The sequence below is a fragment of the Mus caroli genome, unplaced genomic scaffold (assembly GCF_978045245.1).
Source record: "Mus caroli unplaced genomic scaffold, Mus_caroli_1 scaffold_13, whole genome shotgun sequence".
NCBI lineage: Eukaryota > Metazoa > Chordata > Mammalia > Rodentia > Muridae > Mus > Mus caroli.
Genome location: NW_028227268.1, coordinates 116,153,896 through 116,224,622, shown reverse-complemented (window position 1 = coordinate 116,224,622; position 70,727 = coordinate 116,153,896). Strand labels below are relative to the sequence as shown.

At 46.8% G+C, this 70,727-nt stretch overlaps 4 protein-coding genes across 4 annotated transcripts in view; 2 read left to right on the top strand and 2 right to left on the bottom strand.

Annotated features, from left to right (window-relative positions):
* The window catches only part of Adcy1 (adenylate cyclase 1), a 128,821-nt gene extending 120,370 nt beyond the window's left edge, over positions 1 to 8,451 (top strand). The window contains exon 20 of the mRNA XM_021178187.3: positions 1 to 8,451. This exon is cut by the window's left edge and continues 550 nt beyond it. The gene's annotated coding sequence lies outside the window, so the exon portion shown is untranslated.
* Positions 8,452 to 13,710: 5,259 nt separating this feature from the next.
* Positions 13,711 to 17,532, bottom strand: Ccdc201 (coiled-coil domain containing 201). Its single transcript, XM_021175433.3, has 3 exons — positions 17,515 to 17,532; positions 15,115 to 15,540; positions 13,711 to 13,887 (listed from the first exon to the last, which is right to left on the bottom strand). The coding sequence occupies exons 1-3, from the start codon at positions 17,530 to 17,532 to the stop codon at positions 13,711 to 13,713; spliced, it is 621 nt and encodes a 206-aa protein (XP_021031092.1).
* A 9,186-nt stretch (positions 17,533 to 26,718) lies between these two features.
* On the top strand, positions 26,719 to 31,277 carry Igfbp1 (insulin like growth factor binding protein 1). The gene is made up of 4 exons (XM_021176614.3): positions 26,719 to 27,294; positions 28,637 to 28,821; positions 29,604 to 29,732; positions 30,628 to 31,277. Exons 1-4 carry the CDS (start codon positions 26,922 to 26,924, stop codon positions 30,757 to 30,759), a joined length of 819 nt encoding a protein of 272 aa, XP_021032273.1. The 5' UTR covers positions 26,719 to 26,921; the 3' UTR covers positions 30,760 to 31,277.
* Positions 31,278 to 34,413: 3,136 nt separating this feature from the next.
* On the bottom strand, positions 34,414 to 42,174 carry Igfbp3 (insulin like growth factor binding protein 3). Its single transcript, XM_021177050.3, has 5 exons — positions 41,639 to 42,174; positions 38,285 to 38,511; positions 37,762 to 37,881; positions 36,674 to 36,813; positions 34,414 to 35,821 (listed from the first exon to the last, which is right to left on the bottom strand). The coding sequence occupies exons 1-4, from the start codon at positions 42,042 to 42,044 to the stop codon at positions 36,688 to 36,690; spliced, it is 879 nt and encodes a 292-aa protein (XP_021032709.1). The 5' UTR covers positions 42,045 to 42,174; the 3' UTR covers positions 34,414 to 35,821; positions 36,674 to 36,687.
* Positions 42,175 to 70,727: the final 28,553 nt, after the last annotated feature.

Sequence of the window (70,727 nt, the reverse complement as noted above, 5' to 3'; positions counted from 1 at the left end):
GGAGTATCTTCCATGGTCACAGCAAAAGCTATGGAGGTCAAGCTGGCAGAGGAGCCCACCATGACTGAGCCCCAAGTCAACTGGCTTATGGGTGGCTCCAGCCCTGGTAAGCCCTGGCTTATGGGTGGCTCTAGCCCTGGTAGGTCCTGGCTTATGGGTGACTCCAAGCCTGGGTAGCAGCTTCAAGTATGAGTGCCAGACTGGGAAGTTGGCCCCGCTGGGCAGGGCCATGACAGTTGAGCTGTTCATACCATGGGCACAGCAAAGAGCTGGTCAGGTCTTGGTCAGGGCAGTATGGGAAGAATTGAAAAGACACCTCTTACTGCATGAAGAGCGGGGTTGCTGGCTTTCCCCAAGAGTAGGCTTTTGCTAACAGCCAGAGGCAGGTCTTCTGGAATTTTCGGGAGGCCCTACAGCCCCACTTCTGTCCTCCTGGCCCGTACATTCTCTTCCAACCCCACCTGGCTGCTGGCTTCTGACTGCTGTGACAGTGGACCCTCCTCTTCCTGTGCCATCACTGCACATTCAGAGAGGAGGGGTGTGTGCTGCCTTGTCTTCTCTGTGGTGTCTTGGACGCTGTAAGTCTAACAAGAATCAAGCCTTCGTTTATGTTAAGAGCGATTGACCCACTATACCCACGAGTGCTCTCCTTGCTGGAAGACTTGCTCTCCTTGGCCTAACCAGCTCTCCTCTTGGTGGTTTCAGAGTCGGCACAGTGTGCGTTCCTGAGTCTAGGTGTGGTTTCCCTGCTCCAGGGTGACAGGAAAGAGTGGCCCTGTTGACTGACACCTGGGACCTCCCACCTGTGAGTCCTAGTAACTGCAACAGTGAGGAAATCCCGTTGGGGTACAGGATTCTGGAGGAGTTGGTAGGAAGCAACTGGCTGGAAATAGCGGGATGAAGCCTTGCTTTTGAAGATACTCAGTTTCAATACAGGAAGGGAGGCAGCTTGAAGCAGGGCAGGTGAGCATAAGCCCTGCCTGATCTTGTCTATGGAGGCCCGTTTCCTCATGGCTCCCCAAGAGCTTGCCCCCTTCTAAGGGTCCTGAATCTTCTTAGAATAGGGCAGAGCAAAGCCTAGTTTTCCCCGGCAGGGTGCATATGTGGTGTTCTGGATTCAGCTCTGGCTCAAGTGTGTAGCTTTGTTGTTGCCTGGTCAGCCAGCATCCATTCCTGGGACACTCAGCTGAGGCTAGACTCAGGTCACCTGTGGATAGGAAGAAAACTTTCAGCAAGGGAGAGCTGGAGGCTGCATGCAAAGTCTCCAAGTCTCTGAGACTACACCTTAGGTGCCCTAGGGCGGTGGTGGGGCAGCTGTGAAGATCGCACATTCTCTCTGGACAGGGCTGGAGCTTGTGGGTGGTGGTAGGGGTATCATCTAGCACCTTCTACAGAGGAACTCTGACCCTTTCTGTCAGCCCACTGTGGCTAGAACCCAGACCCAGAGCCAGGGCCAGACTGACTTCAGCACTCCACTGCAGCCTTCAGGGTTGGAGAGCAGGTAGCTTCATCGTCCTCCGCTGGACATGTCTGGTTCCTGAGGCTTGGTATTTTGTTGTAACAGTGGTGGGGGAGAATGCTGGCTCCCAGAGAGCTGAGGGCAGCAGGAGAGGCTTTTGATTTCTCCCGTGGCCCTGAAGACCATCCTAAGATTGCATTTATAAGAAAGATTCAGGCTGTTGGGGGGGGGGGTCTGAGAAGGGGCAGATTCCTCGGAGCCAGAACCTGGGTAGACATGTGAGTACTCTTTCTTTGTGGCTCCTGCCTCCTGCCCGTCCCCATGTGTTCCTATCCTTGGGACAAATGGCTTTTCTCATGGGGCTCTTTTGCACTAGGACTTTCTCACCTTGTCTGTCTGTCTTGCAGTCAGCCCAGCCAGGAGCACCCAGAGCAAGTGAGTATATGGTGACTTTGGCTAAGGGCTGTGGCACTGTCCCTGACCTTCCAGGCCACTGAGGAGGGTAGAGAACCTCTCACACAGCCTGGAGTTCCTCAGAGTGGCTTCTAGGCACCCAGAACTAGCGCCTCTCTGGCTGATCAGATTAGGGACAGAAGAGTGGCTCTCAAAGATGCCCACATGACAGCCCCAGGTCCTGTGTGTCCTTTGCCACAGTGGAGGACCTTGACAAGGGGACTTAGGGTAGGTAGGCCTGAAGGATTGAGAAAGGATTGAGAAGGATTGAGAAAGTCTACACCAACGGGTTTAGTGCGGGCACAGGGCCCCTCAGAAGTGGAAAGATGGCCAGGCTGGGAAAGGTGATGTATGCCCAGGACTGAGTCTCTGTTGCTGACCTGAAGATGAGGACATGAAACACACTGAAGAGACTTGGGAGGACAGCACAGCTTCAGCCAGCAAAGAAGCCAGGATGTCACACATGCCCACAACCACAAGGAGCTGAAACTGGCCAAAGCCTGAGTATACAGCAGGTAGACCATCAGAGCCATGAGGGAGGAGGCCAGCCAGTGACCCCTGGATCTGACCTATATGACGCTGAGCAGAGCCAGCCTAGGTCGATAACACTGCAATCACGCATGCGTGTGTCAAACCGAGGCCACATGGGTGCATGGGCAGAGCCACCCAAGGTGTGGTCAGAGTGAGAGAAAGCAACCTTTAGGATGACACTGCCTTCTCTGGGCACAGGACTGTTCTGAAGCAGACCACACAGGAGCCTTGGCTGGGTCTCTTCTTCAGGGGCGACATCTCCATCATCAGCAATTCCAAACCCGCCTACTTCCTGTGAGGTCAGGAACCACACGTGCAGCCATAATGTTCCTTGGGGTTTGGTGATAAACAACCTTCTTTTTACTTGTGATAAAAATGTATTATATTGCCTTATTTATTTTTAATCTTGTACAATATTCATGTACAAATGTTAGAGCCATTTAGGTAGGATTCTCTCCAAATTATTTATTTTAAGATGCTCTGTAAATAGTGCGCCAGTCACAGGTGCTTGATCACTTGTACCAAAAATGAGGAAAAGCCTGGTACCCACTTCAGCCCCTGCTTGTAATGCTGTGGCCCTTGGGAAATGACCCTGTTGTGTTCCCTTCCCGCCCCTAGCATGCCTCCCGTGCCTGACACCATAGAATAGAACATAGCCCCAGAATGCTTCCAAATGCTTCCATGGGCTGTGCCATCCTGGGACAGTCCACTCCTGGGGTGTCCATACCTACAGGTGTATGTCCCCACACACGCAGCAATCCAGTTGTTTCTCAGACTCCAAAGCCACCAGGGCTTCCGGACCCCTTCTGTCATAGAAGCAATAACCATAACCTAATACTGTAGAGACAAGTCTGGCCCAAGCAGATTGCTATTCCAGAAACTACCTGTGCATGTGAGATTGCTATAAAGGACTGACATCCAAGTCCCCCATCCCTCCCAGAAGGCCTAGCTCTAGCTTCTTGGTTCCTACAGCCAGGATTGGTACACACACATACCCACCCTCCAAGATATAGCTGAGCAGACTGAGCCAGCCACCAGTCCTGGGCCCCACTATTGTCACTAAGGAATAAAGGTGAGGGCAGCCTTCCGATCTTTATATCTACACCTATCCTTGAATCGTGATGTTTTATGTGACTGAGGGTCGTGATGGTTTGTTTCAGTGTTGCAACATTGAAAGGTACTTGTGGCATATCCAGGTGGCACACCACCTTCCTCAGTGCCATTCTGGTGGGAGAAGGGCACCCCCGAGGGTATAACAGGAAAGAGCTAGAAAGGGCTGACAGAGGATTCAGGCTGTGGGCTTGACTGGCAGATATGAGCGGCTTTCCAAGAGCTCACATTGTATTTACACGTGAGCTGAAGGACTCTTGTACCACTGTCCTAACAGCAGCCCGCTGAGACTGTGCAAATGACTTGCTTTAACGGGATGAATAAGAGGGAAACAGTGTGGACTGTGGATCTGGGGAAGGTTTCACTCAAGTCTCCCAGCCACCCTCAGCAGGTACGTTCTAGGACTCTCCAAGTCCCAGGGACCTTTCACAGCCCGTGCAGAACTTCTGTCAGTGGACGTTTGGAGGCGTGGTTGTTATAGAGCAAGTGTGTACCCTTCACGTAATAGTGGCAGGGAAAGAACACTGCTACATACACTGCACACCCGTCAGCACCATGCTGCAGAAGGGATGCTGATATTTTACATTCTTACATGGCTGTACATATGTAGCCACCAGGAACTGACTTGCTCATGCTTTTTAATGGCTTCAACTTGCAAAGGGTGTGCTTGGCTTGATAAAATTAATAAAGAGCAAGGAGGGCAGATTGGATATTATGTGGGCCTTTGAAGCATCTTGCTTCTCTAGCTGTGACTGGCTTTGAATGTTTCTATAGCAGGCTTGAACCAATAGCTCATTTCTATTTACAACTATAGGCTTGGCAGTAGGTTGATGGTTAAAAGTGTGTATGCATATGCACTTGCACACAAACACATGTGTACGCACACACACAATTTTCATGGGGAATATGAGAGTTGATTTGTATTCCTGACCCCTTAGGCTGGGGGTTAGAGGAGCTGCTTGGAGATGTCCTTGAACTCAGAGTTTAGAAGGCAAAATTGAGCCGCCCTCAGCTGGCCTAGGGAAAGAACCTCTCAGGCGAAAGAGGTCTCAATCCAGGAACTGAGGCACCTAGATAACTATCTTATACATAAATCATTCCAAGCTCTTTGACACCAGAGAGAAAATGTGTTGATATGTTCACAGCAGACACGATGAATGTGGTAGAAATGAATACTGTTTGATTCAAAGCAACTCCTGTACCTATATAGTCAACCAGTGCCACATGGACCAAGACCAGTGTGGATCCAGAGGAACAGACCTAGAGCCAGGAGCCTTCCTAGGGGAAGGCAGGAGGTGTGTGGCCTGGCCAGAGGATTCACTCCTAAAGAGAAGGGTGGGCACAGCACAGAAGGGCATATTCAGGAAGGCTCCTGCTGGTCACTGGTAGGAGAATTCTGGAGAGTGTCATCTCACATATAGAGTTGGATGACCTGGGGTGGCCTGGTCCTGATGCTGGCTGATGACTGCTGCACGAGGGGTTCTTCCTGGCTAGAGGCCATCTGTGATGCTCTGTGGGCTGGAGGCAAGGAGGATGTGATAGGTTCTAGTGGCTGTTACACAAGGTCTGGTACACCATGAACACAACTTCACACAGACACACTGAGTCATGCAAGGCAGGTGTCGACACCCTGCAGAGTCTGCCTCACCTCCAAGAATTCAGAGGACACTTTTGAATGGATATGGGATCCCTGGCCTGGCCTTGTGTATGCCTTGTGAGCACGGGTCCAATAATAGATGAGATCTGTCACTCTGTGGTTCATTCCATAAATGCTTCAGATCCAACTTCAAGTGCCACATTCTGTCACTAAACAATTATCCAATCAACACATCATTATCTAATGACTAAGACATTTGGATTTTTAAGGTTTCTAACCATTTTAATCCATTCTGTTCCACACATACCAGATCTGTTCAGTAGCTTATAAAACAAAAATTATTCCACTAGAGGCTGTGCTTAATTCAAATCAATGTGTGTTCCTGTGCATGTGTGTGTGCATGTGGGTAGACATGTGCATGCATGTCTAATAAGACATAAAATTATTCTTCCTGGGGTTAAGATTACTCACTGAAGAAAAATAAATTTGAATATAGTGAGCTGTCACTTGGGACACTTGATATCCTATAAGCTGAGGCAGCATACACCATCCCCCTCCCTCAGTCCAGGGAGGGAGGGGGATGGGCACATCCCCGAGCCACTCAGCCTACTGCTAAGTCTCTTTTGCAAAAAGACCGCTATAATCGCATCATTCTGGTCCGGGTGCATAAAGAGACCCTGTTGCTCCTGTTTCTCTTGTCTTGTTGGACTGAGAGTTTGGGTGGATGTTGACTATTGTGCAGAGTAGGTGGTAACTCCACATGCCGGGTGGGTGTCCATCCAAACTCTGAGGAGGGAACAAAACGACATCAACCTCAGGTACATGAGCCCTTCCCTGCCCTCCATGTTTTAGGAGCTGACATGGAGGCCACACCTTTCACCTGGTGTGTCAGCTGTTGCCTGTCTGGGTTATCCAATGCGAAGAACAAAGCTCGGAAGGCTATCTTGGGTTGTGTTTCCTAAGTAACTGGAAAAAGAAAGTCTTAAAATTCAGAAAATTAACCACCATCATGCCACATCCCTCGGTCCTGCCAAGTGCTGGTCATTTAAAAATCTAATGAATGTACTGAGTTTTCTTCAGCATGTTGCTAGGCCTGCTCAGTCCACATTCAAACAAGGGAGGTCAATCATTACTGCCCCATTAGCAAACACCTTTAGGGGCCTTTGGTATGGGGGTAAATTGATCAAACATTCATTACTAGTACTTCCATTTAGTTTTGCAATTCCAGGGCCCCTTCTGTGGGCTCCTTGTTCATGGGAAGGAAGTGGTCTGCTAATACTCAACACACATTGTCCTGAGAATGTGAGGCAGAGAGGGAGGGACCAGGCCTCAACTGTTCATCTGATCAGGCCAAGCTGCGTGTTTTCTGTTGCAGTTAAGGTCTCGGCTAAGCCAAGTGAAATCTGTAAGAACTAGGCTGCTGTTGCTGCTATCTTCTATACAACAGTGCTTACCCAGTGTGGTGCAGGGCACTTCATGGACGTGGGTCTCTTGTGGGCAAGAGTTGCTCAAACTCCACATTTGGAGCATGTGGCTAAGTGCTGTTTGGTTCTGTATTTCTTGGCTTCTTGTTGCTAAATTAGAGCCTTTTGATTCCTTTCTGATCAGCTGCATTCCTCCAAAGTTAGAGACACCACACCGAGCAAGAAATTAGAACCCCGGCTTCAGCCTTATAGTGCCCTTGATAGTCTCAAACGTTTTGAAACACAAACTGACATTGTGTCTAGTGGCATCTTCTTAAATCAATTTTTTCTGAAAGGCCTGACATCAAATAGGGACAGAGCTATGGCATTCCTGTAGAGCCCAAGCCACACTGCCCAGCCAGCCTGGCTCCAGTTAAAGATCTTACATTCAATGCTCTCATGCTTCCAGCAGGCAGGCACAGCAGTGAGGGTGCCTTCCCAAGGACTTCCCTGGGGGGTTAGAGTTCTCCAGGAGTGCATAGAAAGCAAGGAAGGGGCAATGGTGCATGGCAGAAAGCATGGCTGCCTCTCCCATGTTACAGGAGCCCCAAACGCTTTCCAGGCACTGGTTCCTGCCAATGCCAGACTACATTCACTTCAGATGCATTGGTTTCCAAACATTTCCAGCCATTTGCTGAGAATTAGCATTTCAACGGACATGCTATCTGAGACTGACTCCAGAAATCTCTTAGACTTCATAAACTTGTAGGATTGCCTGCAAGAACATTTGCAGGCCACTAGATCTGCCTGGGGTGGTCCCCCCTGCTCCATAGCACAGCATTGGGAAGTGGGCCTGACAGCAGCCAGAAACTTGTTTCTCACCTCCCACCAGCAACCTCCACTCAGCCCCAGACCCCAGGCACATGAAGCACAAGTCTCAGGGGACTGTTCCCATGCTGTGGGGAGCCCAAGGAAGCCCCCAGCATCTCTTGCATACACCACTGGCAGTGTGGGCACAACTGGCCACCAGGAGCACACATGCCTGGGGAAGAGGGGCCTGCTCTGTTGCCTTCATCCCTGTTAAAATTGAGTATATGCAAGCCATTTGCACTACGGAATTGCATGCCTTGAAATTCCTAACTGTGTGCACCTTAGTTTGAATTTGACGTTATGTAGCATGCACAAAAGAATGGATGGGCTTGGGCTTGTTCCCAAGTCACCTCTACCGCTCATTGGGAGCACAGTGCTGCCCTCAGCCAATCCCAGGTTCCGTGGAGCCCGTGTGGCTCCAGCACTTACTGTGCAGTGGCTCCCTTTCCCACCGTGCTCTCTTTCCCACCGTGCCCACTTAAGCTGATTGCTCACCAATTTGCACAAACGGAATTGTTATGATCGCGTCTTAGCAGTATCTTGATTTAAAGTAAGCCCAAAGCCCACTTCTGGAGTTCCTTACTTAAAAGAAAAAAAAAAAAAAGGCATGTGTAAGCACCTGTGTCCTGTGTTTATCAAGAAAGCTTTGAGTCCCTTAGTGGGATAGAGGGTGCATGGACAAAGGGGGCATTTTATCCCACACGATACACTTACCAGATGCGTCCGTAGCTATGAGAACTCGATGATTATATTCACAATAACTCAATATCACTGGGTAACCTCTCACAATAGATTTGTATAATCAATACGGGTCTATTTTTATGTCAACTCTGTAGAGCACCTTCCAGTCTTTTTCAAGATTGTTAAATCGAGATGAGTAATTGAATAATTTGTCCTATTTTTATTTAAAAAGTGAATGAACTGAAATGTTAATGTGAATGTACATTTCTTAACTGCAACTTTTCTACTGAGTGTTTGCACTATACTCTCTGGGGTCTTATTTAACAAAAATAAAGGAGAAAAATTGCTTGACTAAACTCTGGCCATTTTCATTGAAAGACAAATGGTCGTATGCACGTTCTGAAGTCATCCATGACTCTTTTCCTGGGGTGAGGAGTTATTATTCAAAATGTCACATGCCACATGACCCCCGAGTGACATAAGCCATCTTCATTTTTACACCGCCACTCCTTCATATTTTTTAAACCTGGATTTTAGTCCTGGGCTTCTGTGAATCCCCCAGTTCAGATATTTCTCTTATTCAGACAACATTTGACTGTTAATATGGACTCTCCGTGCTTCTTGTAGTCTGAGGTATCATTAGTAGGATCATTTCTTGGATCTTTCAGAAGCTCCCGTAGCTGAGGACTCAGTGGTAAGCTTTTCACTTTACTCTCTGTGAAGTCTCCAGTTGCCCCTGTACGTGCTGGGCAAGCACTCCAGCCCTATGCTATAGCCCCAGCTCTCATTGCCCCCTCTTAAAGATAAAACAGTCACCTGAGCACAGAAACTGGTCACAGGTTCCTTTGAAAAGCTGAAAAATATTAACCCATCCCAGGTTAGCAGAATGGTGAGGGGTCACGTCCACAGTCACGCTGCCAGGAGGTATTTCTTTCAAGTTGTTTTTCCTTTGTACACTGTTTTGAGAGAGAGAGAGAGAGAGAGAGAGAGAGAGAGAGAGAGAGAGAGAAGAGAAGAGAAGAGAAGAGAGAGACAGAGAGAGAGACAGAGAGAGAGAGACAGAGAAAGAGACAGAGAGGAACAAGAGGGAGGGAGGAAGGGAGATGTGGTGTGTGTGTGTGTATGTGTGTGGTGTGTGTATGTGTATGCATGTATGGTGGTGGTGGTGTGTGTGTATGTATGTATGTATGTATGTATGTGTATGTACACTCTGGTATCAGGGAGAAGTGGGAAAACAAAACATAGCTTGAGGAACTGACTCACATGGCTGGGGCTGACACACCTGAGATGGGGCAGACTGGGTGACCGAGGAGGAAGTTAATTTTCAGCTTGCATCTGACTGCATGAGGCCACCCTCACTGTGGTTGGTCACCTCTTTACTCTTAAGTCTTTTACAAATAGTAGTCCCATTAAATCCCTTCACAGCAACATTTGTGTGGAATCTGGGCAGACAATCGAAGTGTAGATCTAATCAAACTAACAGAGCATTAACTACCAACATATATGATGTAGAGTTTTCCTCTTTTAAATAAAGACTACCTCTTTACTGTCAAATAAACTCATGTCCTAGTAAAAGGATTAAAAAAAAGATACAGGATGAATATTCAAATAAATTTTAATAAGGTCATATACAAAATTATGGAAAGTCTGGGATTAAGAAATATGACCTAGCAGAAACGTGGTCATCAGTAGAACTATTAATAAAGGAAACACAAATTGAAAGCAATCCCTAATGTCTAGTGATGTTTTTAGAAGGAAAACGAAATGTACTGCTAACAAATCTTCAGTGAGGTCACACTTCCACACTGGGAGTCTGTCTTCACTTGGTAAACTGTCACGGGGACCACAGGGCATTAATTCCTTTAGTACGGTAAATCCACCCCAGGATTCTAGTGATGGCTAGCTATCCTACCAATCCTAGTTGTCTTGAGCTTCAAGCTTTTACTGTGCTGTTGGTAATGATGAACAACGTGGAAGACACTGTAGTAGACAAAGTTCTAAGACTTCCCTCCACCAAGATTCTATCCTCACCACGTGTAATGGTAAGATGCATCACTCCTCATAGTGTGGTAAGGTACCTCACTCCTCATTGTGCCAGGAACTTTATGGTATGAAACACGACCCCCTATGTCTCTGGCTGGTGGCAGACAGATAGGCCAGAGAGATTTGAAGGCTGGTGGGTTTTGTCCAGTCATTGATGTCCACTCTAGGATTAGCTTGCTGTGTGACTAGGCAGGAGAAGAGGGTGGGCATCTCAGAACAAAGGGGCTCCCTTCTGACAACGAGCAACAGAAGAAAACCTCAGACTTAGAATCGCAAGGAAACAGATTAGGAAAACTCACGTTCCCTGGGGCTCTGAAGCAGGGGCTAAGGTTAAATCACCCTCAATGTTCATGTTGGTGGTTTTTAAGCCCCAACGAGCAAGTCTGCCTTCATGCTACCCACAGAGCTCAGAGTTACAGTACTTGTTGCTGTCTGCCTGAGGGTCTCAGCCTCCAAGTGCTGTTTGAAGGCTGTGACACCATCAGGCTTTCCTGACGCTGCCATAGCTAGCTAGTGTTGCAGACAACAGCCCTAGCAACAAGCCAGTAACCCAGTGCGTGGACATGGTCTCTGACTTCTAGAGTCTGGAGCAACAGGCTTGGAGCTGGCTGGCGACCTGTCCATATCAGAGGCATTTCCCCTTGTCTACCCACAATAGAAAGAGCCCAGCCAGTTATTGGTAACACAAGGAATGGAATCAGCCAACATGAACAAACCTGGAGGTAAATTTCTATCCAGCAATTCCAGGTAAGAAGTCACCTCCATCTCATCTTACCAGATCACCTAGCTGAGCTACCAGAGCGGGGACATGATAAAGGAGTGTGCCTGGGAGCCATTGTGCTGCAGTTCACTCATCATTCAGCCAGAGGAGGTTTTTAAGGGTGCAGGAAGCACTCATCTAATCGTGATTGGTTAGAACAAAGCGGATGTCTGTCCAGGTGAGGACTCAAACCCAAGACAGGCATGTCATAGGATTAGCAATTAGTTCTCTAACCACACTCCATGTGAGATGGGTGCTAGTATGGAGGCACTGTGTGGAGAGAAGTGTGATTATAAAAGATTTAGATGGGGGTGGCCTTTGGGAGATGGAGGGCACTTAAAGTTGGAACTGGGGGGAAAGCAGAACACCTGTTTTTCTTGTAGGTATCAGGACTGCTGTTCCATAAAACATGATCTTGCAGACTCTAATGATAACCCATGCTTATCTCTAAGCAACCATGGTTGACATCATCCCGGAGGACCATTACCCATGGATTATCACAGAAGTGTTAACTTAGGGATCCTGCTGTTGAAAAAACAGCCTGAGCTACCACAAGCAGCAGCAGCAACAGCAGCTTTGCATGGCTCAGTCTGGGGATGAACAGTCCTTCTGCTCTCTGTTTCTCTCAAGCTGATTGCAAGCTGGAATGTGTCAGAGTGCAAAAAGGACTTCGCATTAACTGGATTGTCCACCAGGGTCTTGTTGCAACAGACTGTGGACTGTCTACATGGCCTTATTGTTGAGGTGTCCTCCTAAATAACATGTTTTAAATAACTCACTTTTTCCGTCATTTTGTTTATAGTGGGAGCATGAGCAGGTGTATTAGGTCAGAGGACAGCTTGTAGGAGGGGTCAGTTCTCTCCTCCCACCGTATAGACTCCAGGGATTAAACTCAGGCTTTCAGACTAGGCGGTAAGCACCCCTACCCCACACTAAGCCATCTTGCTAGCCCAAAGAATGATATTTTAATCACATCAGCTGGAGTGCCTAGGAGTCAAGCATACTCTAACTGGGCAAATACACAAAAACCCAGAAAGCACAACGTATGTGTCCAGGAACTTATCTGTCACCTAAGCCTTCCCTCTGGGGCCTGCAATTCTTTCAAGAATATATTGCCTCAAACTGCTTCCCTGTACTCGTTCTGTATTTGAATTTCAGTCTTTGAAAAGCGAGGTGGAATTAGAATTCTTTTGGCTCTACATCTGAACTGATTTGCATTCAGGCATAAACTTTGGAAATAGTTCTCATGAAAAGAGTTTATTTTTAATAATGAAGATTGGAAGAACTTTTCTCTGATGCATTCATCTCCATGTTACACAGTTCTAACCAGGTTTTAAAAATAGTATTCTGTCTTTGAAAAATTAGTAAAGTTCTGACATGTTCACAAGGCTGATTTTATAACCAGATAATTACACAAATGAAAATAGAGAATTATTTTAATAGAAAGTAGCTTGTAAAACATGCAGATGTTTAAATATAAAGTGGACCACTTAGAACACTGTGTGGAATATGAAGTTCCTGTGCACAGTCCCAGCTGCTGGCCCGCTCCTGAAAGCAGACAATGAGACCCATTACCTGTGTTTCCAAGCAGACAGCCCTGGGCCTCACAGACACCTAGACTCTCTATGCCCTATTCTTTTATCTGGGCTTTCCTCTTCTGATTTCACGGTAGCACCAGACTTTTATCTGCAGCCACCTGCTGACCCACTGTGGACAGGACAGGTGGGGGCTGCAGCCACTTGCTGTCCCACTGTGGACAGGACAGGTAGGAGGTGGGATGAACTAAACTGGCAACATAATCATATGTCTGGGTTTTAGTAATGAAACAACAAACTAGTCTCTGTATTTAGGTGGCCATAACATGCCTGCAGAAAGGGGTCAGCCTGAGTATACTGGAGGCAGTCTGTGTTACTGGAAGCTCCATCCTTACACTATGTGGGGTGCATCCACCACGTGGGGCTGGGATGCTTAGAGACAGGGAGAGGAAACACAGGGAGAACACGGCAAGGGTAAGTAGCTACCCAGGCTGCTGCAGGAGCTCCATCCCTTCATACACCCATACAACAGCCTTGAGCAGCAGCTGCAGCAGCTGCGGCAGCTTCCCACCCAAACTTTCTATCTCTGCTGCCCTGAAGATGAGTGGGAAATCAACCCAATCCATCCCCAAGGGGACTGAAACCCAACACTAACCTGTACTCTTTCCCAGTTTCTCCTGTCCTCAGGAGCTCACACCCGTCCTCCCTCTCCATCCCACCTAGAAGGTGACCTTCCTCTCCATCCATCTGTCCTCGCCACTGTGGAGATAGATGCTCAGCAGTTCCCGTCAAACCACACTTGCACTTGGCCTAGTGTGTCAGAACTCCAAAGCCCATTTCCTCCTGCTTCTGCTTCACCGATGGCCTGAGTGAGCTCTGCCCAGGGATCAGTGGCTCCCAGGGCACATGGCTTTCCAAGGGCAGAGGGAGCCAGGCCAACAGTAGCTGAGCCCACATGCTTTGTATTGCACCCGATATGTTTTTGTCATTTTTCAGATAAGGAAAGCAAGGGTCAGAGGAGCAGAGAGGTCATTCCTGAGTCAGAGCTAGGCAGGAGAGGGCACAGGGCTCAATCGGGCCCACTGATTTTTTAAAGTTACAGAACACAAGAATCTCATTCTCTTCCAAACTGCCAACTCAGTTCCTTGATTACCCCACCCCCACCCAGGCCCTAGGCAATCCTTCCCTTATCCTACTGTTTGGATAACAAGATCTGCTCCCACCTTACTCACCTGGGCCAGCTGGAGTGTGTGGTGTAGACAATGAAGTCATGCCAAGGCAGCAGGGCCCTGGGGATCTCTCCTGACTGTACTGATGCTAAGTGGCCCCTGGGCTTGGCCAGGGAGCTCAGTGCTAAGAACCCCCTCTTGGATGGTAAGTTCATGATGAACTGCCTCCTCAATTTCCTGAAGCATCTGGGCCTCCCATTGCCGCAAGCGTTGCATCTGTGTAGAAGACAGAATTGCAGTCACTATGGGTAACGAACATGCACAATGCACTTGGGAAAAAAATACCCAGCAGGTCTGGGACCCTTGTCCATGTCTGAGATACCAGCTGAACCCATAGGGTAGAAGGGGTGGAGCCCAGACTCGGGCTTTCTCAGTCTCAGTCCCTGAGGCTGTTCAGAGCGAGAGAATACAATTTGCCAAGAAAGGGACTGGCTGTCCTGACCTCTGCTACCCTAGAGGCAGCATCCTCAGGAGGGATAGAGGGGAGAAATGACCATGAAAAAATTCCCCCTGAGGCCCTCAACAGGCTTCCAGTGGTTGCTTAATAGGTATGAGGGTTTGGAATTGGGGTCTGTTGACAGCAACTGGAAACTGGGCAGTTGTTTTAGATGGTCTCAGGCTTACCTCCTGCCTCTGTCTCCCAGAGCTGGGGTTACAGATGTTTACCACATCTGGCCTAAAGGTTCTGAAATGTTCTTAATGCTCTGTCTACTTTGGCCACTGCTCCTGCCAGGATGCTTTCTGGTACTCATCTAACCTTCAGGGCTCTGGTAAAGAGTGTCCCTGGCATCAAGAGAGGCAGAAGCACCTCAGACACAGGTCGAGGATTGTTGTAGATTATTATGCTCTTCCTGTGTGAAGGTGAGCCATCACTGTCCCATACTGTGGCTAGGGAAGGGCTTGGGGCAACTCAGCCTGGCTCTGACTCAGGACATTCCCAGATTGTAGCAACATCCTGCTGTGCTTAGGCACAGGTAAAAGTGCAGGAAGGAGCAGAGATGGCCCTTTGGGAGAACCTATGTAGTGAGGTGACAAATGGGACAATTCTTGTCAACAACTTCTCTATTGACCCTTCAATGCTAAGGACAGTTGGTACCTGGATGCCTGTGAGCTAGAGACCTAGGACAAGGAACAGCCAGAGCCTGCACTGAGGACTAGGCTTACAGAGCCCTGGGCTGGGGAGTCATGGTGTCTATAGGCAAGAGCAAACATACATTCCTTCTGAGTGAAAAACTGTCTTGAGACAGCCGAGCATTGGATGTCAGAAAAGCTGGAAGGCCTTGTGACCTCCTATGCAGATGTGGGTATCCTATGCACACCTCCACCCTTGGTGTCAGAGAAACTGCGTAATGGAAGGTAAATGTCCCCTGCAGGATAGCTGGAAGCATACAGGGACATGGAGCTCCCTGGGGACAGGGCTGGGCTGGGAGACAGGAGACCTACCGCAGCTGCCCGCTTCTTTGGGTCTCGTCTCTTTCTACAGGCGATGTCTGAGATTCCAGGCATCCCTGAGTTCTTTGGCCAGCTCGTTGCCTGCAGGGCCTCTGTCTTCTTCTGATGCTGCTCCTGGTTCAAGGAGGCTGACATGCAGGGTTCTTCCTCTGCAGCTAAATGGTCTGAATGGGGCCCCTCCTGCTCGCTGGAACTCTCTAAATCCTCAACAGTTGAAAGCCTTTTTCTGAAGGTGGTTGTGGAACTGAACCCTGACAGCTGGGGAGAGCCTTTAGATATCAAGGACCAGTGGCTTTGGAAGTTTCTTCCGGGGGGCCTTGGGCTCCAGCCCATAGCCATCTCCTGTGGAGTGCTGTGAATGGCAGGTTTCTTCCAGTCTGGTGTCTTTGTCACTAGAGAGGAGCTGAATTCGGGAATCTGGAGATAAACACACATATCTGTGTTCTAGACAGTTGCAGCACCCTTCATGGGAACATAGTACATTCTCATCCAAGCACAACCACTCAGAGACGCGCACCCAGTGACCCTAGAGATGGGGACACTAAGCACTGAGGGTCTGCACCCATGGCTGGAGACTCAAACCACAGGCATGATGAGACACGTCTACCCCCAACCCCCACCATTGCATTGATGGACATTAATGGACATCTCAGTGAGCAACAGTCAAAGATGAGTCTCAAGGATAGGGTTGAAGCACAGAGAACGTTCTAGCAAACTGCCTTCCTGGAGGGGAGGAAGGCAGTAAATGTTATCAGTAATAATCTTAATACAGAAATCCCAGCATAAAAAGACAACCCTTTGTGGCAAATTGATGATCAGGGGAAGGCAGTTGGGTTGGTGGCACTAGCTCAGTGGTTCTCAACCTGTAGGCCACAACCCCTTTGGGGGAGGTAGCAGAAAGACTCTTTCACAGGGGTTACCTAAGACCATTGGAAAGCACAGATACTTACATTGCGATTCATAACAGTAACAAAATTACAGTTTTGAGGTAGCAACGAAAATCACTTTATGGTGGTGGTGGGAGTCACTACAACACGAAGAGTTGTATTAAAGGGTCACAGCATTAGCTGATTGCTGGAGGTACATGGGCCATGCTGTACTTGGTTATAATACGTAAACTCCGAATTTCTCCTCCAACATAAAACCCAGATTTAACCAAAGATACTCCTGCATGCACACCCCTTTCTTAGACACTAATGATGGATGCCCCAGCCTTCGTATCTGTACACCCTACACTAGTGGATTTAACTTAGTACAGGTAGAAAATACTAAAGAAAAAAAAACTTGTCCAATTTAGGTAATTTTCAAAGTAGCAGCATGCACACAGGCATGCAGGGGTTTCCTCTTATTCTCAGCCCAGCACTGTAATCTCCATGCCGTTTGAATGCCAGGATGTGAGGAAGCGAGGTGTGCCTGGGATCTGCACAAACACCACAGCATTTTACATAAGGAATTTGTGTCAGACAGGTGATGGCATCTGAAGCAGGGCCTGGAATTGATCGCCTGAAATTAAACACACTTGTGCTCAGCACAGGGCCCGCCTCCCTCCAGTGCCCTTTGACACACTTGATGGGAAATGACCTGATGAGCGCAGCCAGCACCCTGTTGTCTTGTGTTTAATGGTTTTGGGGATTTAGACAAGCTCATGCAGGCAGTGAGACTGTGCTCCAACCCAGGTCCCTTTGACAGTAGTGTCAGGCTGCCTATTTTGCCTTATTCTGCATTTAGGAAGCGATTTCTTGCACTTAATATTTTTGTAATGAGAGTGACAGTGTCCACTGCAGGTACTGACATCCCTGGACTGTTCAGTAAGCCATTGTCACTCAGGGGGTGAGAGGAACTGGAACATAAGGAAGTAGATGCCATATGTATATGTAATTTATTTATATACTATATAATTTATAATTAATTTATATACTATATGTAACTTTTTTAAAAGAAAATGACTTTGACACTTCTTGAGGCTGGACATAGTTGTCTGTTGCTATCCATAAATAATACCAACCATCAGTAGGAACCCAGAGGGGCATCAGAAGGAACCCAGAGGGGCTTCTATTACATAGAGGCAGGGAGTGCGGTCCTGAGTTCTCAGCGCCAGAGTGGGAAGACTCTGGTCTGCCTCTATCTAGGAAAAACTAGCAAGGAGTAGTCCAGAGATGACGAAGGTGTGCAGCATGGGGGTTCCAGGTCAGGACGTGGGGCTATGACCCGTCTAACATAGAGCACACCCAGGGCCCACAGCAGCTTCTCACAGATAGGAGTTCTTTGGGGCCTAATTGGCAGGCAGCCTGAGAACAATCCCCAGGACTAACTGCGGCATTCTGCCGGACATCCCCGGACACACGTACACTTTCCCCCGTCTTACTCCCAGCAGCGCCCCTCTAGGCCTACCTCTGTGTCTGACTCCATCTTGTCTTTCCTCTGAAAGGACCTTCTTGGGCAGTTACCTCACCTAGCTCTTGGAATCAGAGCTCTTAAAAATAGCCCTGGCGATAGTTCGCTCTCAGGCCTGGACAGGTGCATGTGAGCACACCCGACGAGCACACCCGACGAGCACACCCGACGAGCACACCTGATGAGCACACCCGACGAGCACACCTGATGAGCACACCTGATGAGCACACCTGATGAGCACACCCGACGAGCACGTGGGCACACGACCACAGGAGTGCTCACCCCCCCGACCCCCCAGATCTTTCACCTGTCTGGTTTCTTCTCTGCATACCTTAGTATTACCTTAGAATACCTCTGAATTCTTACAATATAAAAGGCTGTCTGGTCACCTAATCCAGTAAAGACCAAAGAGCACATTCAGACAAGCTGAGAGGCACCGGAAGTGCTAGACTCTCAAATATGTCGGTGGCAAAGGATTACTACACTTCCCTTCGGTGCTTCTTAGATTTGAGTCACTAGAGCCCAGAGGGCGATTAAGCGGATCTGGGAATGTCTCTTAATTGAATTTCTAAGGATTCCCAGAAAATGAAGCCTGGTGGAGCCACCTTGTGGCCTCTGCCTGGGTCATGAGTAACGCGGAGAATGGAAACTGAGTCAATCTCAGCCTGCACCAGCTCTGAGCTTCCAAAGCAACGGGGAGGGGGACTGTGCACGGAAGAAGTGAGTCTTCAAAATAGGGACGCACACTGGAAGGCCCAGCAGAGCAGAGCCGTGGTGCCTGGGGCGAGCGGAAGGCTGATTATGGCTTTACTGTTTCCCAGGACTTTGTACTCTTCTTTAAGATCTTGCCCTCCAGTCTCTCGAGGAGCTGAGACTACAGGTATGTGCCAGTGGGCCCAACTAACAGTTTTTAAATGTACCATTCTCTGGCCTCCCAGGTACCCTCGATATTATTATTTTGATGGAGCTATCTTTTTAAGGGCTATTATGATGATGTGATGATGATGATGATGTGATGATGATGATGATGATGGGGGTTCTCATTATGTAACCTTGGCTGACCTGGAACTCCCTAGTGCTAGGATTAAAGACCTGCAATACCACTCTGTGTATGGATCTCTTTGAATATTTTTTTCCTTAGCTCTGCCCTAATTTGCTTCGTCTGTGTCTTTTCTGGCTGTGCGTATGGCATCTAGTTGGGCATTTAAAAATAACACTCCAAGGAACGAAGAGACAGTTCAATCTGATTGTCGCCTAGCACGGTCAAGCAAGTAGGGTTGCTGGTTCAAAGTCAGGCATACTTGGAAGCTCATAGCATATTAATGATAACATGGACCCCCACAGGGCTATCCCCTCCAGAGCCCCACCAGCAAGAGAGTGCTCACCAGCCACAGGCAGCACTGACACCTGTGGCAAATTACCCAGCAGTGCAGTGCTATGTACCGGGCAGCTGCACCCTGACTAATCTGCTACCATCCCCCTTGCTCTCGGAAGCCTAGCAAGACCTGTCATGAGGGGTCTTGGTCCTTCTTGTCATAGATGCACTTCCTGGTTTGGAAGTTTGCATCTATGTTGGAGTTTACTCCACAGCCTCAGCCCTGTCCAGGTGCAGAGTCCGGGCAATGTGCCTCAGCTTCCCCTCACGTGGCGCCCTGCATTCCTAGAGATGTGAAAGCTGCAAAAGTCCTCCCATACCCCTTGTCTTCCTGAGAGAAGGGATCAACACAATCACTCTGCACGTTAGTGAAGAAGCTCAGATAAGCACAGCTCACCCAACAAGCAGACACTGAGTACCGAGGGTGAAAATAACACATGCATGCTCACCTCAGAAGGCATAACGTGGTGCTAAGCACCCCTAATCAGCCTCCCGCAGTGTACCCCACTCTCTGACCACATAGTCAGTGAACCCCTTTTTTCTCATTAAGAGCCAAATGAACAGTTCTGGAGAGCATTGGGAGACAGGACATAACTAAGGGCAACCTGTGGAGGGAAAGCCTCTGCTCGCTAGCGCTGTGGAGGGAAAGCCTCTGCTCGCTAGCGCTGTTTCTTTTCACAATCACGTTTGAGGTTTATGTAAATACTGTGTTGCAATCGGCTAAATGTGTTCTTCTGGGTGGTTTCCATCAAGGGATTTGTAACTTTGTGGCTGCTTTCTTTAGGAGCAGTGAGAGAAACATAGGAAAAACCATTCTTCTGAGAGGGAGGGAGGGAGGGAGGGAGGGAGGGAGGGAGGGAGGGAGGGAGGGAGGGAATCTACACTACTTAGTTCTATTTCTTATTTCCCTGAAAAGATCACACAATGAGCACATACTAATTTTAAACAGTAACACTTCCTGTCTGAGTTAATCAGGTCTGGGCTTCCCTGTTACCCAGGTTCTGCTACCCAATGTGACCCATATCACACCTAAGGTGAGTGATACCTTTCTGGACACATTCTTGAGCTCTTGATAGCACAGGAGTTTCAGAAAAGCCACACCGTCCCAACCACAGGCCTTAACAGGCCAGGGCAAGGCTGAGGCAGACCATATGACACTTGTTGTGTCTAGTGTGACATGTGGCTCCAGAGCTGGCCTTCAGAGATCACTGTGTCTTGGTCTCTCCAGCTAAAATCTGCAGTCAGAGGGACTTTGCATGGCTGTAAGAGGCAGGTCAAAATTGTCAAGCACACTAGCGTGGTAGAGTCAGAGGTACCTAGGGAGAGCAGAAGACAGAAGTCGGAGGGAAAAGAAGTCCACCTGTGCGGGTCACCCAGGGTGGGGCCTGCAGTCTCCCAGGGAATAAGATGTGTTGACTTTCTGTGAGACCCACTCAAACCAGAAGCCAGTCTGGGAAAGAAAATATGGTCCCAGCCTCTCTACTGCAGCCACTCTGTCACACTGTTTTCTGGAAGGTAAGCATGACCTTTTAAGGTTTAATAATTTTCCACCACAAGGGTTAATTATATATATATGTCATATGTTCATGTCTTATGTAACAGGTGTTAGTAAATTTGCCAAGGGAAAAATAGAAGAAAAGACATGTCAAGTAATTTGCTCAAGGTCATACAGATGTTAAGGACCTGGCCTAGACCCCACCTCAGAGTCCTCAGTCAAGCACAAGGCCATGAAAGGGCCCTCATATCCCAGTGTTTACAGCCTCTCAACCTCTGGTCCCATAGTTTCTTTCTTAAAAATGCAATTAACACACTAAATAACACTATAATAGAATGACTTTATATGGTTCAAACACAATTGAAATATCACCTTTAAAAGTTTGTCAGTATGACAAACGTACTCAGAGACTAGCCATACACAATTGCACCCATGTCTGATGGGGTTAAAAAAAGATCCTGACCTTTGCACCCACTCCCTGGAAGGGGCAACATGTACTGGGTTCTCTTGGGATACACAAATGATTCTAGCTATTTCGATATTAACAAAGTTGAAGCCACATATCACCTCAAAAAGAGAAAAACTGTGATGTGTTGGAAACTAGAAAGAAATAGCTTTGCACCCTTCTCCATTCCTTTCTCGGGAGCCCCATGTCCTTCTGCCTGTACCCTGTCCTTCCTGACCACTCTCTGCATCTCTGTTGTGCATTTTTAGAATGTGTTTACACTCACACCGTTTGATATAGATGTGAATACGGCATAGGCTCCTCATCCTGGGAGGGCACGCTGTCCCTGCTCCACACCCAGCAGGAGCCATTGCTGTGTGTTCTTTCTTACCAAATGCATCCATTACCCCTCCACAATCCACTTCTCCCTCCTCGAAAGGGGTTGTTCTGAGCAAGGATGGGACAGAGGGCTTTGTGAGCTGTTGGCTCTGAACATGTGCATGTGGTCAGGTCCCTTGTTAAACTCTTCTTAAAGCAGAGTGACAGGCACACCCCTGGAAATCAGGCTTTGAGGTTTGGCCTGTCTAGACCTCCATACATTACAGATGTGAGTGAACGGGGGTGCCTGCCCCAGGAAGAGGATGATGAATAATTCTGTTTGTATACTTTCCTTGTGCCTGACACTTAATATCTGCCCTCTCAAACTAATCTCAAATACCCTCCAATAAACTGGGGAGGGGTGACTTGGCTGTCACTGCTTTCCTCTTGCTCTGTTAGAGCCCGGGCTGTTCGAATGCTTAGGGAGTGTGGGTGATAACTACCCATCCTCTTCTGTTTCTTAAGGTCTGTACAGCGGTGCCTTTCATCTGCCCAGGAGATAGGGCAGCAGGCCAGGCCTTTGCATGGATTTACATCATTCCCATGTTGATCATGGACTGTGGGCAGAACATCCTTTTGTGTTTTTCCTCAGGTTCAAAACAACCTCCCTTCTGAGGTTTCCCCTGTATTGCAGCACTTTCCACCGTTGAAAGCTCCCCTTTGCCCTTGACTCTTGTATCATTTTCCAGAGTCTGGATTGCCTAACTCTGGAGCTGCCTATGGGTAAGCAGCGCCCTGCATGAGGGCAGGACTGGGAACAGTGTGTGATGGAAGATCTCCCTGGCTTTCATCATCCGCAGGCCCCACAGCTTCTGCCCGTGGTGGCTGAGGGAACCTGCAGGCAGCCCAGGGTGCTATGGGCTCGAATTTACTGAGCAGTCACTCTGCCAAGCAACCCTTCATCTCCTTACAGCTTTGGTTATGCGAGACACTGGGGTGAGGAAATCCGAGGTGAAAATGCAGACTGGTGCTCCCAAATGACCCCCTTCTTCTGGTGCTAATAAAACTGTCAGAGATGAGTTCTTCATATGTGATATTCAACAGCATTGTAGAGGTTGTCAAAACAAAAAGGCAGAGGTGTGAAGAGTGTTATTTCACGAGATGCTGAGTGTGGCCTTTCACACAGCTCCCTCTGCAGTACATACTGGGATTGACTTTCCCTAATACCTTCCACAGCACACTGACTTTACTGTGGGGCAGAAGGGAGGACCTGGGTGTACAGGAAATGCACAGGCTTTGATGTATAAAGTAGGAGCCTCGCTCACCTTCAGTGCTCATACTGAGATTGCTAGCAGCTAGGCATCCCCTCCTGGCACCGGAAGTGTGCAACAAGCATCTATCTATAAGACACTGGGTAGGCAGGGTGCCACATGCCTGTAATCTTGGTACTCCGGAGGCAGGAGGATGGAGAGCTTGAGGTCAGTGTTGGCTGTATGGTAAGTTTCTAGGGCAGCCTGGACAATTGGAGACCCTGACCAAACCAAACCAAACCAAAAACATTTTTTCCCTGCTCCCCTGCTACTCCAGGTTGCTTCCAGCATGACATTAAAAAATCTTAGCTCTTGGGATGCACAATTGCTTACAGGACACACATCATACCCCTTCCTGGTGATGACTCCAATGCCAAGGGTTTTATCCCTTCAAGGCTTTCCCGTGGTCAGCACTCTTAGACCCCCCGAGTATTCTATGCTTCCAGGCAGAGAGCATTGCTGGCTAAGCTCAGGGCACATTGAGCAGCTTTGTGGGTTCTCTCACCTTCTGTCAGCCATGCTCTGTCCTGTCACCCTAACCATCTCTGCTTGGGGATCCTACTCTCCCACCAAGACTGTTTGGGCTATCACCTTTACCTAGAGGTGGATGTTCTCGTCTTTCCTGCCAAGGGCAGCATGGGATGAACTTATGAGCCCTCCATAGACTTCCTGCTTGATGGGGCAGGGGCATATGATTGGACTCTGTTTGGGGCATCCCACTACCTCTCTTTCCTATGCCCAACTGTGTCTCCCTCGCTCAGAAGACAGCTCCTCTCTGCCCCACTGCAGAGTGAGGGAAAGCATACAGATAGGAGCTTATGAAATAAACTGCCAAGAAGCTGGGAGGAAGGGTCATGTGCCACATGGGGGAAGCCATGGGAGTCTTGGAAGACAGCTTTTAGGGGAGACTAGTCACTGTGCGCAAAGACATAAAGTTACAGGGGCAGTGGGAATTCTGGTTTGGAAGTGGAACTGAGTTGTCTGCAGTGAACAGGCAAGGAGGGCATCTCATTGGCAAGAGAGGGAGCTGAGTCAAGCTGTGACTCAGGAGAAGGGCCGGTCACCCCATCCCACACAGCATGGACCAATGAACTGGCCGTCTACATGGGCCTGGGGGTGAGGTGGGGAGCTGGCTTCATTTGTGTTGACAGAGTGTGGGGAATCAAAGAGGAGTTTGGTGGCTGTTTGGTTTGTGTGACTGTGAGGTAAGCAATGGAAACATTGGGACATCAATCTTTGGAAAGGAGGAAGGACCGCTATGTGCAGGAGAGGGAGGAATCAGGGAAGGGACGACCGGATGAGTGCTGGGCAATGGTGCAGCAGAACAAACTATTTGTGGCGATAGCCTGGCAGAGAGTTGCAAATATTTGTCACTGTTGTGCCTTTCCTGTGTTTCATAAAGGAAACATTTCAAGTGCGGACAGCAATTACAAGTCAAAGAAGTCAAGCGAAACTTCAGAGCTTCCAGAAATGAGATTATTTAGGGACAAGCTATTCATTTCAAATAGCTTCCAGTTAAGCGTTAGGGGCTGCAGACATGACACACTGTTCTTATAGAGGACCTGGATTCAGTTCCTAGCACTCTTGTCTGGTGGCTCACAACAACCTGGAACTCCAGCTGCAGGGAGACCTGATGCCCTCTACTGGTCACCAAGGGCACCTGCACGCACATGCACACAAATTTCTCTCCCATACAGATTATCAAAAATAAACTCTTTTAAAAATTGAGTGTTTATTTAAAATAAAAATGTTTAAAAATGGAAATCAGTTGATGAATTCCTTAACAAACTGAATTTGGGGTACTTCTGTGAGGAAAAAAAAACTGGCATAGCTGAGGCAGGAGGATTGCCATGTGTTTGAGTCTAATCTAGACTGTTCAGTGACACCCTGTTTCAAACAAACAAACAAACGTAATCAGAGACACACTCCCAGATACCATGAGTATCTGGGAGCAGCTTTGTCACCTGACCTTTCTCCAGCTGCTATGGCAGATATTGGTCCAGCTGCCCTTTTAGGGAAACTTTCCAAGTTGAGTAAAATCTGGCTTTGCCAAGTCCAGTCACTTTCATGATGGCAGGGAGCTCGGGAATGTGTATAAGGGTAATTCTATAGTCTTTATTTTTTCAGGCCTGGAGAATTGAACGCAGGGCCTTGTGCATGTCAGGCAAGCACTCTGTCCCGCACCTGTATCTGTAGCCCAGTGTGAGTTTCCTTTTTACAAGCACACAGTGCAGATCCCGAAGGCTACAAAAAGGGCACAGGAAAAACCAATCTGTCCCCAGGCTCCAGAATCGCCCCTCCCCTGGTGGCCATCCTGTCTGCTGTTGGTTTGTACTCTTCTCCAGGTATTCAGTATATTTAGAATCAGCTGCTTTTGCTCAGCAATCTCGGACCCTCCCAATGTTCCTTAGTGCGGAGGTTTTACTTAGCTGAAGAACATCTTATTGTAAAGATTCTCATTTAGGAAAGACAGAACTGCTCTGGGTGGCTCACGATGAGCTGAGCTTTTCAGGGACTGCTCCAGGACCTCCTTATCCAGTGTAGGGGACAGCTTTAGAGTGAGCTCTGTCTATGTCATCATCTGTAGCCACAGGCTTTCACAGACTTCTGGCCTCTGAGCTTCAGAGTCCCTTTCTCTTAACACCCAGCTCCTTCAGCAGTGGCCGTAGGCAGAACAGTGGCAGTGCCAGAAGCAGAGTCAGTACAGGTCCCCTGTCTCTCTCTGGAGACAAGAAAGGTGCTTTTGTGGTCGGATGCAAATGGTCAGCCTGTGCCTGCTGCCTTTTGCTTTGTGATGAAGCTGAGTTCCTGAATTCTCTATCCATATGGGGACTCTTCCTCAGTCTTTACCTGACATAACCTACCTTCCCACCCCATGAGTCCTCTCTCCTGGCAAGTGCGCTCATCACTGTGGCCCACTGGCCTATGCCTCTGATTCCTTATCTGTTAGGCTTTTTCTGTACCTCGAATTAAAAAGCCAGCCAGTCACTGTTAACATATCTGCTCAGTAGTGGGCACCTATGCTGGTTTCTTTGAATGAGAGAGCAGACATTGGTAGGCAATGCATTGGTGCACATGTGTTTAAAGTGCTTTAGTCAAGTCACCCAGGAAGCCATCCCCCAAGGCTAAGCTACAGGGTGCAGTGATGAACTGCTGGGTCACAGGGATGTGAGAGTTTGTCCAGGGTGTTCCAGGGCAGTCTCTGTGACCTTGACCTAAAATCTCCTGCAACCTTTGCCTTCAATATCCTCCTCTAGAGCCTGGGGCTAAAATCTCCAAGGCTTTCTGAAATGCCATGGTTAAAGAAAGACAGTGAGGGGCTGGATAAGCACACGGCACTGTGGTACAGTACGGTTTTCAGGGTTCCACCCCACCCCAAAGCAATACCAAAAAGGACAAGGTAAGAGGCTCCAAGCTGTTGCTAGAGGTTGGTCGCTCTGATCCAGCACCCAGGTCAGCAGATAGACACAAAGGTAGGTGGGAGACAAAAATCTAGACCTGGGGACTTAGAAGATATTCACAGGCAAGGAGTAGGGGGCCCATGATCAGTTTTTTTCTGGGAAGTTCTGGTGAGATTCCAAGGTGAGTCCTATTTTAGGTTGCCCTTAAACATTTCTGAAGTTTTCCTTGTGATATAAAAGAATGAAAAATGATGCAGAAAAAGCTGTCAGACTTGATCGTTGATAAGCATCTCAATTACACTAGACCATTAGACTGTCAGAGACAGCTTGGGTACGGCGATATAGACCAGGTGCCTGGGGTCCTGGCACTTTCTCTCTTTGAAGGTACAACTGTTCTTTTGGAATTATAGCCAAGAGGTGAACTATGGATTTCTTTCTTTGATGGCTAGAGGCTTCTTGGGGAGGAAGAAACAACTGTGGGCATTGTCACGGAGAGCCCCACTTCTTCCCTTCCCTTTGGGGCCTGAAGCCTTCTTGGTCTAATCTGTTCTTTCTTTTCTTTAGTCCCTTAGGTTTTCTGTGAGTTCAATTGACGAGCCTGGCCGGCTATGTCTTTGATTTCTCCTGAACAAAAACAAGTGCCCTCCCCCATCTGGCTACCAGCTTGCTGACAGAGTTGGACTTTAGCTCCTGTCCCAGTCCATCACAACGGGACAAACATAGTAGAAAACCTGATCCCTCTACCCCCTTCCACCCACGGTTTGTGTAGAGCTCACAAGCAAAACAAACTTATTTTGAACACTGGGGTCCTAGCACGCTGCCCTGACAATCATTAACCTGTGCCGCATAGCCAGCCCTTCATAAGGCTCTGGGTACGACCAGCCAGCATGGTCCACTGCCTGCGGAGACACACACCCAGCGAGCATTGAACACTGCACACGGCCGTCTGCCCAGAGAGCTGTGACCACCATTGCCACTACTATCTACTCAGAAAGTCGTGACCACTGAGCCACTGCTGCCTGTCCAGAGCCTCATCCACAGCCTGCTGAACCTGGTTGCGATGCCCGAGTTCCTAACTGTTGTTTCTTGGCCGTTCCTGATTCTCCTGTCCTTCCAGATTGGCGTGGCCGCTGGAGCCCCCCAGCCATGGCACTGTGCTCCCTGCACTGCTGAGAGGCTGGGGCTCTGTCCACCCGTGCCCGCTTCGTGCCCCGAGATTTCTCGGCCTGCAGGCTGTGGCTGCTGCCCGACATGTGCCTTGCCGATGGGTGCTGCCTGCGGTGTGGCCACTGCTCGCTGCGCCCAGGGACTCAGCTGCCGTGCGTTGCCAGGAGAGCCTCGTCCCCTGCATGCCCTCACCCGTGGTCAGGGAGCCTGTGTACCAGAACCTGCTGCACCCGCCACGAGCACCTTGTCCAGCTCCCAGCATGAAGGTACTGCAGCCAATCTCTGCCTCTAGATCTCTTGGCTGGAACATACGTGCTTCCTAGGCCAGTAGAGGCCTATCGTAAACTTATAGCAGATAGGGCAAAGGCACTCTTGGCCCACTAAGAGGTTTAAGCTGTTATAGTCAAATAAATCTCTCAGTGAGGGCCATCCGTGTGTGGTCTTACCCAGGAAACATCCTGGAAGGGGTGGTCCAAGCCCCCCATGTAGAGTGGAGAGTTGTGAAGAAAGTTCGCAGATTAGGTAGTTGTGATCCTACTCGGTCTTTCAGTGGAGGTGGAGGGAGCTATGGGGCTGCCAGGTGGGTGGGGTGCTGGCTCAAGCACCTCCCGCCTCCTCCTGTGGGTTCTGCCCTTGGCAGTTCCAATGGCTGGAGGGTCCAGGAAGGTTTAGGATGGGAGTCCTCCTGCTGCCCCAGGAGGTTTGCAATGTCCTTTGTAGCATATATCCTGCCACGCCGTATGTGCTTCCCAGATGTTTACAGAACATAATGTGAAAATTGAGGCCCAGACCTTCACTTCCATTCATCGCGATAGACAAACAGTGTTTGATGTGTACATTGCCTGCTAGGAGTCTGACAATCAGGCTCTTTCCTGAATTTAAGCCCTGGTTTGTTTGTAGTAGGAAGCTTGGAAAATGCCTCTTCCTCTGCTCCAGCCCCTATCTCCCCATCTGGGCTGCATGCACGTCCTGTGTGGGTGTGGAGGAGCCACGTGGTTCCATATTCTGATGGGAAGCTGTACTGCAGGCATCTGAGCCTTTCAAGTGAATGAAGTTAGAGCTACCCCAATGGTCCTGAACAATGGCCTTCTCCCTGAGTGGGGGGTGGGCTTTCGCCATTGATATCTGATGATGGCCTCCTCTGTGAGAGGCCACACAAGAGGTGACTTAGTGTGTAGGAAAGCAGGGCTCCCAGAAAAGAGGAGGATGGTGGTCTAGGCGGGGAAGGCTACATTCTAGAACTTTCTTCTAACTAAACTATACCTGTACTGGGGTCTTACTAGACTCTTTCTGTGGGGTGGAGAGGAGGGCTGAGGGGTCAAGCCTCACCACTGATGGGCTCAAGCCTTGGCCTTAGTCCTTGGTGTCTTCAGGATTATATCCTACCCCACTCTCTCTGCCACCCTGGAATATTGCCTCACCCCGGAATATACCATTTTCCCAGAAAAGAATAGTATAGCTATTTGGTCATACTTGTTCCCAAAGAGTCATCGGTGAAAAAAATCTGATTTCCCCTGACCATTATCGATCGGTTTTAAGGGCAAGAAGTGAGTTGGCAGAGGAGTGGCACCTCCAGGGGCTCATGCATATGTGGGGTTTGCTTTTCAGAGGCAAAGGCTGCTGTGGTCTCCGAGGATGAGCTTTCTGAGAGCCCAGAGATGACAGAGGAGCAGCTGCTGGACAGCTTCCACCTGATGGCCCCATCCCGCGAGGATCAGCCCATCCTGTGGAACGCCATCAGCACCTATAGCAGCATGCGGGCCCGGGAGATCGCCGACCTCAAGAAATGGAAGGTGAGACCCTGCACTCAGACCTTCAGATACATCCATCGAAGTGAAGAGCTTAGTCTAGACAATTTCTAAAGGGCACCAAACATGAGGCTGGGCACAGGCATATAACTACTTAAAACAGGCCATTTTTAGTCTAGGTTTCTTTGTCACTGAGTATGTTCAATAATTGTTACCACCATCAGGCTCCACGATTTTGCCAGCCTTCAACTATGCAGCAAGAACTTCTTTAGTTTACCGGCTAGTTTTCAATTTGACCACTTGGGGGCGACAGAGAACCAAAGGTGGAGAGAAAGTACTGATCCACCCAATGAAGTGGAAGAATAAACATTGTGAGGGGCACTTTAGAATTTCATCTGGAAATTATCCAAAGGAATGCCTTGCTCCACAATCAATATGACATATGTCAAATGCAAGGATGGCTCTTTGAAAAGCTAGGTATTTCTGATGCTAAATTCCATATACAGAGACTTTTCTCCCAGAGTTGATGTGCTCAAGTTATTCAGCAAATAGCCAGGGTCGGGAAGCATTTTGCACCATCAGTCCAGCTCTTGCCACTGAGGAAGGATGAACGTGTCCTCATCCTTTATCCACATAGCCTGAGCCTGAGACCAACCTGTCCTGCATGCAGATGGAAAATAAGGCCTGGATAGGGCATATTCTTTGACTCACAGTCCCAGAATACCGTGCCTAGGTGGTGGGGGCTAGTCCTGCTCTGTCTCAGTCATTGTCTAAAATGATAATTTTCTGTCTCTTGTACTCAAGCTAATATAAAATTATCCTTTTAGGAGCCCTGCCAACGAGAACTCTATAAAGTGCTAGAGAGATTAGCTGCAGCTCAACAGAAAGCAGGAGATGAAATCTACAAATTTTATCTGCCAAACTGCAACAAGAATGGATTTTATCACAGCAAACAGGTAGGTGGCTTTGCTACTGTGTGTTCTCACGGGCTAGCTCTGCTCATCCAGATTCTTGTAAAAGTTCAGGAATTTTTAAAAGTCAAATGATTCATAGGCCCTAATACATATCATGGGTAGCTTTCTGAGATCCAGCCCTGCAGCAGTTGGGAAAAGCTAGTCCTAAGAAAGAGGTAGTGTGATGGACAAGGAGCACTTCAGCCTGTAGGGAGGACTAAGCATTAGTGTGATGGACAAGGAGCACTTCAGCCTGTAGGGAGGACTAAGCATTAGTGTGATGGACAAGGAGCACTTCAGCCAGTAGGGAGGAATAGGCGTCAGTGCCTTCACTCAGATCAGCAGAGATGTGTGTTCCATACACTGACATTCATATTTCAGTTTCTTGCTACTAGAGGAAAAGAACACAGTCGGTGTAGGTCACAGATGTCTTGCGTTTTCTCTTCCCACAAATAAAAAAAATTCGGTAGGAAAATACACTATTGTGCTTTGTGCTATGTCTAATAATAAATGAGATCGAAGAAGTCAAGGCTTAATTTTGATGAAACTTTAGGACTTGGCAAAGTGCAAGATCTGGGATTTCATTGAGGAAAAACTGGGGGCCAGGCCTAGCTATGTGATAGAGGTGGTCATTCAATGGGACCTATTGCTGGGCTCTTTTGCCAGCAGGGCCATGAAGCAGATAATTGTCAAAACACTATACCATTAAGTAGATAATGAGGTCATCATCACACGTGCCATATAGCCAGTGACTCCATTTTGTTATGACAGTCAGAAGGGCATTGGCAGTGCTGAGTCTTAGCCAGTGGGTGTCTGTGCAGTGCTTGGCCTCACTCAGGGACAGGGTGGCCAGAGCTCTCATCTCTTGCTGCTCTTGACCTCAGTCCTGTCTTTTCAGTGTGAGACTTCCCTGGATGGAGAAGCTGGGCTCTGCTGGTGTGTCTACCCATGGAGTGGAAAGAAAATCCCTGGGTCTCTGGAGACTAGAGGGGACCCCAACTGCCACCAGTATTTTAATGTACAAAACTGAAAGGAGTTCTTTTCTTTTTCCGTGTTCACACAAAATATTTAAGTATATAGTATATTTATACTCTGGAGCACACCATTTTATATATGTGTATATGTATATATCCAGGAACTAGTTTTTATACTCCACATACTGCTTGATATATGAAGCTGGTTTGTATTTATTCACTGTAAGTTTATTTTTTCTACACAGTTCTTGTGCTATATTAATTTATATAACATGAAGCTCTTCTCATCTCTGTACATGTAAATACTATATCTCAGCTCTTGCAAAGTTCTGCTTTGAAAGGGCAGAGTGATGCTGCCTAGAACAAGTCAGTCTGAGGCCGGAAGCTTTCAGTGGGTTAGGGGAGGGAGGTTAGCCCACACTCGGAGATTTCCTCATCGTATCACACAGATCTGTGTCTGATGCACATTTGCTGGGAAAGTTCCGATGCTGATTGCGTAATCAAAGCTGAACGTGGAAAGCTGTGTCCGATACATTGTTAAATACACATCTGGAATAAATATTCTATCTGGAAATACTATGAAATCCCAGCTTCATCTTTGCTCCCTCCGTCCGTTTGTCTTCCCTATCACCTGACTTCTGCTCTGTGCTTTGGGGAAAGATGGTGCTTGTTTGCTTACAGAACATCTTGCTCTGACACTCTGTGATTCCATGGCCCCATTCCCAAGCAGTATTAGGCCTCTGCCTGGGCCAGACTAGAGATCCCCACCACCTTGGCCCATCTCCCTTGCTTCCCAGGACCCCCAGCCTCTCCTTTCCTTACCACTCCTCAGATCCAGCTGATGTCACGGGTATTCTGGGGAGCAGTCACTGGATTGTTTGCTTTTGAGACAGGGTCTGACTCTGTAGCCCAGGCTGATGTAGAAGTCACAGCAAGTCCCCTGCTTCAGGCCCCCAGGTGCCCAGGCTGGCCTGTCCACCATGTCCAGCTGATGACTGCTTTTGTTCTCTAGCTTTCTCCCTGCTCAGAGTCTCCACCATCCACCTTTGCCCCAGCACACTCTTCTCCTCTCTGGTTTCCAGACCAGAGCCCTGGCCACCACTGACTTCTCTCCCCACATTGCCTGTTTCTCAAAAGCCCTGGAGGCTCTTCTTGCCTGATGCTTGACCCCCCCACCTTGCTGACGTTCCTGGCCTCTTACACCCTTTCTTTCCATAGCATTTGGTCCATGCCCGAGTATCCCACTCAGGCTGCCTGCTGCCCTTCCTTCCGATGTCTGACAGGGAGGCTGGAGCCTCTCCTCCATGTGGGCTACTTCTCCAGGTGCCATAGCTACTTTTGTGCTCTTTACGAACATCCTGGCCAGTGCTATACCTGCTGCCTGGCACTTCTATGGAGCATCTAACTCCTTGTCTAAGCCCCAGTCTATGGCTGCTCTCCTCTGTAGAACTCAGCGATCACATGACAAAGCTAATGGTCTGGGCCCTAGAAACCTCAAACGCAAGGGTTTTCCTGCCCCACACATTCTGTCTGCGTGTGCATGACCATACCTGGTTCCTAATGGGGTACTGTGCTCAGAACTCAGTCTTCATGGCCAAACAGCAAGCCCTCACCCACTGAGCCATCCCCCTAGCTCTCCCCACACCCTCGCATGCTCCATACGTGTCCCTGATCAGCTCTGATAGAACCGCAGCTCTGTAACTGGTGATCCCTGCTGGAGCTGGCGGTTGTAAATGTGCACGAAGCAGGATGCAGAGTCCTTTGCCTCAGCATTTCTATCCCGAGTGAATCCTGACTCAGTTTTATAAAATGGAACCAGTCAGGGAAAAGCACCACCCTAAAGCCATCCTTCTTCACAATAAGGGGCGTTTAAGAGGAGGGGACAGCCTGACCTGCAGGCCTATTGATCTTGGGGTCTGGGTGTTGTAACTAAGAAACCATGTTATAGGATCCTGTGCTCCAGACCTGAGCTTCTCCACCAGCGATGTTCACCAGCAGTCCACTTCCCTCATGGTAGCTGGATAGATCTCTGTCACCCACCAGGGGCTCTCTGCTGTGTTTGTTGACTCAGACACGAGGACCTCAAAATAGTCATGAGAGCCCTATCTTTCAGTTTAGTGAATTCTCCATTGGGTCCTCTGGTAGAATCATTGGACCCAATATCTCCAGGTCAGGGCATAGCATTGTGGAGACAGAAGGAAACGTTTTGTTTGTGTTGTCCTCTGTTAGTGGTGACAGGTGCATGCTGGGAGAAGGAACACAGTGGTGGGTGCCAGCACTCCTGCACTGTCAAGCCTTGATGGCCATACTAATGGTTAACAACATTTAACCCAAACCAAGTTCCATTCTCTCTTGGCACTGTGGCACCAAAAACCAAACCAAACCAAAACAACAACCCCCCCCCGCCCCATAAAGTCCCCAAACAAAAAACGCCCTCCCCCAAATCAAACCAAACCAAACCCCCAAAATCCCTGGTTGCCAATTGAGCTTTGAAGGAATATTTTACTTTATTTTTTAAAAATTTATTTCTTGGTTAGACAATAAGAAGTTGGTGGGAGAAATAGCTCACAGATCAGTTAACAGAGAAGAATGGGTAGCCTTTGAATTAAAGGGGGTGGGTCTTAGCTAGTGAGCTGGAGGCTTCTTAATGACTTCCAGGTCTATATGGCATCACATATGCCTCAAACAGGTTTTGTCCAGTCCTATCCAGAAACAATGAAGTTCCTCATGTCTGCAGGGACTGGTCAGGTGGATTTGTCTCTGAAACAGAGCATTGGATAGCAAAAAAAAAAAAAAAAAAAAAAAAAGCAGTTCTCAGGTTTGCAAGGGTCTTTCCCTGGCAGCAGCTTTCTATGGTCCTTTTATGAACACACTATCGGTTTCCATCCTCAATATACCATTGTAATATGGTAATCAGAGGCACTGACTGGCCTGACTGTGAAAACTGCATGCTTTAGCTCAGGGGACTCGTGCATTGATAAAGCCAGCAGGGGAGTATGTCTTTTCCAATGATGCAGTGTGGGACTGGCACATACCTGGCCAACAGACATGAAGCTGAGCTAAATCTCAGTTGATCTGACTTTCATAGGCTCCTCCCTGTGGTCATGCTATACACCCCCAGATCTCCAAACACCCACACAACTAAATGCTGTGACGTCACCATCACTTCAGATGTCTGTTGGACGACATGGCTCTAATTAGGCAATTGGTTTGATGTCATGGTCCTAGGACACACTTGAGTTATTTTGGCATGGGACTGTTATTTTAAAACCAAAGTGACTGAAGCAATTGCAGCATCCTTCGGGGTTCTCCCCTTTTTCAGGACTCAGCCCATGCCCCTTCTCCAAGCACAGTGGTGGCAGAAAAGCCAGTGATCTCATTCACCTCATCTGCATGGGGAAGCAGGGGCACCGACTGGAAAGGCAAGGAAACAACAAAGGTTGTCATGGAAACAACCTAGTGAGCTGCTTTACCTGTCTAGACAATAGCTGCCAACATAACCTAGTGGACCTGGATATTCCTCTGCATGTGGCCTGGTGTCGCATGGATGCCAACCAAGGCCACGACAACTGTACCACTGAGCTTCTGGTTAGACATGGAGTCAGCTATGGTATCTATTCATGTTCATGACAGTTTTCTACGTCTAGAGTATTTTGTCCTCTCTGAATAATCTCTTTAGTGACTCAAGATCCAGAAACAGACAAAAGGGCTTTTTTTTTTTAAACGATAAAAACTTTATTTACTATTTATAAATACATTGCAAGACAAACTTTTCAAAAATACATTTTTCCCCAAAAAACTTAATTAAAAAAATAAAGAAAAGCTGATAGGCAGGCAGAATGTCTTGAGATTCCTTTGCGTTCTCAAGGAAAGCTCTGTACAGCGCATGTCCACCCCGTGGGATGCAGTACAGTCTCCTCCCACCCTGTGTTGCCAGACCTCCTCGGCCTCGGCCTGGGGGAGAGCAGCCCAGCCTCCAGACACAGGTTCCTTTCCTCAGCGTGTCTGCAGTTATATCACCTAACATCTCTAACACTTTATCTAGGATTATCTAGTACAGATTCTATTATATCTTGGCTATGTTGTATACAATGTTAACAATTAAGAACGTACTTTGTCTGCATATATGCGTGAATTATAAAGAGAGTTTGAGAAGGACCCCAACATCAACATACAGGTGATTCTCTCCGTGCTCTTACCAGGCTCTCGGACAAGCCACTTGAAAAGAAATCTTCTGTGTTTTTGAAAAGCTGCCTCCCCTCAGCCCAACCTCACAACAAACTATATTTTGAGAAGCTGGACCAGAAAACATTGTTTTTTGAAGTCATCTGAAGAACTAAGTGCACCATTATTTGTGACATCTCTGAAAGTGGAGTCTGATGTTGCTCCTCCCACTTGGGGCTTTCTGCTGGGCCAAGTCATCAGAAAGATGCCTGACAAAGGAAGGTCCTTATCCTTGTCCTTATGGGCTCCCAGAGTGCCCTAGAACATTCTCAGTCATTTTTAGTAAGAGAGACAACACATACCCTCTCCCACAGTTCCCAAGTAGATCAGGCCACTTGCGGATACAGGGCCAGGCCCTTATTCAGAGATGGCACAATAAGGACCATGAGCCTCAGGCGTATGCTTCCACATGTCCGGGTCACTCGGTTATGGGTTTCCCCATTCTCCATAGGGCCTGCACTTATTTACAGGGGATGGAAAGAGGATTTGTCTATATCAGCCACGGAACGTCTGAAATCAAGAAAGCAGAGGGCCAGCAGCATTGAAGCCCGTACTGGGTGGGTGAGTTAGGGGGCAGATGGCATCCGGGGCCTGGAGTACACGAGTGTCTCTCATAAGAAGCAACAGGAAAATTCAAACTGCTTTTTGTTGACTACTGGGAAGTAGGAAGATGATCAAGTTCACTATTTAAATGACCAGAGGCATTTCAGAAATCTGTCTAAACTTTGGTTTGTGTGTGTGTGTGTGTGTGTGTGTTTTGTTTGTTTTTACTCAGTTCACCACACACACACAAATATATATATATATATGTATAAATCAAGGCTGTAGCCAGCTGCTGATCATGTTGTTGGCAGTCTTTTGTGCAAAATAAGGCATATTTGAGCTCCACATTATCTAAAAGGAAGAAGAAAGAAAGAAAAGAAAAAGAGTAAGACATACATTGAAATAATTACCTCCAATCCCTTTCGCTCAGCATGAGGGGGTGGACCTCAGTCTATTCTTTCTCACCAAACAAACACCATCAAATACTTTCATTGTTAAAAAGTGCTATCCATAATTAGAGTTATTTTTCCAACTGATGAGGGAAATATTCTAAGTAAAAATGAAGTCTTTTTCTGCCTATGAAAATTGTCTTGAGAAAGCAAAGCATATTTATTCTTTCCCATAATTCCTTACTGAAAGAAAACAAGAATGCTAAATACAATAATATTCTCCGAAATGGTGGTTTAGAATATCAGTGTTACATTAGTTTTATTAGATTTAAACAATTCCTTTAAAGGTCATACTAATCACAAACTAATGGAATATTCTAATTTTCAAAAAAGTTTATTACAACAAAACTAGGGACATCTCTAATTCAGAAAGCAAATAAACCAGGTTCTCCGGAAGAAAGCAGTGTGCTCTAACCCTCAGGACTACTGCGGATAAAGTTTTATTTAAAAACCTCCATAGTGCTTGCTTGCATATGAAATAGTGCATATTTGAAGTCATTTAGAACAGAGCTGAGAGCTTTTGAAGCTACACTGAACCTGGTGTCTGTCCTTGAGGGTGTGGTTAGGATAAGGACTTTCTTCTCCCTGAACAAACCCCTTTATCTGCCTCTCTTTGGGCCTGGCTGCAGCTCCTGGGCCAGCGAGCCCAGGATGAGGGGTGGGTACCTGGTAGCCATAGCTGCTCCTAGCAATTCCCCTTAACCTCAACCACTTTCCGAAGGAGCTGAGCCCGGGGCCAGAACCTCTGGCTTACGTGGCACGGAGCATCTACTGGCTCTGCACGCTGAGGCAATGTACGTCGTCTTTCCCCTTGGTGTCGTAGCCTGGCAAGGGCTGCCCATACTTGTCCACACACCAGCAGAAGCCCCGCTTTCTGCCTTTGGAAGGGCGGCACTGAGGGAGAGAGAGACAAGACAGGGACATGAATATCATGTGTACTGACTAGTTTTATGTCAACTCACCAGACAGAAGCTAGAGTCTTTCGAGAAGAAAAAACACCAGCTGAGAAAATGTTCCCAGCTGACTGACAAGCTGACAAGCCAATGATACATTCCTTGATTGATGACTGCTGTGGAGAATGCTATGCCTTGGCAGGTGGTCCTGGTGCTATCCAAAAGGAGGCTGAGCAATCCATGGGGAGCAAGCCAGTAAGCAGTACACCCTCCATGGCTGCAGTTCCTGCCTTGAGTTCCTGACCTGACTTTCTTTGATGGTGGTGGATTGTGATATCAAGCTGGTTTTGGTTGTAGTATTTTTTCACAGCAATAGAAACCCTAACAGACACCGAGGACAAACTGGTAGCTGGGACCCAAAGTGACTCCCCAGTGTTGTTCTACTGGGCTGAGGCAAAATTATGATGGCCATGGCTCCTGCAGAGCCACCAACGTGTCGGTGGTGGTGTGCATCCATGCACACCTGTGTGTGCTGGAGCCTCTCTGGGGAGGTTGGAGGGCTTGGTGAGCTTCCTCTGTGCTGTGTCAGGCTGGATCTCTCAGACCTCGCACCCAGCCTCGTCTGTAGTCTCTCTTTAGTGGACATGTGCTGAACTAATCCAATCAGTGGATAGTACGAGAGGCTCAGGCTCCCCAATGAAGACTGCTGTATAAACACTAGAACGTGGGCGTGCTGGGGTGAGCACTGTTTACTTTTGTCTTCTAGATTCATGTTGTGAACTGCCCAATTAGAAAGCCACTGAGCGACGCATACATGTATCAGAAGAGGGGACACAGTCAGGTGGGCAGAGAGCCACACTGGGTGAGGTTCCTGGAGGTAACCATGAAGCTGATTACCCACCAAGCCAATGGAGATAGCAGAGGACAACATCCCGGGGACCCCACTCACCTGCTTCTTCTTATAGAACCCCTTCTTGTCACAGTTTGGGATGTGGACGCCTCTGGGACTCAGCACATTGAGGAACTTCAGATGATTCAGTGTGTCCTCCATTTCTCTGCGGCAGGGACCCTGGGGATACAATTATTGTTTTGACAATGTCACAGTGGCCACAGGACCGTCCCAAGAGGAATGTGTGGTGTGCCTCACAAGGGTAATAACCATCAGCCTCTGTCTCTTTTGCTCTCTCCAGAGTAGACAGAGGATCTGGAAAGTGGTCTAAGAATAGGCCAGGAGGCTTTGGAAAACCCAGTGAGTGAAATCAAGGCAGCTTGGGGGAAGTCCACGTCTTCTTCTGCAGGGCTCAGCACACGGTTTACTAGTGTGGTTCACTTTGAACCTCCCAAGAGTCTCTGAATGGGAGGTGGGGCCTGGACTGCCTACCTATGAACCAGGCCCCTGGGACTTGCTGCACAAAGACTGTCTTGGGGTGTTTCCTATTCCCCTTGCCCCCAACTAAAGGAAAAGTTCTCACGTATTCTGTCTCCCGCTTAGACTCGGAGGAGAAGTTCTGGGTGTCTGTGCTTTGAGACTCATAGTCAACTTTGTAGCGCTGGCTGTCCCTGGCGTGGCCTTTTTTGATGACATCCATCTTGGCATGGAGTGGATGGAACTTAGAATCGGTCACTCGGTGTGTGCTGGGGACAACCTGGCTTTCCACACTCCCAGCATTGTGGTCCTCCTCGGACTCACTGGTGTTTCCTGGGAGAGAATATGGGTTAAGGACATGGTTAGTGCTGACAATGGGATGATAACCTTGTCAGGAGCAGGTCAACCTACAAGGCAATGCCATTCAACAATTCTTAGTATGCTAAGAAAAGGACAATTGCAAAAGCATTCTAGAATACCGCCTGATGCACTGTGACTGCCTTACTTTAGGAAGCCATCAATTTGAAAGTCACTCTGTGGAATGTGTTTCTGAAACAGCTAGCTCCAAGCCCTTCTTCCATAGAGGAGAAAGCAGCAGGCTCCACCTGCTACCAGCAGGGGGCAGTCATGCCCCATGGGATGCTGCTGTGAAGCTGACCAGAAAACAGTACTCCAAATGTGCTTCAGCCCTGGGCACAGTTGTTGGGAGGTGGGGGTGGGGGTGGTGAGGGCTGTGTGGGAAAAGTATATTTCATTCTCTACCCATTGTCAACAGCACACCGTTCTGGGGATTCTGTCATCTGTCTGCTCTGGTTTCATGTTAAATATCTCACTTCTGGGACCCATAAGCAGACATGCTAGAGAAGTTTATTTCCGAGGAGCTTGTACATCTTTCAACTTCAAGGTCCATGTGGAGTCTGTGTTTTGGGTGGGAGGGGCATCTTCTTGGGTGCACCTCCCCCCCTTCAGCAGTGGCGCACACAGAATACGGATAGCACCAACGTATCACCCACAGCTTAGACCTCTAGGTGCTGAAGTGTATTCAGTCCTTGGAGAAGGGGAGAGGGGAGGCGGGAAGAAAAGCCTCCTAGCTTCCATAACCCAAGGTGCTAAGGGAGCCGGTCCTAACTGATAGGAACGCTGGAAGGTGAACAGATTAATAGAATCTAAGTATGTGTCTAAATCTGTGGCTGACCACTCCATTTGCAGTAAGATATCCCCCCGCCCCAGGGGGGACCCAAGGCCAGATAATTGGCCCCCAACTCTCAACTCTGAACTTTACAGCTTTAGGTTTAAGCTTCAGATCATGACCATAGAATTCCTTCCCTCCTGACAAAGGGACTTTAATAGCTTTCCGAGCATGGCGTTCCAGTTGGCATCTGGTTCTGAATTTATTCTGTCCGAGTGCAAAGTTCAGGGCCCCAGCTGGCCTCTCGTTTTGATTTGGCCTCGCAGGAAATGCCAGGCTGAGGCATCCTGCCCACGAGGAAGGTCTGGGCCTCTGGTTCTAGGCCAAGAGCTAATGCTCCACTTGGTAGAAACTCTCGGAGGTTGCAGCTTCTCCCATCTCTCAGAGGAACTGGCGTGCAGGATCCCAGAAGGCCTCTTGCCCAAGGAGCCTCAGTTTCTCATCTACCAAACAGCTCCCGAGACTCCGCTGCAAACCCTCAATGAGCTCTGTGCCTCCTCAAGCACAGATTCCTCGGGTCTAGACTAGCACCTGGCAGAGGAGAGCCATAAGTCAATTTGTAGACTTGGTTTCAATTTGCTTGAATCTTTGTGGGTTTTTTTTGAAAGTCCAGGGACAAAGAAAATGCTAATATGTAAATGATCGTTTTTGTATTTATCTTCCAAGAAGCTGAGTAATTTCCTAAACTTCCTTTTTTTCTTTTTGTTCTCCTTAGACAGCTGACTAGAAGAGAACTATTAAACAGGGAATTGTGAATTGTGTCACAGAACTATAGTTGTTTCCTTCAATGGATATTGAAGCCTCCAAACTCCTTTGTAATTAAAGCTCATATCAGTTTTTACTACAGTGTTCAACGGTGACTATTAATAGAGGTCACTAAGGCTTAACTCAAAATAGCAATGTTGGTATTTCTTAAGATTGCTTTTGGTATACCACAGAATGCACTAGAAGTTAAAGACACACAGGCAAATGGCATGATTTTGCCTTTGTCTGAGTCAGCGAAACAACTGGAATCTTGCTTTGCCAGGAATCCAGTGCTTCTCCGGGATGAACATACCAGGACTTGCCTGTACCCGGGAGTGTAGGTCAGCAGCCACAGAAATCATAAAGAGACTCTCTACCCAGCTAGCCCTGGTCCTGGGGGCTTGATCTGCACCATCTGCCAGCCTGGTGTGGGAAACCGGAGAATTCTAGCCTTCAGATGTTCAGGGCAAGAACTTGACTCACATAACTAAGCGAGACTGGCTAGGAATGCGGGCCATTTAAGAGCAACAGCTAAGAATGCTGGCCATTTAGAGCAACAGCTGCCAAATCCATTTAAATATGCTTCTTTTTTTGTTTTGTTTTGTTTTGTTTTCCTTAAAGGAACAACGGATGCCCTTAGAGTGACTGCCTGCATGGTAGGGCTTGCACCGGGAGAGGTAATTGTTAAACGTTTGCATTTTTCTCATTGGCGCTGTTGCTGTCCCCAATGCTGCTGCTGCTGCACCTAGGTCGAATTAGAAAGAGTAACATTCCTGGGTCGCACTTCGCATTTCTAGTCTCTGCTCTGGCAGGGAACCGGCCTGGGTCTGCATTCTCTGCACTAAATGCAGTCTCTGAGTCCGGAAGGCGCTGCTGCAGAGCATAGGATGGCGCCTACCGGGCTCAAACCTTATTGCAGCTCCTGGTGACACTGAGCAGTTTTGAACTTTAGGTTTCACAGTCTCAAAGACACCAGTGCTCTTAATTTAATCTCGTTAGTTTTTGGATAAATTGGGACACAATCCTGCTTTGCCAATCAGCCCGTGCAAATGATAGGATGTTTCAAGACAGTGTGGCTGTCTGCAAACACCTCCATGGTCCGGATCCAACCCGGGATTCCTACACTCAAGCTTCCCTGGGTTAGACGCGCTCTTCCCAATTTATGAGGAATGAAAACCCAGGTCAACAGCTGGGTTACATAGACCTAAACCTAGGTATCCCCGCTCAGCGAGGAGACTCTCCAGTGACTGAGATCTGTCCACTGGCAGTCCTCCTTGCTACCCACTCGTTCTGGCACTGAATTCTACCTATTTTCACAGAGTGCATTTTGCAACTTACAAGAAAAGCTGCACTTTGAGAACCAAGCAGGAGGAAAAATGGCTTCGGTGCCTCACTCCGCCTCCCAGGGTCCATTTTCCAACTAATACCTTCAATATGAGCCAAGACAAACATCTGAAGATACACTCCCTGCCACTCTCGTCGGGTCCCAGTGTGTTGCGCGTGGCGCACGTGGCAGGGACAGCTTACCTGGAGCAGGTTGGGAGGGGAGGTAGGTGCTCAGGCTGCCTGCAGCGCTGGCGTTGGCGCAGAACCCGCGGCCATTCAGCAGCGCCCTCAGCGGGTACTGCTCCGCGGGCCGCGGCTGGCAGCGGAGGCCGGAGCCACAGCGCTCCGTGTAGACGCCGCACGCGTCGCCTTCGCGCAGCGCGCAAGTCAGGCAGCAGCCGCAGCCGGGCTCTCGCACCAGCTCCGTGCACGCGGGCGCGGTGGGCGGAGGCGCGCACTGGGCCAGCGCACGCGCGTCGCACGGTTCGCAGCGCACCACGGGGCCCGCGCCCACCGCGCCCGCGCCAGCTCGCGCCACCGGCGGTCCGCGGAGCAGAGTGAGGGCAGTGAGCGCAGCCGCCCAGAGCGCGGGGCGCGCGGGATGCATGGCGCCGGGTGGACGGCTCGGTGGAGGGGAGCGGAGTGGAGCACGCGGGATGAGGCGGCGGGATGGGAGCAGCGAGCAAGCAGGTCCTCAGCGCCCAGTCGCCGCTCTAAGCTCGCATCTGGGCAGCCTGGGCGCGCAGGCCGATATATAGAAGCCGGGGTGGCGGAGGACACGCCCCGGAACGGCGAGGGTGGGGGGTGGGCCGGCGCAGGCTGGGCTCCGGGGCCCGCGCCTCCCGACGAAGCGGGAACGAGGACGGGGGCGCGCTGCGCGCGTCTTCACCGGGCACCTGCTCCCTGTGCGCACGCCCTGTATCAGGGCCACCTCTTCACGGGGAACCACGGGCTCTCCAGGCCACCTTGCGTCTCTAGAGTCCCAGCCCCTCCATGGACTCTGGTCTTCTCTTCCTTCAATGACTCCCAGCCAATTTGGCGTCCGGGACCCTATAGCCCCTCCCCCTGGATGCCTGGCTAAGCTGGCCTTTCCAGGGATGGTTTATGTTTGGGAAGCTGGCCCGGACCGATTCAGCGCCTGTGTACTTTGTAAAGTTCCCGCAATGGAATTCCTCGTGTAGGGTATGCTGCATTAGGCATTTCCCAGAGAGAACGCGCAGATCACTTTGAGGTCTGGAGAGCCTTAGAGCTCGAGGTTTAAATCTGCACCACGGGCCACTTGAGCTCCCAGAGTCTCAGCACCGCACAACCTCACGTTGACAGCTATGGGTTCAAAGGATTTGCTTTTCAAGGAGGTCGGAACTCAAAATACTCAAATACTTCGTTGCACTTTCCCAGATAGGACTGAGGACAGTTTTTTTCTTTTCTTTTTCTTTTTAAAGATGAGAAGTTCCTCTAGTTCTTGTTTGGGGGAATCTTTTTAGCGGATACATCTGCGTTAAAATAACTACTGAGACACTGAAGCATGATTAGTAGCCAAGCAGCCCTTAAAATGAATACTGTTCACGAGTTTTAGTCATCGTTGGACCCCTGTACCAACTTCTTCTGATGTGCTCCAGTGCAGACTGGAGTTCCTGCTAATCCGTTCATTCTGACTTGAAATCCAGGCGCAATAGCGCTGCTATTGAGTTCTTTTGTACTAGTCTCTTCAAAGTCTGCACGCTCCTCCTATAGGTGACCAACAGAGGACGCTGGTGGTCCAGAATTGAATTGACAAACTTCGCGGTTTATTTATTTATTTATTTTAAACAATTCGTGGATGAGCAGTGGGAACTTGAGAGACCGACTTGGAAGGAGACTTTCCTGGATACTCTTGAGTTGTTTACCATAGGCTGGAGAGATTGTCTTTGGGGAGATCTGTGGAATTTTATGCAGGAAGCAAATTAAGACGACTTCCCCCATATATCCCTCCGTCTATCGTGTATATCATATCTGGTGAAGTGGACATTCATCCACCTGCGTGTCTTTACATCTCCCTGTATCTGTGGCTCTCTTCCCACATATTTATATCCCCTTTAAAAAATTATGTCTTAATTTTAGTAAAATTTAGTTCTCCCTTATTTGATACTATAAATAAGAATGATACAATTTTGGACCTTTACAAAGAAAAAAAAAATATGAGACACGTGAAGGCCAGAGCTACATGGTAGTCGGCCAAGGCACAACACCCCCAGTTTTTGCATTATTTCTTCCTCATAGAGTTTAGGTTGTGGCTAGAGTTAACACAGTCTACCAGAAAGGATCCCAGTTGTTCCTTCTTTTTTTCCTATGTAGTAACGCTGAAGAACAGGGCTTCTGACTTCATAGGAAAATTGAAAGAAAAAAATCCCCTAGGGTTACACTTGTTCTTTAAATAACCACAGAGACCTTGACTCCAAAATTAGAACAAGGTTTAGTATCAAAAGTGATTCTAGATGTGGCAGGCCTTCTTTCTGTTCGATACAATGTTACCCACAGAACCAGTCCAGCACTTTTACCCAGCTTTATCACCAGGCTAGGAGACAGGGGACGCCTAGAGTGAATGTCTTCTTGGAAAAGAGAAATCAGCTTGGTTCTCTTCACAATAAACTGAGCTCTTCCATTCTTCCTTTGCAGTTTGAGAAATGGGCGCTTGCTCCAACTGGGACTCCTAGGGGGCGCCAAAGCGCCAGGCCTCCAACCGAGTTTAGTAGCATCTTAGAGATTGCACAGGATTGGTTAAGTGTTTTATATCGACTGTCATCTCATTTATCATGAAATCTTGCACCAGCCAAGTTCATTCGTGGCACTGACATGAGGGGAATTTTGTTTTAACCTTTAGCTGTTTTCTTTTGACAAAACTTCAGGGCACCCTTTCCCTCCACCCAAATGATTATTTCAAGAAGGATTTGGATGGGAGAAAAATGTAATTTTATGTTGACATGCTGTCTAATTATGTCAAACTTTAAAACTGGTGTTTGTGGTTATGAATGTAGCACGTACAATGGGAAAGATGTGTTGCTCCCCTGTGATGGTACTTGGCATTCAAGTGTGAATAATGATAGTGGGCAGGAATCTCACCTTTGTCTACCATATCGGTCTTTCCTCTTCTGCTCAGGGATGGCCAAGCAAGCAGAGAACCTCAAGTCCTTAGCACTGTGGACAGCAGGCTCCAGATATCTCTCAGAATGTGACTGGCGTGGCTGTCAGTCCTACTGACCATTCCTAGCCTTTGGTTAGAAGGTGCAGACTCCCAGGGGCAGGTGATGCTGAAGATCTTTGTTTCCAGGACTCAGTGTGACTCAGCCTAAAGCTTGAGAATTCCCTCCAGGGACAGGTGGTGACAGGAAGCTTCATTTTCCTTCCCTCAGGTCATCTGCTGGCTGAACCTCCCAGAATTACATAGTCCAGACTTTATAGGGACCATTAGCTGCCAAAAGTCATTACCACTAATAGCACTGCAGTTAAGTTACCCAAAGAGCACCACTAAGCCATGTACAAAGGAGACACAGGCAGTCCAGAGGAAGTCAGCAGAGACCAAAGGCTCATGTGCTGTGTAGCCAGAGAGAGCCGAGGGGCCTCACAAGTGTTGTTATCCCAACAGAGGAAGGACAAACCTACTCAGGTTAGGACAAGCTTCAGAACAACGGCACTGCTGGCATTTGAGTCTCACAGAGCAGAGAGGCCAGCAGAAAGGGCACAGGAACATAGAGAAACACTTAGAAGAGACAGTGCTGGCCTTGGAAAGTGTATTGGGGAGTAGGTGGGATAGAGGAGACAGCGTCGGAAGGAGTTGGGAATCTTCAGAAGTAGTGTTGTCTGGTTTGGCCGAGGTTGTGGTGGTTTGAGTGAAAATAGCTGCATGTATGCCTGTGTGAGAGTTACAGGCAGTTGTGATATGCTGGGATTTGAACGCAGGTCCTCTGGAAGAACAGTCAGTGTCCTTCACCACTGAGCCATCTCTCAAGCCTCCACAGCTGGGTCTTAATGTGGTATTCCTAAGGTAGGAGCAGGGGCTGTTTTTGACTACAGTTGCCTGCCTTTGTATCCCTTTCCCCTCACTGGACTGCCTTGTCTAGCCTCAGTAGAAGAAGAGGTTCCTAGTCTTACTGCCCAGTGTCTCTTTTTCTGATGTAGAGCTCTTGGTTCCTTCTCCCACACCATTTTTTTCCCTGTATCCCATCATGCTTCTTGCCATGACAATAGTGGACTAAACCGCTGAACTGTAAGTCAGTCCCAATTAAATGTTTGTCTTTATTAGGGTTGCTGTGGTCATGGTGTCCCTTCACAGCAATAGAACAGTGACTAAGACAGAGGTGTACGGCAGGCTTCTGGGGAAAGGGATAAGACATGCTCTGTAGAAAAGACAGTCGTTTTGGGGAGACTCTTTTTCGCTCTCTGGAAGGGTGCTTCTGCTTGGTATAGTAATGTCCTGGCTGCGATGGTTTCTCCTGGGCAGTTTTCTGTTCAGACAGCCACAACAGCATCCATGCAACCCTACGCAGGGACAGACATGTATTTCCCGCCATTTAAGTAAAGGCAGTTCCTGTCTGCTTCACATCTAACTGCTAAGCAAGTCACAATGTCAAGAATAGCACGAGCGGCTGGGAAATGGCTCAGAATACACACGAGGATAGTGCTGGCTCAGGTGTCCCCTCCCTGGCTTTCTAACATAAAGCAGGTTCCTAATCTTTTTGTATAGGATGTAGTGGTTTAATAGCGTGGCTAGAAGGAGTGATTCTAAGATACATGTTGCCTGGTGAGCAGGAAGTCAGAGCTCATTTATGTGTTCTCCTCACCTTAACAAATTTAAATGTGAACTTTTGTTCTTAAGTGGGTGACAGCTCACAGCCCATAATGCCTTGTCTCTTTGTTTCAAATGACAACCTGCTCACATTTTTTGTTCCCAGCCTTGGAGCACCATGTATTTGGTCTTCACGAAGACATAAATTTAACAGGTTTGTCTTTGACCAATGAATCTAGAAACAAGGACAGCTTTGTGTGTGTGTGTGTGTGTGTGTGTGTGTGTGTGTGTCAGGGTTTTCTGTGTAACAATCTTGGCTGATAGCAGCAGGGGATTAAGGAAAAAAACTTAATTATCTGAAATCTTCTCTCAGGCTCAAGCCAGGTAAGAGGCTTGGAGTTCTTTAACTCTTTGTGAGCCAGAGAGAAAAGAAAATGAAAAAAAGAGAAAGTCAAGCACATACATAGACATATATGGATACATAGACATATATGGATACATAGACATATACTTTGGCTGGACCTGACAATCTGTTTTATCAATTCCACAAATGTTCATGCATACTTACACGCATACTCATATACCTACACACGTATGTATGTACATACATATAGACAGACAGACATATATGTATATCCACTTGGTGGATGGAGCAGAGCCCCAAAAGCCACACTTTATTTCTTCTCTCTGGTCTTTTTTGCCTTCCTAAACAAAAGTTCTTTCTAAAATTACCTCATAGATGAAATGTTACACAAAAAATGTTACAGAAGGATGTTGATAGTAAGTTCAAAGTGGCGTTTCCTTCTATAAGCTCAGTATAAGTTCAAAGCAACAGTTTCATATGGCCTTGCTTTATCATAGTGCACACCTGTGGCTTCATCCTTGAACCTGACCTAGAAGGAATATTTTCCCTTGATCACACATCTGTCCCAAGCCTATGTCTCTTCTTAGTGTAATTGTGACAGCTCATTGTGTTCTTTATTATGTATACTTTACTTACTCTTCTATGAGAAGGAGGCACATTTTATCCTGGATTCTGACCTTATTACATCTTTCTGGCAAATAAAAATTTTCAATGTTGAAATGACTTCATTCAGATTTGACTAGGTTTCTTGTAGTACCAAGATCTTATTGTGCCAGAGCTTCTGTACTGGGTTTAGTTCTCATGTCTCCTATTTACCCGTCTGTGATGTTTCTCATTGCTTAAGACCACACACACACACACACACACACACACACACACACAATTTTTATGTTTTTTTTTTTTTTTTTTTATTATTTGAGACAGGGTTTCTCTGTGTATCCCTGGCTGTTTTGAAGCTCACTGACCAGGCTGACCTTGAATTCACAGAGATCTTCCTTCCTATGCTTCCCAAGTGCTGTGGCTAAATGCATGTGTCACCCAGCCAGGCTTGTCTGTTTAGTGGTGGAGTGTTTTGAAGTGCATTGCTCGGTGTGCATGTATGTGACGTTTCTTTTGTTAGAGTGGACGTAAAGGATACATCTTCTTGCATCTTATTGAGTCTTCATATCTCATCACAAATCACATCATGACATCCATATAACTTATTACTATGGTGCAGAGTCGGGGGTTCTCTGACTGGCTTCTATTAAAGTTGTCCCAGCTCCATCAAATAAATCAGTGACCGCAAGAGCGAGTGTAAGCCTAGAGTCATTAGACTCATTTGAATGTTTCCTCAGTCACCGAGGAACTTTTGGGTTCTGAGTTTTCTTTGTTAGACTATTTTAAGTTATCAATAGACTCTTCGAAAGTCTGATGATGCAGTTTTATGTTCATTCACACAATTTGCTTATGATATTTTCTTATCGTCTTCCTTGGACAGGATTTGTGATTGAGGCCTCTTTTATGTGGCATTCGTTATTTTGCTCTCCTCTTCTCTGGTGAACAGCCTTGCTTGTGGTTTGTAAGTTCTGTCATTAGTTTTTCCAAGACCAACTAGTTTTTTAGGAATGAAATGGGCTATTGTTCTGTTGCTCATTTGCCATTTCATTAGTCTATGTTCTCATTTTATTATTTCCTTTTTTTAAAAATATATCTTATTGTACTTTAAGCTTTGAAGACAGACGACTAGAATGTTAATTTTTATTTACCTTTATTTTAAAAACATACTTTATTTTTATGTGTAGCAATATAGTTTACATATAAAATAATACTAAAATAGAATGTTCAGTTATAGGCTTAAACAAAAATTCATAAAGGGGAAATGAAATGTTAATTTTTAGTTGTTCTTTCTGACATGCACAATTAAGATTAGATTAATTTCCAGCTAAGAGATATTGTAAATTATAGTCAAGTTTTGATATACCGAAATTTCAATATTTTCTCTTATGTTTTTGTCTTTGACCCAAATGATATTTAGAAATATATTTCAAAGTTTTATGACTATGAAGCATGGCTGAATATCACTTTGTTATTCATTCCTGGTGTGAGAATGCTGGGCTGAGAGGATGCTCTCTGTACCTCAGTTGAGATGTGTAGTCCCGGTGATTCGAAGTCAGCTCCATCTTTTATCTTCAGGTGTGTTGCGGTTTTATTTTATTTTAAAATTATAAAACACAATATGCTGGTTTTAAAAAAAAATCTTATTGCTAAAAGAGCTTGGTTTGGGGCTGTAGATCATTGGTAAGGAATTCACCTCCTTACATGAGTTCAATTCCCAGCACCATGAGAACAGCAAAAAGCAAACTATTTTTATTTTGGAGTTATCAGATTTCTTCTCAAACTTTGGATGTGTTTTTGTTTTATTATATCTAGGTCCTGAAATTAAATACATACAAATTTAGTGTCTTTCTGGCTTCTCAAATTGTTGGTCTTTCTTTTTTTTTTTTTTTTTTTTTTTCTTTTGATTTTTCGAGACAGGGTTTCTCTGTGTAGCCCTGGCTGTCCTGGCACTCACTTTGTATACCAGGCTGGCCTCGAACTCAGAAATCCGCCTGCCTCTGCCTCCCGAGTGCTGGGATTAAAGGCGTGCGCCACCACGCCCGGCTTTGTTGGTCTTTCTAATGGAGCAATATTTATCTTTATTTCTTCTTTGGCTCTAATATCTATTCTCAATGATAGTAAATAAAACCACATTGACTTCTTTTGGCTAGTTGTATGTTATATATGCATAGTTCATTATTTCAGCCTACACTTACACACTCAGTGGGCCTCCTTTGCATGGAACATTGTGAGATTCTTTCAAACAGTTGACTTAGTAATTGTTCTATTGCTGTGAAGACACACCGTGACCAAGGCAGCTCTTATTTAATGGCCTATACTTTCAAAGATTCAGTTCATTGTCCTCATGGCAGAGAGCATGACAGCAGGCATGGCAGGCATGGTGCTGGAGCAGGAATTGAGAGTTACATCCTGATCTGCAGGCAGAGAGAGAGAGAGAGAGAGAGAGAGAGAGAGAGAGAGAGAGAGAGAGAGAGAGAGAGATCCTGATCTGCAGTCAGAGACAGAGACAGAGAGACAGAGACAGAGAGGAGGAGAGAAGGTCTTTGGGCAGCCTACTTTGCTTTCCAACTGTGAGTCTTAGTGCACATTTCTTGTGTAGAGAAGCCACTGGATTGTCACTGGGACTCTACACAGCTCACAGTGATTTTCCTGTTGTCCAATAGAAATCTGTTGGTGCTTCAGAGTCTAGGAGTGACAGTGTCATGAGTAATGATTGTGTGAATGCTTCCTCTGAGTCCAGAGCCTGCTGAAGGGAACTTGGTTTCAGCCTGAACTTGGTCATGACATAAGCCTCCACCTCGTAACTTCATCATGCTGGGAGAGTCTCCTTGTCTGTGTATGTGGAGCTTTTGGCTCTGTGGGAGAAGTCTAATTTCTAATACTTAAGGCAGAATAACCTTGAAGTTCTGCTTTTCCCGTTAGTGAAGGCCATGGGTGAATAGGTCCCACATGATGCATGCAGACATTGGGATGGCTATTTGACCACTTGGAAACATTTCTAATCCGTGGCTGTCTTTCTAACCTGCCTCTGCTTCCCTCTGCTTCCCTCTGCTTCTCTCCATCTCCAGAAAGTCTCAGCCATTCACAGCTGTGTTCCATTTTAGGTAATGCACTGTTCCCACCCTCCCAGCTCTTTAGGTTTTTTTTTTCTTTTCTTTTCTTTTTTTTTTTTTGGATCTTTTGTTTTCTACAGCTTTAATGTTTGGGTTTTATATAGTTTTATCCTATTTAATCCCTCTTAATGTTTGCCTGCTTCTTTCTTATTGATTGAATTCATTCTTTGACATATATGTATACAGTGCATTCTGTGTACTGTCATTGACACCTACTTTATCCCCTCTCCAATCATCTCCTCCCTATGAGTCCCTTTCCCACATCTGTGACTTGTTGTGTGACTACTCGCTGAGTTTCAGCAGACCCCTTTGTGTGACTTCAGGTTTGGGAGTATCCTTTGAAGCCCGGTGGGCTCACTGTCACTACATGACAGACGACAATGACTGTTCCTCTCAAGAATCCATCTGTAGTCAATAATGTAGCAGGGAAGAATGGGACCCTATGAGACTCTCCTCCATCTCTGATTGGCTGTTAATGGATCCAATCTGCTACAGTGATCACGGTCCAAGGAGCCGTGGTTGCTTTGCCTTCCTGTGTTGTGCACTGAAGATGGCACTGAACAGCTCCCTCCCCACTTCCAGCTCTTAGGCTCCTTCCATCCCCTCTTCTGCTGTGTTCCTTGGCTCTTAGGGGGTATATGAATGCCTTCTCTAGGGCTATGCACTCAACTGTCACTTAATCTCAGCACCTTTGGCAGCCACGAGGGTGACATCAGGTGTCTTCCTCAGTTGTGGTCTGCATTTTATTTTGAGATAATGTCTTTTGCTGGAGCTGAAATTCATCAATTTGCCTGGACTGTCTCACCAGCAGGCCCGGTCTCCTCTTGTCTCTGCCTCACTAGAGCTACTGGGACTATAGATGTGCACTGCTTCTTACGTATTTTTGTTTGGGTGTGGGGCGATGCTCGAGACTGAAGCCCGGCTCTCACGCTTGTACAGACAGCATGTCACCTGCTGAGCTAGCTGTCTCTCCAGATCCTCTTTTACCTTCGTATATTTCACACACTTTGTCAGAGATGGCTTTTTACAGTTCCTTGTCATTTACAACTGTGTTCCATCTGATGCTTACAGATGTATCTTTTAAAAGAGCTTCATTTAGTTTCTCCTTGTTACAGATAATTCATGCTTATGTGAAACACTGAAGAAAGTCGGAGAAAGGATAAATTGGAAACAGCGGTTTAGAATCTGTTGTATAACAGAGCTTCTGTCTCATTTATGGTTTTGGTTTATGGGAAGCAGCCTTAGACTCTTTCTTCTAAGTGGCATGTACCTAATTCTGGGAGAATATCAGAGTTTGTACTAATAAATTAGCTCATGGTAAACACCCACATTTGCTCCATTTTGGGGACCATCTGGCCATGTCAGAAAGTCTAACACAGTGGATGGGGACTTAGGGCATTGGGCTGTGTGACATCACTTCAACCTGTAGGGAGATAGGAATCCACTGACACCATCAGTCATGAATGGGATGTGACATTTGAGTCAAAAGTTTGCCCCACAGTCCGGGTGATGCTCAGGTGGGTGATAAGATGTTAGGGAGCCTTGAGTCTGATGCATCCTGGGGTTGGGAGGTTCATCTTTGGGACCTGCTCAGGTCCCTTCTTTTGACTGGCCCTGATTTATACACTTGTGTTTGTGTGTGTTTGTGTGTAACAAATTTATAAATTATATGAAGCACACTCTTAGATTATGAGTTATTGTAGTAAATTTTAAACATCAGAGGGATGTGAAAACTCTTGATATTTTAGTCATAGCTGGCATCTGAACTGAGGGCAGTCTTATGAAGTCTGACTTAACTCTAATCATACAGGGCTAGAATTGCATTGTTAACGCTCACCCCTCAGATGTCCTACTTATTTTGAGAAAATGTATTCTGGTCTTTATGGATTTTTCTTATTTATAGGTGAGATTATCCCACCCATACAGTTTTGTTGCCATTGGCTTTGGTTGCTTGAAACTTTCCATATTCCACTTATGTAATATAAGTGGAAGCATGTTGTATTTCACCATACTTCATTTTAATGTGCAAATTCTATAGAGTGGAGGCTTAGGAAACCACACCTGGAGCAAGTTCATTACCATTTCCAACTCTGTGCCCCTACTTCCTATCTGTTCCAATTTGGTGATTTTCACAATACTTACATTTTTTATTTATTATTGTTATATTTGTTAGGGTGGTCTTTGATGTGGGCATTGTAATTGTCCTGGAGTTCAGTACTGTACTCTTTAAGATGATGAACCTAACCAGCACTGTGTGTGTTCTCCTTGTGCCTCTGGCCAGCTGTTTACCCTCTTCCGTAATGTACAGAAATACTGACATGAGGTCTAATGCTCTCTAAGCATTCAACTTAAAAGAAGAGTCTCTCATTTTAAATAGTAGAAATGGCTAAGCTTGGGCAGTCACGATTCTCTGGCTCTGCCACACACAGCTTGTCTGATCTGCTCAGGTGGGCTTCACTCCACATCTGCCACCACCCTTGCTGTCTATCCCATGGTTTTGCCATCTTCAATATGCTGGGGGTCTATTGCACATCGGGTGGTGTCTTCCCCAGGAGATTCTCCTGGGCTCTCTGCAGGGATTTTCAGCCTGACTCCTGGTGCTAAGCCTCAGATTTCCTTCTTGGCTCTTTCAAATCCCGGAACATCCATTACAACAGAAGCTGGGCCTTAACCAATGGCCTCTCCCAGCCTCTGATAGGGTAAGCTTTAGGTTCTCTACATACTTCTTCATGCTTTCAAAACCAGTACCCTGTGAGAGACTCTTACTTATTACCAAGTTCATCTGATAGCATGTACTGCATGCAGCCTTGTCCCATGGACAATATGGGCCATAGCCTTAAGGAAATACTTCCCACAAGATTTTACCTTATGCTCCTGGTCTCTTTTGAACCACAGCTTATTTTTCAGCCCCAGTGAACTAGCATTGATTGTCCCAAGGAGCAAAGGTTTCACTACAGTAGTGCTGGTCTCTTGTTAATCACAGCTGACTCTTCAGCCTCAACTGACCAGAGCCACGGATTTTATTCATTCATTCATTCATTCATTCATACACTCATTCACTTTACCTCCTGCTCACTGCCCCTCTCCTGGTCACCCCTCCCCACAATCCTTTCCCCATTCCCCCTTCCCTTCTGAATAGGTGAGGCCCCATGGGTATTCCACCACCCTGGCACTTCAAATCTCTGTGAGGCTAGGTGCTTCCTCTCCCATTGAGTGCAGGCAAGGCATACTAGATAGAAGAACATATCCCATGCACGGTCCTTTGGGACAGCCCCTGCTCCAGTTATTCAGGACCCACATGAAGACCAAGCTGCACATCTGCTTCTTATGTTGAGAAAGTAGTAATTGTCAAGACTGGCATAGATGCATCAGTTCATTTTGAAAACCATTTCAGTTGCCAAAGAAAGATAGATTGTAGGTTGTTGAAATGCAGAAAAAAAACCTGTAGAAAAGACTTCTGATCATTTCTTCTTTATGAAAGGCCCTAGAGTACATAAGAACTGTTGATGGTGGGTTGTTACAGCTATGGCACTTCTAAAGGGGCAAAGAAGCACATTCTAATGCATAAGGTTATTTAGGAGTAAGAACAGTAACTTCTTTAACAAGCTGCACACAAACAGCTGAGTCCCCAGTCTCCCAGGGGAGACCAGATGTAGGGAGCCCCATGCAACCCACAGTCCCTGCTTAGGGTTTGTTAAGTGTTGATCCACCAAAAGAAAGTCACAAGGTTGGAAGCCCTTCCAATCTTACCTAACTTGGGGATATTTTCAGATTCTAGTTAGTTTGATGAGGGAAGAAAAGATACTAGGCAGTACCCAAATCCTCCCTCCTCCTGGGCTCTGGCAGGAGTAGGCAGAGTGCAGTGTGGGCCCCATCTGCTTGCTGAGCTCAGCTCCTGGCTCTGCCTCACTGCCAAGTGAGTCTTGGGCTGACACTGTTCTTCAGCCCAGAATCAGTTAACAAAGTACAGTTTGGGGATCTAACCAGCAAAGTATGCACACCCTCTTCTAGTGGAGACTTTTCATGGAAACAATCCTGAGATAAAGAGAATAAGGCAGAGATGGCTCACCTTCGTAAATGGCCAATCCCTTGCCAAGAAAGCACAGCAGGGCTGTTGGGGGATGTTGTTGGATCTTAGTTACAGCAGAGCCTAGTGGGGAGACCTTCAATAGGTGTTTACCCTGGCTGATGTCTGGCTAGAGCTGGGAGGCCTCTCTCACTTGATAGCTCTCAGTCTACCAGAGATGCAGTGTCTATCTGTAAAGTACCCACACCTATAGGCCTCCTTTTAGCCTTCTGCTGGTATCGCATGAAAATCAAAACCAAAACCACAAAGTAGCTGGCACAGAGCTTTTACAATAGTATGAGAACCCATTAAACTCATGTTGAGAGAAGGGGCTTGGCCAGTGACTCAGTCTGCTCTTGCGGAAGCATTTGTGCCCATTGCTTTGAGTTCTGATGCTCTGTCTAGGCCTGCAGTGTAGCAGCATCTAGGCTCTGCCTACTCCGGTTTAATGGGATAGGGCCTCGCTTCCTAGCCTGTGAGGGTTAGTTCCAAGAGCAGATGCTTCAGACTGTGTGGTCAGTGCATGGCAACGGACTTTCTGTCCCAGCACAGGGCCAGTGCTGTGACTTTTGCTCTGTGGCCATTGGTGGAAAAATGTTAAAACCCCCTTTTCTATCAGAAGTGTGTACCACTCTACCACCCAAAGACTGTCACAGTGCAGACTTGCTGAGCTCAGACTCTAAAACTCACACTGCTGAGCATGAGAAAACATGCAACAGTGCCTGGCGATGGAGGCCTAGGATCCCAGGTACTCCAGACCCCAGGCAGAAGGATTGAAAGTTTCAGGTTACTTAGGGAACTTAGCAAGGTTATGTTACAGAATAAATAGCAATAAGTGAGGGCTGAGTGAGGGTGACTTGGGGGGCAGAGTGCTTGCCTAGTATGGGCGAGTCTCTTGGCTTAATCCCCACTACTACAAAAACCAAACAAGAGAGCCAGAGTGCCCTTGCCACCCTCAACAGAGCTCAGGCTGGAGATGCAGGGGGGCGGGGGGGGGGAGGGTGGGACTGGCCTCTCCTCCACTTCATGCCTGTTCTCTGAGTGCTGTAACTCTATCTGCAGTCTTTTAAACACATTAGTTGACCAGTTGCTTTTACCAAGCCTACCTTGTGCTGAAGGCCTTGGTTTGGTGGGCAGACAGGAAAACATGTAGAGACAGAGGCTGTGGTGTGAGTCTGGGTAAGGTTGGTTGCCCAGGGTGAAAAGTTAGAAATGGAGCGATCATATCACCCAGCTAATTTCACTGCAAGGAATACTCAGAGAACTTCATTCCTGCCATAGAAGTATTTGTACTTCCATATCTATTGCTGATTTGTTCACTTCAGCAAGGAAATAGAACCAATCTCGCTGTCCACCAACAGATGAATGTGTAACTTTAAGTTTTTCAAATCCTGTTTTTAATGATGCTTCTTAAATGCTTTCACCTCCCTGGTAACCCACCACCCATTAGAGGCAGCGGAAAAGAAAGGATGCAGGGGTGAGGTTGGGAGAGGACCCATTTAGAAAGGTTCTTTGGAGCAACTCCTGTCTGTGTTGCCTGGAAATCAGCTGTTCAGTTCACAGGTTAGTGGGCAGGAGCAGCTCGATCCACTCGCAAACACTTCACAGATACACCAGCAGTCCGCTTTGGTAGAGTCTGGTTAGCAACAGCAGTGACACGACCTAGCAGAGACAGCCAGGCTTCAGTCTTGAGTCAGCAGGAGGGACCCAGAGGAAGGCCAGGAGAAGTTCTCAGCTGTGCCTCTCTCAGAGAAGGGAAGATCAGTGAAGACATGAGACCAACAAGCATTTAGCTGTGCAAGCAAGCCAAGCTCCTGGGGGAGAATCATTATTTGTGTATGTTGCCTCTCATAGGTTGCCCATGCTCTAGTGGATTGCCCCACATTCATGCCATTATGGGCACTACTTAATGGACTTAGTGGATTCTCAGAGCATGGGAGGGAGAGAGCATAAAGGTGAGAGTTGGACATGCCAGGGGATGTCTAGAAAGAGTTGGCAGAGGAAAATGGGAGTGGGTATAATATTTAATTGTAGACACATGAAATTATGAAAGATAAAAATAAGAGATTAGTGGGCACTTTAGTACCATACACACTTACCAAGATAATAGTATTAGATTCTTCCCTAGGGGATGTGACTTAGTCACTCACTGTAATTTTGTTCAGTTAATGGAACCATGATGGAAGGATAGAACTGACCATAAGTGTTGTATGGGTGTGTATTGTATGTACATATGACACACAGACTGACAGAAAGACATACATTGAGTATATATGTGTGTGAATATGTGTGGTATATGTGTGTGCATGTGTGGTATATGTATGTGTGATATATGTGTATATGTATGTGTGGAGTATGTAAGTGTATATTTGTGGAGTATGTTTGTATATGTCTCTGTGTGTGGTATATGTGTATGTATGCATGGTATATGTGTGGTGTATATGTGGTATATGTGTATGTCTGGTATATACATGTGATATGTATATAAATGTATTGTGTGTGACATGTGTGCATATACATATGTGAGTAGCTATGTTACATTTATTTGTGTGTATGATGTGTGTATGTGTGTTTGTGTGTGTGTGTAGTGGATATGTTCATATATGTGTGTGTATAGATATGTGTGTACCTGTGTATATAAGTGGCATGAATGCATAGGTGCATGTGCATGTGCATGTGGTGTATATGTGTGTATGTGTGTGATATGCATATGAGTGGTATAGGTATGTGTCTCTCTCTCTCTGTGGTTCCTGTGTGTATAATATCTACATGGTATATGTAAATGCATATGTTATATGTATATTTGATATATGTATATTTTTGTGTGGTGTACTTGCATATGTGTGTGTCTATGTGTGTTGTATGTGAATGTCTGGTATATGTATGTGTACCCTGATAAGTCTGTAAATGTCATGGAAGTGTCACTAGCTCTACTCCAATTTTGCCTGCATTCTAGGTATAACACAAAGTAAGTCACTCCAGGGATAGCAGGGACTTTTGAGCTTTGTTGTTTAGTTGTGTCCTCTAGTCATGCTGTCACTGCAGGGAAGTGACAAGATCTAGAAGGTGTTTACCATGTCTTAGCCTCACTCAGGAAGAGATGTCAAACTCTCCCAAGGGAAGAAGGCAGGCCTTCTCAGTAAACAAGGGTGCTATTAATGTTTTCATTGCTTCAAGGTTCTGCCCTGAGTTCTGGTCTTTACTTCTCCCACGAATATAATCTGTAAAAAGAATTAAACCCTTTCTTCTCTAAGGTGATTTTGGTTATGGTGTTTATCACAGTAACAAAAAGCTTGTCTGCCCTGCAAGGAGGATATTATGGTGAGGACATGTTGCATGATTTCTGGGGGAGATGAAGACAATGTCTATTTACCTCAGATAGGGCACTGATGAAAGATCAAAGATGTGACCCCATTATATTTTAGCCTGGAGAACCAGTGAGTTCCTTACAGGGTCAGAGTTGATTCAAGGGCAGTGGTGACATCACTGTAGGGCCCACTCTAGCAGGAGTGGACTTAGTAAAGCCATATCTCAAGCACTCTCCACAGGCAGCTAGGAAGACTCTTAATGCTTATGACTATTTAACTTCCTGACTTTCTGGTCACCTCAGGAAAGGATCTATCAGGCTGGAAAGAATGCTACCCAATTATGAGGCCATTCTTGGAGGACATCAATAGGAGTTTTTAGTTGAGAACAGGGTGAGTGATATTTCTGGGTGACATCAGCTTCTGGCTTTCACCTACTCATTCAGCACTGCCTGCTCTAATGCTCTTGGGTATTTCAATGGCAGCTGCCCATTTTACATTGCCCCTCTCCCATCTATTTCACTGTTGCCAGGGCTGAGAGCAATGATACTAAGGATGTCTTGGATAGATTCGGAAGGGTGTGGTACCTGCATGTAGATGCTGAGTTGTGTGGGTTTGTGACTTATAGCTATGCTTTCACCCTTTGCAGGCCAGAAATTAGGCCTTTCTGGATCTCCTATTTATGCTGTCTTTGATGCCCCTCCAAGTTAGGTGCTTTGGCTTGATTGTTACTTTTGCAATTCCTTTCTGTCTCTCCTGTATGGCTGGATTCTATGAGACTGGATAAGAGCTTGTCTCTTTTGGCCAGTCAGGTCTGCATGAGGGACAACAGAGATAATAGTGACAGCTCAGCATTGAGATGGAATGGAGCAACGTGCATCTTGAGCAGGTCCCCTGGATGGACAATGAGGCTGGATTATGGTGGTGTCAAAATGCCAACCACCAAGCTGGTCTGTGACTAGTTTGTGTATCCAAGGAACACAGGAGAAGACAAGGGAGAGTCTTACTGTAGTTGAAGCCATCACATGAAAGTGGGGGCCCTGAGGGAGGCTGGGTGGGGCAAATCATGAGTCATATCCACAGTCCCTGTGAGTCTGGGGTGACAGAGAACCACGACTCAGAGAACTGAAGAACAGATGTAAAGGAAAAAGACAGAGTTGAGTAGGCTAATGGTTCATGCTCTAAAATAGCTCCCTGACTTCTTGTTCCTTCATGCTACCAGCCTCTTTTCTTATCCAGGAAAGATTTGAGCAGAAAGTCCCCAGGGTCTTTAGGAAACACACACCATGAATTTTGGAACTCTCTCACTAGGCAGCTCCCCAGCCATACAAAATCCTGAGCTGTGTACAGAATCTTCTGGAAAGCCCCTATCCCCTGGGAATTGGGGAGCAAACACAGCCAGAATTCTCAGGATTCCGATTAAAAAGGAATGCATACTCTTATTTACATCTCACTAGTGGTCTGTTCATATAATATGCATGTAGGTCTCTGATTATGTGTTGTTAATCAAATTTAATGCTCTATTATGTCATTTAAGGAACACCGCAGCACCTTAAAGTAGCATCTGCCATTCCTACCATGAGCTCTAGGTCTGATGGAGAACTCAGAGGCTATGAGGCTCAGGCCTTCTGTTCCCAAAGAAAATCCCAGGTGAGAGAAACACAGAGCCACAGTAATGAGGGCTTCTAGAATCCTAGAAGCAGTGCATAGCTTTGGTTATGAGTTCTTCTTTGTAATAATGTCCAGCAGGGACCATGACTACCTTGAGTTTTACAGAGCAACTGGAGAGGGAGGATGGAGTAAGGATCCTTCTAGAAATTGCCTTGGAAACAGACAAACTGTAGCTGTCTCTTCCCAGCTGGGTTTCCAAAATTGGCCACTTTTCCCTAGCAGTAGGCTGGGCCTTAGGGGACTGTCTGTCTTGGCCTCCTTGTCCCTCACGCCCCCTCTCTGTTCATTTGCTAATTACATTTTCCTTTCCTAAAGTCAAGGAACAATACAGCCCCATTCATTCTGAATAATTGCTTATTTGTTTAGATTGTGTCTTAGAGTTGCAGCATCAATCAGGCAGCCCTGACTCTGTCCCTTCCTGTTCCCCAGCCTCCTGCCCCAACAGGAAATGGAAACACACATACAATCATCCTGTTGTGTAAGACTCAGCGATGACCACTGCAAGGTGGCAGAGCCTCTAGAGCTAAGGGTATCAGCAGCACCTTCAGTTGCTCCAAACTCACCAACTGCCCTGATTTCCATCCTAGATGATATTGTAGCAATGGCAGTTCTTCCTTCCTCTGCCTCAGACCCCCCCCCCCCCCGGCCTATGCATGCTCATCAGCATCTCTTCTAGTCCCTGGGAAACATCAGCAAAGCTTCCCAAACAAATAGTTGGGAGCTGATATTCAGAATGGAGCCCCTGGGTCCTTGCTGCCGTCTGTCCTGAAAAGATCAATGGAGTCCACTAGTGTTCACTGTCACTGTACCCATGAAGGTCCAGTCTTGCAAACAATGGGGGTTCATGAGAGAGGGCAAAAGCTGATCCAAGTGACAATCCAGTACATGTACGTGAACTGTGAACTTACAGAAGTCTGTGGCACTCACAGTATGGCTGCAGTAGCTTCCAGAAGAAGGGCAGTAATGATGCTTGCTGAGCCTTGCCTGGTACAATCATGCCAAGAACTTTCCATTTTTGGACTTCAGAGTTGGTGGGGAGTCCTATGCCTGGTTCACCAGGCCTGTAAAGCTCAGCTTTACAACCCCATTGAAATAATGTGTGAGTAGACAGTCAGTCCAGAAGGAAATCCCTGGTGCTCTTCCTTGCCTCCAGAAGAACACCAGTCCCTTCAGTTTTTCCAGTTTCACAAGCCACTTAGTTGTTACCCCTAGCCATGGTGGCTCCTCAAAGCAGTGGGAGAGGGGGGCACAGTAGTGTCCTGTTCTCAAAGGCATCTTCATTCTCAGTATTGTACTTTTCCCAGGAAGTGGAAAGGGCTTAGGTCCAATAAGACAGAGCTATGAAGAAAAACGTAGAGAAACCACCGCTATGCTCAGGGTAGTTGGTTTTCTGGGGTCAGCTGGATGCAGAAGCCTCACTCTCTGGCTTGAAGTGAGGCTAACGGGTGTCACCAACATTTGTGCTTCCCATAAGGAGCCTGAGACTCCAAGTGCCATTCAAGGCAGAGCTCATTGAGGTTGTGTGTGTTTGGAAAGCCCGTAGCTTGCAGTCTTCCCAGGTTCTGTGTCTTCCTTTCTCACTGTCATCTCAAGTCTCTCCCGTATCCATTCATAGGGAGAAGGGAACTCTTAGTGGTTCTGGGAACCATAGAAATGGGACCCCTGAGATTTGTGGGTTTATAGGAGATGTAGAGTGAGATTGGGCTGTGTGGCTAGGGACTGCCAGTGTGGAATCAAACATTTCCTAGGGCCTACAAAACTCAGCTTTGTGACCCCATTGGAATAATGTGTGAGAAGAAAACCAGCCCAGAACAAAATCCTTGGTTCCCTTCCTTGCCTCCAGAAGAGCATCAGTTCCTTTAGTTTTTTCAGTTTCACAGGCCGCTTAATTGTTACCTCCAGCCATGGCAGCTTCCAGCATGAAGCAGAGGACCAGGTACAGTACAATAGTGTTCTGTCCTCCTCCATGAATTTTGTTTGGCAGTGACATGTGGCCTCGGTTCCTCTTTCTTTTGCTCTCCTTATGGTCTGACAATGGTCTGACTCTTGATTTCCCCATGTATTAAATGCAGTCAATACTTGTGTTTGACCTGCCAAAGACCAGAGTGAGTAGTATTTCAGGTAAAGAATTTGTCATACTACTTGGTGGAATAGTGAGAGAGGCCGTGGAACAGCATCCCTGAAACAGTAGAGCACAGCAGGTGTGGATGGGTGCACTTGCTCCTTCACTGGACAGGCACCTTTTATTTGGTAAAGAATCCCGAGTTTGAATCAGATGTGCCCTAATGTTAAGGATTTGTAGCTCTGCCTCTGATCTCAGGGAAGGATGCCTCTTCTTCCCTTTCTTCCCCCTCCCCCTCTCCCTCTCCCCCTTCCCCCTCCTCCTCCTTCTTCATGAAATGTGTCTGTGGGGATCTCTAATCTTCCAGATCCAGAGGCCATCACAGTAGTGATGTAAGATTTGTCTACAAGAGTGATTTTATCAGACATTACAGGGGTCCATCATCATCAGGCCTGTTGGGGTCACTGTATTACTTTGAGACTGGTTGGTGGGTTGTAGCACTCCCTCTTTTATGATGCTTTGTTCTGGCTCCTAAATCCCCATCAAAACCTGATCCTGCAGCTGAAGTGGTTAGTTCTGAGTTGGCATCACAGGGTTAATGTAGGTCTGTTCCACAGTGAAGGAAAGCAGTGTGAGTCAGCTCTCAGACATCCTCCCCATCCTCCTGCACTTTAGCAGTTTCTGATATTCTATTTCCTCACTTTGTTTCAGAAACAGAGAATGTTGATTCACCATGCAGTAGAACACGTCTGACGCGTCAATATCTGAATGGCCTGTGACAGTGTGGTTGTCTTGGCAATAGCAGTGACCACCCACGGTAAACATCTGGAGGGCGAAGTGAGACTCACCCAAATGGATAGGTTTTGACTGGAATTGCAAGCAGGTCAAGGCTAGTGCAATAGAGGGAGCACACGTAGACATGGATACATGGTCAGACTCATGGAGGGACTTGATTGTGGGCAAGTTCAGAGCAATCTTAGGCTCAGTGGAACCAGAGACAGTAGTCTAGCCTACCACCAACCTTAATTAAAGTGCTTTAAGACAAAGCATTCGAGTCTTTTTCCTGCAGCAATCTACAGGGTTGGAACTAGTTCTTTGGTGCGCTTATTTGCCCTAAGTTCAGCAGGCATAGGGGCTTTGTGGTTATTTTAGTCTTGGCAGCAGGAATAAGGCCCAGAAGTGGGATTAGTACTTCTGGGCAATTGCATTGCAGTGCATGTGTCTGTAGCTTGACCCCTTTTTAGAGGAGGTTGGTCGGTGTTAAGAGAGAGGGGGGAGCAGAACCCTGCCCCTGTGATGGTCACCATCATTTGGGAAGGCTGTATCCACCCTGCATGGTCCCAGTGATCTGGTCAAACTGCAGTGCTAATTGCAGTGAACTGGATGTGGCTCCTTCACTCTGATATCTTCCGTGCTTGGCTTTCTAACTTGGCTGGACTTCTGGAAGTTCCGTAGGAGCATGTGCCTTGCTGGGTGGATGTGGAAGTGTGTGAGCCGCCATCCTCATTTGGAGCTCTCTGCCAAGTGCTGGAGAACTCTGGGAAGGATCACTGAGTCCAGCTTTGGTGGGGCTCAAGGGGCTGTTCTAGACTGTCCAGGACCCAGCCCCAGGTTGACAGCTATGAAACCAGGTCCCATGGTGGTTCAAAGGACAACATGTTCACACTGCTCTGTATATCCTCATAGCTGGGCAGCTCTTTCTTGATTGCACTCTGATGGGGTTGTCCACACCGTCCTTGCTTCCTCTGCCTTATGTGGCCCTCCCTGTGCTGTTTCACTTTTGTGAGTCCTTTGTTTCCCCATGTTGGTGTTCAGTAAGAAAATAAAATTGAGGGGTGTTGAAGAGCTGAGGTGTTTGGCACCACAATGGGGACGAGAGCCCATGGGAGAGCCCCAGATGAGGATGCTGAAAGGCTGTGTGGGCTAGTGGCTCTCCAGGGATCCTGATGAAAGGGGCCCTGAGTTGGGAGCCCTTGGGTTTGCCTCGGTTGATTGGGCAGACATCCCCTGGGTGCTTCAGCACAGCACCCTGCCCCTCTGTGGCCTTTCATGTGAATTAGAAAGAGCCGGCAGAGGCCTGAGTGCCTGACCACTCTGATACAGAGTGAAGTCATTGTTTGCTCAGCCTATCTGCCTTTGTTCATCACATCCTGGTAGCTGAGACAGATTCTGCATTTTCACACATAACCCTGCATTGAAGGGACTGTGGGACAAAGAATGAAAGAGTCCCTTTCCTGAGTCTATTCTGTCTATTTGTAAGTCAGGAGCTGGTGACATAGCCTCTGAAGTTCTTTCCTGGGCCAACACTGAGGAAGTCTGCAAGTTACCCTGACAGTTGCTTTTGTTCCCTTCATGGTCTTCTTGTGCCTTGTCCTGGGCTTGGGTGCTTGTGTCTGCTCACTGATGGGCATCCCCTCCTATCCACATGAGCGTCTAGACACACCCACCCTTAATCACACCCACCTCTGGTAACTATACATGATCTGCAGCATGTCCCCTGGCCAGACTGGCGGTGTCCTAGAATTCCCATTGCATCTACTCTAGCTCTATTGTAAACAAGGGGATTTGTGTCCATGCTGTCCTTCTCAGGGAAAGTTTATGAACTCTGGTTCCGTGGTTGAACCAAGGCAGATCAGTGCTCAGTTGTAAAGAAAACAGAAGGCTTGCATTTGATGTGGTGCCAGCCAAGTTTGTGCTTCCCACCTACCTAAGTCCAGAGGGGCTGTTACGTGGGAGGACCACAGACGGGACAGGTATGTGCCAGATTCATAGATGGGACAACTTCAAAGGTAATCTTAGAAAATTTTTAAATGGCCTCAGAAGAGAAATATTCTTTTTTTCAAACAAAGCTTTATCTGGTAATCCAGCATATAAAATTTTGTGCAAACAAATATTTTGTTAATGTTCCATCTTACTTTTAAACTGATAGTGTTTTTGTTTGTGATTATAAAGAACATAAGAAACTAGACATTAAGAACCAAATAATCCCGTTAAAGATGGGGAACAGATAGATCTAAAGAGACAATTCTCAACTGAGGAGACTCAAATGGCCAGGAAGCACCCAAAGGAGTGCTCAACATCCTAGCCACCCGGGAAATGCAAATAAAAACAACTTGGGGATTCCATCTTACACCTGTAAGAGTGGCTGAGATAATAAAAAAATCGAACAACAGCTCATGCTGGTGAGGTTGTGGAGCAAGAGGAGCACTCCTCCGTCGCTGGTGTCATGGAGTGCAAACTTTACAGCCACCTTGGAAATCAATATGGTGATTTCTCAGAAACCTGGGAATTGATCTACCTTAAAATTCAGCTACACCACTCCTGGGCATATATCCAAAAGGTGCTCCATTGTGCCACAAGAACACTTGCTCAAGTATGTTCATAGCAGCCTTTATTCACAATGGCCAGAAACTAGAAATAACCTAGCTCTCTATCAATTAAAAAATGGATCAAGAAAATGTGGTGCATTTACACAATTGATCATTACTCAGAATGTTAAGAAAAATTACATCAAGAAATTTGAGGGCAAATGGATGGAACTAGAAAAAAAAATCATCCTGAGTGAGCTAACCCGGACCCTGAAAGGCAAGCATGGTGTATACTCACTTAGAAGTGGGTATTAGCTGTAAAGTAAAGGATAACCATGCTACAATCCACAGACCCAGAGAGGCTAAGTGATACAGAGGGCCCAGGGACTCTGAACCTCACTGAGAAGGGGAGCTAACATAGGCATCATGGGTGGAAAGCCAAGTGTAAATGTTAGGTCCTGGTTCTTCCTCCCAGCCCTATGCTCCCAAAATAAGACTCAGACTCCAAACACATTTACACATGCCTTGGGTATATAGCTAGGCTCTTCTATGACTAGATATAACTTAAAATATCCCATGTATTCTACCCTACACTCTTCCTTATGCTCAGGAACCAGTGCCTATCTCATCACCTCTTCCCAGTGAATCTTCTGCACCTCAGTCTATCCCAGAATTCTTTCTTCTCCCAGATGTTCCACTTCCTATTTCCTACCTAAGCCATAGGCCATAGGCTTTTTAATAGACAGGTGATGCATCCATACAATATGCAAGATACTATCTCTACAGGGGGTGAGGTCTGGATGGGGAAGGGTGATGGGAACAGGAAGCAATCAGGAACAAGCAGGAAGGATGGAGGGGGAGAGTACTATAAGAGACAACTGGCATCAGGGAGCCTCTCTGGGATAAGCTAGAAACCCATTACAATGGAAGCTCCCAGGAATATATGAGGGTGACCCTAGCAATGGGGGACACAGAGCCTGAATTGGTCATCTCCTATGGCTAGGCAAGACTTCAGTGGAGGGACTGGAACACCGTTTCAGCCACAAAACCGTCAACCTACAATTTGTCCTGCCTATAAGATGTGCTGGGAGTAAAGGTGACACAGAAATTGCAGGAGTGGCTGACAAATGACTAGTCCAGCTTGAGATCCATGCTATGAGTGGGAGCCTACCCCGACACTGCTTGGAGGTCCAGAGGCTGGATAGCCTAGGGACCTAGGATACAACCAAACACAAACAGCAAAAATAAAAAGTCAATGAAATGATTCCTAATGCTATTCTGCTATACTCATAGATTGTTGCCCAGGGTGATCGTCATCAGAGAGGCTTTACCCAGCAACTGTTGGGAACAGATGCAGAGACGCACAGCCAAACCTTAGCCAGAGCTTGGGGAATCCTGAGGAAGATAGGAGGAAGCACTATAAGAGCCAGAAGGGTCAAGGACAACCCAAGAAAACCCACAGAGTCAACTAAACTGGACTCATAGGTGCTCACAGAGACTGAACTGTCAACCAGGGAGCCTGCATGGGACTTACCAAGGCCCTCTGCACATAGTTACAGTTGTGTTGCTTGGTCTTGCTTGCTTTTGAGACTCTTTCCTCCTGCATGGTTCCCTCATCCAGCCCTATAGAAGAGGAGGTACCTAGTGGTACTGCACTTGATATGCCTTGGCTGGTTGATATCCGTGGGATGACTGCTCTTTCCTGAAAAGAAATGGAAGAGGAATGGATGAGGGGATAAGAAGGGAGGTGAGGGGAGGGATTGGAGTAGAGGATGGAGGGGAAACTGTGTTTGGGATGTAAAACCTCATTATCATTGACTTGTTGAAGAGTGCTAAAACCCGTTTCTGGATACACCTGTATTTAATTAATTTTCTTAATTAAATAATTTGACGTGGGAAGACTCACTTTTAATCCATATCTTTTGAGGTAAGAAGATCTGGATCACACCCTTGCTGGCAGCCTATGTAAAGGACATAGAAGAAGGAATCTTGCTTTTTGCCTGCTTGCTTTTGTTCTCAATAGTAAGTTCATCCCTTCACTGGCATTAGAGCCCACTTCTTTGGGATTGCATCGAATACTGAAGACCAGCTGAGACATCCAGCCTCATACAAGAGTTGGATTCATGGACCTTCCATAAGTAGATAGCCACTATTGGATTAGCTGGACTACTACCTACAAGCCACTCTAATAAATCCCCTTTACACACACACACACACACACACACACACACACACACACACACCCCTAATTTCACTCTATAAGTTCTGTTCTCTGGAGAACCCTGACTAATATATTATGTCTCCATTCCTCAGCTTCTTGGTCATGTCTGGATGGCCAGCATCAGTACTTTCTCAGTCTGAGTCATTGTTTAATGAAACAAGGGTCATCTGAACATATACGCACTGTTATACCTCAGCCATCGGTCTGATAACTAACATTGCTACAAAGTGTTTAACAGGCAAGTGGTACATAGAGCATCGATATGTTGAACAATGGGATGATAATCACCCTGTGTAGGTAGAAGTTGGAGGGTCTGAGATTACATCACGCTGCTCTGAGTACTATGTAGTTCCAAGTTGCAAACTGATCATTTCTGGAATGTCCTGTGTCATGTTCTTGACTGTAAAAAAAAAAAAATCAAACTGTAGATAAGGTTGAGTGATTGTAGTAGATTCACAGAAAAGGACGATGGAAGGACTCAGTAAACTGCAGGGATTCATTTTTTTTATGAAAGATTTGATAGCTTTAAAATGTGTCTTTCTTACTATGACTCATGACCCTATGATCTTATATGATCAAATCATATTTTCTGGGAAATGAAGTTAAGTTGGTTGAAATGTCATGGGGAGCCACTATTAGTTTAAAAAAAAAACCTTAGTATCTTCTTGCTAGCCTATATCAATTATATGATTCTGTGAAATTTATTTTTACTGAAAATCACTAATAGAGATCAACATGCCAGGCAGCTGATGAGAATGATATGGATCCAAACCTCCCAGATGTGACCTCTTCCCAGTGTGCAGTGGATGTCTGTTCCTGTATCTGCTACTGCTTCCCAAGGTGCTTATGTGGCCTACACTGGTACTTCTTGAGTAAATAGGGATATTGAATTAGATGGTGAATGGAGAAGGACATGCAGCCCTAGCTGACTGCTGCAGGCCGCATGTCCATGATAAAAATTGGATTTTATTGGGTGTCCACTAGTGGGTGAGGAGATATTTGAAAATGAACCCAAATGAGACTCTGGTAGTCTAGATTAGTACCCCCTGCCCAAAGTGATTTTATGGAATAACACACACACATACACACACACACACACACACACACACACACACACACAATTATACATATACATGTATGAGTAATATGGGTAATTTGTGGGGCTTTCCTACATATGTTCTATCCCATTTTAGCTCCCAAATCAAGACACAGAAACCTTACTGTTATTAAAAGGCCTCAAGTGTTATAGCTGGCAGATACTTATCTATTCCAACCCAACTCTGTTGGCCAAGACTACTTCCCCAGCCCTGCAGCCCTTTACCTGCCATCTGAGTCTTGCCCTGGCTCACTCTGGATTGAGTGTATCTTCATGGAGTCTCATTTGGTGATCTGCTCATGGTAAATCCTCATAGTTCATCTCCTCTGTCCCTGCTTCTGTCTGTCTCTGTTTGTCTATGTCTCTATCTTTCTCTGTCTCTCTCTGTCTCTGTCTCTCTCTTGGAACCCCTGAATGGGATCAGAAGGAGTGCTCCCCCTCTCCTCCTGCCCAGCTATTGACTGCAGCTTTCTATTAACCAATCAGAGGTGATGGAAAATCATTTTTACATAACATTGAGACAGGAGATGCTTGATAATGCCAACATCCGGACTGCAACCAGATCTTTGGACACAGTAATCAGCATCTGAATATACACTGCACAAAACCATCCCCCAAAATATATATCTGTATCTACATCTATATCTATATATGGAGAGAGAGAGAGAGAGAGAGAGAGAGAAAGAGAGAGAGAAAGAGAGAGAGAGAAATATGGAGCTCTCACTTGGCCATGGCTTTCTAGCATATCTCTGAGCACAGAGAATCCCAGTGTGAGTGGCACACAGGGTAAAGACAAGGCAGTGTCTCGATTCAGAGTAGCTATGGCATATGTGCCACATACTCAGAAGAGATTCAGGCCATTCCTAGTTTGGGGGACCTTAGGTAGATAGTCTACTGCTTTTGAGGCTCAGTTTTCTTCTCTAGAAAGGGGACCAATTATAGGGCCTGTGTCTAACTGAATTTCAGTTGCACTTGTCTGATGCTCTGGCTGAGTTCGGTGGGGATCTCACTTAGAAGCAACTTTGGTCACTCCTACCTACAGGGATCCTCACAGTAGGTGCTCAGGTTGTTTTTCTGTGGACCCAGCTGGGCAGGCAGCTGTTCTTCTGGACCTCTGATGGGCTGAGCACACTGTGGCCACATGCTCCAACAAGCCCGCTATATCATGGCTCACGCTCTTGGCCAAGGAGCTGAAGTCTCATAGGAGGCTCTGAAAAATGAATTCTTTCTGAGACACATCAACATCTGAACCAACTTGGCAATAGCAAGCAATTACTAAATGATACTGACTACTTCTCTTGTCAAAGATTGTAGATTCTCTTTCTAAAATTAATAGCTTCTCAATCCTTCTGTATGGAACACTCTCTCTTTTCCTAACCCTTGTTGAAAACTCATATGTCATAAATGAAATACATTAAACTCCCAGGAATCAGGAAGTCCAATGGTGTTTGAGAAAAATCATAACTCAGTAAGAAAAATCTTCAAAAATGTTTTTATTAGCTTCTTGAATAATGGAATTTATTCAGGATGTTAAACAGAGCCAAATGTGAAATCTGTTCTTGTTTACAACTAAAAAAATAAAAATAAAATAAATTAACCTCTCCATTTTAAGAGGTGGCTCAAATATTCATTTTCCTTCAAAAATAAGTCAAATCTAGCCAGCATGAAATTGACTAGCTGATTATTTTCCTTAATATCCACTGGGGATGGGGTGGGACTGGAGAGATGGCTCAGAAGTTAAGAGCACTTTATGTTCTTGCATAAGTGGAGGACATGGGTTCAGTTCCCAGAACCCACATAGTGGTGGTTCATGACCATCATCTGTAACTCCAGTTCCAGGGACTCTGATGCCCTCTTCTGGCCTTGGTGGAAGATGGAGTTATTACACACAGATGAACACAGACATGCTGCATAAAGATGATGGGGTGGGGGCAGGTTTACCAAATCTTGGTACAAACAGTTTCTGTAGGGGAGTGGTCTTTAGGTCATAAATATCCTGAGAGAAAAAGCTATGGTGGGTATTTTCTTATATACTATTAATATCCACACACAGACCAGAGGAAGGCTCTGCCATCCCTCTGTGCCTCACCCTGGATGGTGCTGATTGTGGTGATCATGATGGTGGTAATATGACTCTGTCATTTTCCCATGGATCTGAGAGTATGGTCCTTCATATGTCAACAGCAGACATCATCCAGGACTTCACTCACTCCACTCTACGCCAGGATGTTGTCATTGTCAGCATTTGCATAAGAATTTACTGTTCTCCCTCTATTGCATTATGCTTGCATTTTCCCTTAATCCAGAGGTAGACAAGATTATCGTACAAAAACAAATCAGCAGAGCTTGTGTCTTGTCCTGCTACCTGGTCTTGAGGACACATTTAGACATAAGAATAGCACTACAGTCATAGGAGACCTGGGTTGGGACTACTCACTCAGGCAGGGTCAGAACATGAGACTAGCAGGAGTGTTAGCCTTGTAAAAAGGGTAAGGGTTAAAAGGGACCAAGAAGGTTGTTGGAATGGACTACAGTTGCTGGGAGTGGGAAGGGCCTGTGTAGGGCAGCTCAGTCCCACTTTGATATGTAGAGTGGTTAAGAAAGAGGACCCAGATTACTGTGGTTAGTGACACCCCTGGGCAGGTGATTCTGCATGCTGTAAGAAGGCTGGCTGAGAGCCATGGGGACCATGCCAGTGAGCAGCACTCTTCCATTGCCTCTG

Coding starts and splice junctions, on each gene's coding strand:
- Ccdc201 (XM_021175433.3), bottom strand. Junction 13,888..15,114: donor CAAAGAAGCGGGCAGCTGCG/GTAGGTCTCCTG, acceptor TCTTCTACACAG/ATGCAACGCTTGCGGCAATG.
- Igfbp1 (XM_021176614.3), top strand. CDS start 26,922: ATGCCCGAGTTCCTAACTGTTGTTTCTTGGCCGTTCCTGATTCTCCTG. Junction 27,295..28,636: donor GTCCAGCTCCCAGCATGAAG/GTACTGCAGCCA, acceptor TTTGCTTTTCAG/AGGCAAAGGCTGCTGTGGTC. Junction 29,733..30,627: donor GATTTTATCACAGCAAACAG/GTAGGTGGCTTT, acceptor CTGTCTTTTCAG/TGTGAGACTTCCCTGGATGG.
- Igfbp3 (XM_021177050.3), bottom strand. CDS start 42,044: ATGCATCCCGCGCGCCCCGCGCTCTGGGCGGCTGCGCTCACTGCCCTC. Junction 37,882..38,284: donor CTAAGCGGGAGACAGAATAC/GTGAGAACTTTT, acceptor TTGTATCCCCAG/GGTCCCTGCCGCAGAGAAAT. Junction 36,814..37,761: donor GGTTCTATAAGAAGAAGCAG/GTGAGTGGGGTC, acceptor TCTCTCCCTCAG/TGCCGCCCTTCCAAAGGCAG.